The following is a 72,089-nucleotide window of genomic DNA, read 5'->3' as shown; positions in this document are numbered from 1 at the left end:
CTTCACATGAAACATGACATATTTTGGAAAGGAATCTTAGAAATTACATTTGCAGTAGAATTACGTTATATCCAGGGGACCAAGAGAAAGTGGGGTCTGTTTTAAAGTGACTGAGGTTCCCCACCCCTGCTTTATGACTGCCCACTCTTCTCATTCCTCGGAGACTGCAGGGGATGCATGTGAAGTCTGGCATGGAGCCCTTCTTGTTGCAGTGTGCATCCTATAGGTAGGCCTATTGGCTAAACTGAAACCTGATTCCATGTCAAATCACTTTTCACAGTTCCTCAGCAGTCCTGTAGAAATTTTTCTCCACTTTTCACTTGGCTAGTGAGCAAAACGTTGATGTTAAGCCCTGCATGCATCAGTGTGTCTTTTTCCATCCATCCAATACAATACAACACATATTTATATACAGTAGCACATCACAACTAAGAAGTTGACCCAAAGCGCTTTCAAATACATACACATAGCACTACACATTCACACACCAGCTCCAGAGGCTGCCGTACGGTGCCAATTGTCAGGGGTTCAACATGTCATGGTTTGCATAAAATAATTCAAAAGGCAAAAGCTTAGTGTATGATGTGTCTACATGTGCATTCGGATGCAGTCAGAGATGTGTGGTATGGTGCATCTCATACACCGTACCCTGATGGGACTCAGGTTCAAATCCAGGTTGGGTAATTTCCCAACCCTAACCCATTTCTTTCTGCCACAACTTTCCTATCCATAATCAGCACTAAATAAAGGCGCAAAATTAAATGTACAGAAAGGAATGCATCCTGGGTTGATAATGTGACGTGATGGCTATGAAATGTCTCCTTGACCAGAGGTGGAACCGAAATGGGATTTAGATCTGAGGGTGGCAGGTTGAAAATCCCACCTTTCCACTCCCTCTCTCACTGCATGGCTGAGGTGCCCTTGAGCAAGACACCTAACCCCACAAAGCTCCAGTTGATTGTGCAATTCCTGTTTCTTATATGAGTTGTGGGGGTCTGCATACCACCTTTGAACTGGTTGGTCAAAAGTTCACTAACTTACATGTAGATGTTGCCTCACATGTCCATTATATTTGTTTTCAATGCCCCACTGTGGTGAAAGCGTGTAGAGTTGCACGCCCCGGCTTTCTGGGGTACCACACTAGGGCTCTACAACAGCATCAGAGAGCCACGCTTGTTGGTATGACAGTCAAAGTGCTTCCACCACCCTAGTGATGACCAGTGTAGGCCTATCCACCACCAGACCACCATCGCCCCCTGCCTCTCTTGACCCCATATAACACATGTAGGCTGATAGATAGGCTATGCATGTATTTCACATATTTTGCCACTCAATTGCCACTCGAACCAGACTTGAATTTGCCACTTTATTTATTAGACTTAAGTGGTAAAATTCGATACAGTCTACAGGGCCGCTGACAGCTTTTGCTGGGCCCAGGACAAAGTCGTCTGATAGGATCCCCTATCCTATACATACAATGTACTGAAACCCGAACTTTAGGCCCCCTCTCTACCTGGGCCCGGGACAAATTACCCCTTTGCCCACCCCCTCGCCACTCCCCTGCTAATCTATGGTGAGCAGCGTGCATCTCCGGAAAAATCATCATTTTACCACGTGGACACTTCAGAATGGCACACATGTCAGATGCTGTTACTTCAATATGGTTGTACGATAATTATAATAGGCAAGTTAATTCTGTTTTTCCTCGACGGTTTGGAGAAAATCTGTGCTTAATCAACGTATCTGGTTTCACAAGGAATGAACCCTGATGTTTTTTTAAACCATGCATCATTTGCTAATAAATGAAGCGTACTTCATCAGTGAACACATTTATTTAGCTGTAAAAGGCTTAGCCCATCCGACTAAATACAATAGGTGGCTTTACAAAAGTGTCACTTCGTGCTGTGTGGAGCTCACAATGTTAAACACTGGATGTCTATGTTATGACTACTACTTTCCTCCTCCGATTTGTCACGTTGGCACAATTGCGGCTCACTACATTACGCTTGTCTAGTATCCAAACCGTGCGCGCGCACTACAGACATCCACCCAGTGAAACGCGCGCCCCAGGACAGAAAAACGACTGCCTGTTTGTGTTTGTTTTCTTCTTGTTACAGAGGAGAAGAGGATCTCTAAACAGCAGTAGCTGTTTCATTATGATGAGAGGAGCAGTATGGACATGCAAGCAAATGTACCTTCCTTGAACAACGCCTTGAATTAGCAAACTAGGTGAGTGTGATTAATCATATTTTAATTAGTTTGCTGTTGCCTTATGGCTGTTACGCGACTTGTGTAGTAGCATTGCGTTTCAAAAGTGGTCAAATAATGTAGCTTACCTATAACCAGAAACAGGGATGATGAGCATGTTGGAGATCAGGAATGAAGAGCACCAGAAAGCTAGATATGTAATAGCCTAGTCGTACTGTTGTCGGGCATCGTACAGTCTATGGCACTTTATCTCTCAGCAGGTGTTTGGAAGTATTTCGTTTCAAAGCAAAACGGACGCCTGCCTCGAAATGTTCTGTAATATTTACATAAACATCTTTTATAAACTGTTCCGTAGTGATTTGCTCTATGGTTTTACCAATGGAGCGCACATTTCTTTGTAACGTTGTGTGTTTCTGTCAGCTGTTTTGACAACGGTGCTTGTGCGCTTTGCCGTGCGCGGGGATGGTAGGCTACGCTTCCCTTCACTGCAGTTCATGGCACGTGCCATGATAACCAAAAGCAATTCAACTATGGGGTTGGAATGCGTTAGGAAATACAATTACATGGTTCACGTGACCCTTTGCTCATTGTGATGATGGTTGGTTGGAGCATGCTCGGGTTGTATTAATGGGATTACAATTTCTAAACACAGTCGAAGTTACAGAGCCCATAGATGATAACTGTTACCGCCTATGCATAATGTATCTAGGCTATAGGCCAATATTGGAACTGGTAAAGAAAAACATCACAGGACATCCTGAGGGATGGCTTCATTCTCTGTTGCTCAGCGCAAGCGGCTCTCTTCGCAGAAGGGCTTTCCTCTAGCCTACTCTGCGATTTTCGACGAATGGGGTTTCCCTGCTTCTGTGCGCTATTGGGCTTCTCCCTCTCCCTCACATCGTGCTCAGAATCGTCAAGCAAAGGGGAAAAAGCCTGCACGGCTAGTAGACTAAGCTATCTAATAGGATTGAATTGACCAACCATCTCGCATTTACTGTAGCCTATTCATATATCCACCAGCCTATGGCGATATCTTGTTTTCTCTCACTTTCTTTCTTATTTGCCCTTCGCCATACACCCATCTACCATATGACTCCATGTACACATTGAGTATCAGCGAGAGAGAGAGAGAGAGAGAGAGAGAGAGAGAGAGAGAGAGAGAGAGAGAGAGAGAGAGAGAGAGAGAGAGAGAGAAGCGCCGCATGATAGTTTGAAGGGGGCTCATTGAAGTGTGCTTCTCTCTCTGACAGCCTGCATCCTGAAACGAGACAGCGTCGCATGCTTCTGCGGACGTTTTTTTAGCCTCTTCCTACAGGCTATCAGTGAGAGTAAACAACCCAGCAACCCAGCAACAAACGCAGAAGAGGTCCTGTATGACCACGGACTACATTGTTGTTAGGAACACAGCATTTTGAGTTTACCATGTAGTGTGTAGGCCTACAAACGAATGTGAATTTCTGTAATCAGCATGGATGTTGTGTCACTATGGCTTTGGACACGCCCCCCAATTAGATCGGATGCTGCGCCTCAGCTGTTCTTCAGAGGCATCCGTCTGTCTTGGGAGGCAACGGTGCTCTCATGTGCGCGCGCCGCAGCCATGTTTCAGTCATAAAGGTTGCAACTAGGCCTAATTGTCAGGATCTGAGACATCTGAGCCCTCTTGTAATCTGTGTCTGTAAACAACAGTGACATGTGGAAGTAGTTTTTTTAATATACTGAAGCAGCACAACACAACAGCGGAACTGCTTAGTTAGGGGTGCCATTTGGTTGCAAGCATGTGGAATCAGGGCTCTGACAGGTTTGGCAGGGACCAGGACAAAGATATATGAAAGGGCCCCAAAGCCAATACATACAATATAATGAGGATCCAATTCTGGACCTCCTCTCTCCCTGTGCCCGGTACAAGTGACCCATTTGTCCCTTCCTGTCGGCTTCCCTGTGTGGAATGAATCTGTTACTTCCATTGCAGCCTTAGTGTTAATTGTACAGTAAAGGTTAACTGCATTCTGGGTAATAAATTACATGCATTTCATTCGTTTAGTATTCATATCTCCTTGTATGGTGCTAGTACAGTGCTGGTAATGTTTATTCCCAGATCATCCACCCTGACTCTGGCGCGGGTTTGAGGGAGTGACTTTTTAACCATGTGACGTGCATTAGGGGTCATTAAGTTTACAGCAGAGGAAACGTACTATAGCAGTTCCAGTTGGGCCCCCTTAAGGGCCCCTGTCAATCCTGTCAGTGCTTGGGCCCTTTAGAATCTGTAACACCTTTCCCCCCCTAGCAGCACCCATGAAAGTACGCCTATACTCAATTCAACTTTAGCACCTGCCCCCCCAAATTCTCTGTATGGCCCTGCAATGGTGGTGTATCGAAGCCGACAAGGGGGGATGAAAGGGTCAGCTGTCCCGGGCCCAGGGAGATGGGGGGACGGGGGGCATAATTGGATCCTCATTACATTTAATATTAGGTGCCCTTTCAGATGGCTTTGTCCTGGGCCCAGCCAAAGTTGTCAACGGCCCTGATCGTCCATGTTGAGAAATGAGTCTCACCATAAGCATAACCAGTTGGAGCACGACCACTTCACTTATGTTTGGTCCCTGTAGGATATTGAGCTACTCTAGCATGTTTCCTCCTTGAGCGGCTGTAGTATGCTGTAACCATTGCCCGTAATGACCCTTAATGCATGTAAAAACACACTTTCTCAAACCCGTCTCAGAATCAGGAAGGAGCTAGCAGCACTGTAATAGCATGATAGGATATATGGCTCTGTAATAAGGAGATATGAATAGTAGGCTAAATTAATGAAACATGTGAAATGTATTACCCAGAATGCAAGTTAACCTTTACCGTACAATTAACATAAAGGCTGCAGTGGAAGTAATAGTAATTCATTTCATGTAACCCCATAATGCGCGCTGTACCTGGCCTGATTATCATCGACTTTCAAATCTCTTCAAGACTTGATCTGACCAAGAGCATAAAAAATAACATTTCCCAAATGCCTTGGTTGACCGGCCTCCCTTGGTTTGCTACTGGTTGTTTACTTTCCGACATAGTGGGAGGAGTTCCCGATATTTCTGGAGTTCAGAAACGATATACCGTAGGACGGTATTGCTCCTGGCCTGACTAGAAGCAACGCTGAAGGTGTTGCGTCACTTGGAGGGTGCGGCCTGGCCACGCCGTACCACAAGTGGCAGGCTGCAATTGTCATTGAAAAATGAACTGCCATAGTACTACACTACCATGACATTACACATGGCCTTTAGTAATGCAATACGACTTGGTAAAAATCGGATTTATAATGCCTTTGTTTTAACGGGTTAAATTCTGTGCAACTTTGTGCAGCATCATAGCAATGGAAGCTCCAACATGGGAGCACATGATGCCATTGAGCTAAAGGTCTAGCCCGATAGCTCAGCGCCATCGCGTCCGCAAGAGGCTACGTTGGCTATGATTATGTCCTCTTTTGAAAGCTGCTTTGGTTATAAAGCGTCTGCCAAATGCAATGTAATGTAATGAAATGTAAAAGAGGCTTTAGGAGAGAGATTTGCTTTACAAACATTCTACCACCAAACTCTGCTAATTATTATCTTTTACATCTAGCCAGAGTAGGTGTTGTCTTGGATGGCAAGCATGTTTAATTCAGTTGCACTGACGTCAGCTAACCATGCACTAGTAGCAGCACTGCGTATGTAAATCCAGACACGACCACTTGTCACAGAGGTTGATTTATGTTGCAGTGGCAGACCCTGAGGTTGATTATGGTTGTTTTGTTTGATTTGGTGATCACATACACACACACACACACACACACACACACACACACACACACACACACACACACACCCACACACACACACACACACACACACACACACACACACACACACACACACAGGCATGCACACACGGACAAACACACACCCACCTACACATAGGGTGTATGATATTCAGAGGGGACCCCCCCCCCACACACACACACACACACAAGTTGTGGGGACAAGGATCACCAACATCTTCATAAGCAGCCCTATTGATACACACACACACACACACACACACACACACACACACACACACACACACACACACACACACACACACACACAATTCTTCTTGTGTTGAATTAATTAAACCTGCAACCTGATTTATTTTGCTTACACACCCGCGCACGCACTCACGGACGCACGCACGCACGCACACACACACACACTCCACAATCAGGTGCACTGCAGTGCCACCTGTGTCCAATACCCACCTGCTTTCGCCCACTTGTTCTGGCCCGATCTTCAGACGCGGCGCTAGCAGTTGCCATCCAGTTGGCTGATTCATCTGTTGTTGTTGGCAGGAGCAGGGGGTTCCGCTGTGATTACCGTGGCGATTATGGCACGCGCCCCTGCACCCACCCACATTCTCCCACTGTAGCTCTGCTCATTACAACCTGGGAGAAAGAAGGTGCCTGCCTACACCGTAAAACAGGGGTGGGGAACCTTTTTCCATCAAGGGGCAACTTCGAATTCATCCGAGGACCGTAAAAGTCCTCCGAGGGCCGTACTATGAACACAAACCAGGATTTCCCCCGCACTTTAGGCCTATATTGAAGGCAGAAAGCTTTAAAACAGACCCCACCTTCTCTAGGTCCCCTGAATGTACTGCAACTTAATTGTATTGCAAATGCATTTCAGATTCCTTTCCAAAATATGTAACATATTTCTGAAGCTGCTGGACATTAAAAATATATCAGGGGCCGGATAAAACGGCCTCAAGGACTGCAAACGGCCCTCGAGACAGAGGTTCCCCACCTGTACCGTAAAAGAAGCATAGAGCCAACTAAAAAGGCTTGAAATCATTGTACATGGCAGATTAGAGTAGAGTTCCTTGATTGATCCAGAAGGAAATTAAGGTGTCTATCTATCAGCTTACACATAATTGCCCCGGCCGTGGCTCAAATGGTTAGGACGTTGACTGTTACACCGGAGACTCTGGTTCGATTCTGGCCCGAGGTCATTTTCCGATTCTTTGCCGTCTCTGTCTCCTGTTGGCTTCCTGTATACACATAAAGATACACATAATATACATCGCAAGACAATACAAGATACATAACACCGGAAGCAAACTAAGAATGCTTGAATGAAGTCAAAGTGTATTTGGTCAATTGAGGTCACTAACAAGCATTACATAAGACAGTCAAAATTCTGTCTCACGAGACACTGCGAATATGCAGATACACACAGGTTGGCTTCCAACAGGAAGTACTGAGGTGGTTTCTTGTAACATGTTCTTGGTTCTTGCTTGTATCATGTACAGTAGGTGACAAAATTCTGATATTACAGAGGAATTCACCAACTCATTCGTTAAAAATCCCACAATGTAATATCCTGGATACCCTCCCTTCCCTGTTCAGTCTGTCATAGTTGAAGTAGAAGATGAAGGGCACCCTTGATGAAAATGACAGGCGTCTTTCATCATCTTAAGTGGAGCGATTGGCAAGATTGGATTGTTAATTGGTCTCATGCTTTAGTGAAACATTGTGTACTGAAATGTATTGGTTTGTGCAAAAAGAAGTGTGCTGAAAGAGGTAGGGAGGATTAGACATTTAATAGAATTTTGTTTCCTAAACAGTCCATGTTTAGTATGGGAATTGTCAGTAGCGTTTTGGAGTGCGTGCACATCTAGGTAAAACAGGTGTCGGACTAAACACAATCAAAAAAAAAAAGAAGTTTACTTTACTCAACGCTTCGCCCGGTCTACCTGACAAAGACCAGAATGGTCGAAACGTTGTGTTAAATAAACTGCTTACACCTGACGAAGACCAGATTGGTCAAAACGTGTAAAATAAACTGTAGACACCTGAAAAAGACCCGACTGGTGAAACATTGTGTGCAATAAACTGGGAGCAGCGACAGTGTGCAGACCTTGCTCTTTCTTTTTTTATTGGATGGAAATTGTCTCTGATCATTTTTTTGGCTGTGGACTCAATTCAGCTTCTTCAGATGTCCTTCAGTGTAGGGAGAGGAGCACAGATACACCGCTCAGCAGAGCGCTCTACTGTGTGTAGTATACTTCAGTTGCACAGTGTGGAGAATGGAAGGAGATTGAACAATTTCTGTGCTGGGTGGGTGGCAATGGTAGGCCCTACTTCTGGGTGAGTCCTTGATGATGTCGGAGTGATCTGATCTCTTTTCTGCAGTTTTTCGCCACCCTATGCCATTGAAATTCTTTCTTTTCTGGGTTGGCTTGTATAGTCTGTAGGCACAGAGATCACTGCTCTTTTCTGTTGGTGAAGTGTGAGTGGGTTGAATAAGTATTAGGGTCTTTATTGTCCCATAGGGATATTCATTTCCATATCAAACCACTCAATCAATCCAAGTACAGGAGTCTGTTGTTTCATGACTCTTGGCTCACTTCATATACCATTTTGCATACCTATTCCCACCTCTACCCCATACTAACTCCCCTCCTTTTCTCAGCCGTGCCACTATGCATACACCACCCACATATCGTCTTTGGCAGGCAGAAACCTTGTACAGTATCTCCCCTTTTCATTCTTCTTTACTTATTAATGTATGAATCACTATTTTCTAAATAAATAATCATTTCAGCATTTAACTTGGTTGCGAAATAATTTATCACACACTCATGGAGTATATCCAGTACCGCATATCCCAGTGGGGCACTCACTAACAGACCTAGACTATGGTTGCGAAAGGACATGCCCAGAAAATGCGTGGCATAACCCATGTACTCTAAGGGAGGCCTTGGCTGGAACATACCGGTTTATGGGGGGCCTTGCCATGGTAAATTTTGGGAACCCCTGGTCTACATTTTCCATCCATTGGCAATTTTGGCTGCTGCGATGCCCCTGGTGCATGTTGGCCCTGCATGATAGTATGCCATGGTTTTCCCCGGAAATTGAAAGCAGTGTTGCATTGCTCTCAGGGGCTCATGTACCTCCCTGGTGGACCAGGGTTTGTCGTTTACCCGTACAGTGATGTCCTTGGCAACTGTTATATCATCATCCATGCATTTGGTTATGTTTCCAGTCACAGACTGTGTGCTTATTGATGTTGACATGGTGGTTACTTGGCATAGTGGCTGCCTTCATGTATAGTTTTTGTTGATTGATCAGCTGTAGATGCACTGCTGATCTAAATTCAACACAAGGTGTGCCTGTTAAGTAAGGGTTAACGTTCGGCGAGAAGGTCGCTACCGTGGAATAGCAGCACGACAGAGAGAATCTTTAGACCCCGACGCGGAGCGGAGGGGTCTTGTTCTCTCTGAAGTGCTGCTATTCCACAAAGCGACCGACTCGCCGAAAGTTAACCCGCTTTATTATATGGATATACTTAAATGATTTACACATGCGGGGACATTTCTTTAGACCTATTTAATGTTAAGATTGTTGCTGCGCAAAACAAAACAGAGCCGTTGTGGAACACCGCTAGGCAACAGCTAGGTAGGCTAGCCAGGACAGGTGTTGTCTATCACAGCAGCTGATTAGAGTGACAAAAGACGTACCGGACCCCCTGCGGAGTGATATGAAACATTCGCTTTAGCCACTGACTTGTATACAAGCCAGTGGCTTTAGCAGTGAACGTCTTGTTGCCATTGACAGCGTTAGCCAGGACAACGGGTGCTGTCTGTCACAGCAGCTGATTAGAGTCTTGTTGAAAAGTCGCTTTAGCAGTGAAAAGTCTTGTTGCCATTGACAGCGGTCTGTTATAGACCAACCCGTCCGTTATCGAAAAATAACAGACGTCCGAACGTTGGGGAGCCCCGTTGAAATGAATGGAGCATTCGACAGATGACGTCACAACCATATAATAATACAAATTAATTGTTCATTATTATGAAGGATTAAAGCCAAAGCATAAACAACATGATGTTCACCTAATGATGTGTTGAGATACATATGTATATATTTAATGAATTGAGAAATGTGTGAAATAAGTAATGATATTATAATGTGTTAAAGTATATAGCCTATTGTTAGTTGAAATGACTGTGTTCCTATAAGAAAGTGTTTTGTGCATGATCAATAAGCCTTTTCTGGTGCAAACTACATGTTGGAGGAATGGTGAAGATTACTCAGTTAGATGCTCTTGTCTTTCAGATGTGAAAGTGTGTTTGTTACCATCCAGTGCCTGTCCTTTTTTCTAAATATTTTGGTGGTTTGCAACACTACCCATATGAACAGGAAGTATAGCAAACTTACAAGGAAATGCCTGTCCAAAAAAAGTTGCCACCAAAACAAAGGTCACACACAGTCTGATGTTTTGTTGGACCACATTTATCTTTGATTACTATGGCAAACATGATCAGGCGTGAGTAGGCGGTTAAGGCCTCTGTCTTGTAGCCCAAGGATGCTGGCTCCGACTGCCGAGCCACTAGGTTGATGGGGGGAGTCACTAACCAGTGCTCTCCCCCATTGTTATCCATGACTGAGGTACCCTGAGCATGTTACTGTCCTGCCGCACTGCTCCCTTTCGGGTGCCATTGGGGGCTGTGCACTTGTGTGCTGTGGAGTGCTATGTCACAATGACAATGGGAGTTGGACTTTCCCAGTTGGGCTTTGCTTTCACTTTCAAACCTTTGCTCTGGCATAGTTTCGATAAGTGTCTGCACTGTCACTTAGTGTCATTTATTTCCATCGAATGTTGCATGCATTTTTGACCAAGACATTGCCTTGATCATGCTAGAGTCTGACTGAGCAGAAAGCCTTCTCCAGCACATCCCAAAGAGTCTCAATGCGATTAAGGCATGCTATTTAGGGTCAAATTATGTGGCGTAAATATGAGGCTGAGTGAGGGCCTACCAAACTGACCGTATGGCCACAGATAGTACGCATACATGTTTTCATTTGTTCCAACCATTGACGTGGACGTACGTGTTATTATGGTCAGTGGTTCCAACCTCATGGCAGGCCAAATGTTTGCCTTGCCCGGGCCGGATCTGGCTCGTGCGTGGGCCGCCAATTGGAGACCACAGGGATTAAGGTATGGAAACTGTGGTGGCCAATCCATGTGTGAAAATAATGACTCATGCTCCCTGAACTATGCTTTCACAATTTGATCCCGATGGATCCTGGCATTGTCATCTTGGAACATGCCCCTGCCATCAGTACAGACAGAAATCCATTGGTGGAATAAACTGGTCATTCGGCCCTGCCGTGGCCAAATGGTAGGGCACTCGTCTACTATGTGGCCGATACGAGTTCGATTCCCGGCCCGGGTCCTTTGCCGGCCCTTCCCCGTCTCTCTCTCCCCATTCGCTTCATGTCACCGCCTTCACTATCCTATCATTATACATGTATATACACATATATATAATGAAGAAACTGCATATGAAGCAACTGAAGAAACTGACAATAAAAGCTGACTTGACTTCACTTGATAAATAAAGTAAAAAAAGACCACCAAAAACAGGAATAAACTGGTCATTCACTATGTTCAGATAGTCAGCTGACCTTCCACTGTGAGCACATTCTGTACCACGATATTTGTGTTTTAGCAGGGTTTTTAAAGAAATGATAGGAAACGCATGCACCAGGGTGATTCAAGGTAACCTTAAAGGCCAGACCATTCATTTTGAATTACTTTGTAATTCACAAATGGTCTGATTACGCTTCTCTAGGGAGGGTTTTCAGTCGTCTACCAGACGGTCTGTGTTACCGGCCAATAAGCAAGCACACTTGGGAGCATACATCACTAATGGTAGCTGTTTGCATTTGGTCAGAACTCATTTCAAACCAGAGCTGAGCTCACTCCTCCCATCCAAGTGCTCCAGGGCATCAAGGATTGAAACCAAAAATGAATTACGAAGTAATTAATGTGGTCTGGTAAAACCAGGCTAGGTTCAAGGGGCATGAGACATCATTGCCATCATTCACCACAGAGTCCAGACCTTAACCCCAATGAGAATCTTTGAGATGTGCTGCAGAATGCTTTGCGCAGCATTCACACCACTGTAGCAATGGGGCTCAAAGTGTATTTCCTGCACACTCACTGGCACCAGAAATGATTCAGAGAAAGGCATATAAAAAGCACATTAAATAAAAACACAGGCTCAAAATATTTGTTCATAGCCTAAAGATGTAGCCTATATTTGGATTGGGTTATACTTTAGAATAACAGCATTTAAAACATTTTAAAGCTTTATTAATACATACTATATCACTACTTGACACTTCGTAAATAATGACCTCATTTCAAATATACATTTGCAAATGTTTGTTAATGAGTAAGAATTACTATGATAACCGACTCCTGTTGGACAAGTCTTTTTTGCTCCTCAGGGGGCAAACTTCCAGGCAGCTGTTAATAAAGCTTTAAAACGACCATCTTGTTAAAGTGTTACCATTTTAAATGTTATAATAAATAAATATAAGGTTATTAAAAAGGCGGGATTAGGTGCTTAGATAGAGCTTAGAGGGCTTTCAGTCTTTGGAAGAGGCCTTCTGCTGTGTCATGCTGGTGGACAGGGCTGGACTGGTAATCTGGCATACAGGGCATTTTCCCGGTGGGCCAACAGTCCCCAGGGGCCAATACTGTTGTTGTTGTTTTAATGGAGATTGACTGACTATTTAGAGACACAATTTGCCCTATCGTCAATACAGACAATAGATTCAGACAGTCAAGATATAGTATGAAAATGGCCTGTGTCTGTGTCTTAGGGGCTAGCCTATGCCAAAAATGCCCGGGCCATTTTTCGATCCCAGTCCAGCCATAGTGGTGAAGGAGGAGGATCAGGCTGTACTTGCCCTCAAGCCACCTGATGGATATTTGACTTGACGATGCATGACAGCGATGGGGGCTGGTGAGGGTATGAGAGGCACTTTGGGATTGAACAGGCTCCACTAGCCACCACTAACATTTACTGCAGTGCAGGGCCGCTGCTAAGGTTTTGGAGGCCCTAAGCATAACTGGTCAGGAGGCCCCCTCATAATTAAATAGTAATAATCTACTGACTGATAAATATATGTTTTGTAATGTAATTACCTCCGCCAAGGTGGTAATGTTTTCGGTCGCGTTGGTTTGTCTGTCTGTCTGTCTGTCTGTTTATCTATCTTTCAGCAGGATAACTCAAAAATGAATCAAAAGATGTGGACGAAACTTTGTGGAGTTGTTGATAATGACCCAAGCAACAAGCGTTTAAATTCTGGTGGTGATCCGGATCATGAACCAAAGCCTTTTTAAAGATTCTTCACCATTGCTGGCCTATAAATCTAGACGGCCCTAGTGACAACAAATTGAATTTTGGGACAGGGCAAAACATTCCAGTTTCTAACTCCACAAAAAGAAGGCAGAAAGACTTAAATGAAAATACGGTGTGTAACATAGTCAAATCTTCTATCAAGCAGTTTCCTTGGTGGAGTTCTGCGCTCTCTGAGTGCTTCTAGGTCAATGTATTTTTCATAGCATTTTTTAGTCAATCTCAATTTAAGAGGCCGCAATTTTGGGGGCAAAGTGCTTGGTGCCCCAAGCCCTGGTTGGTGCCCTAAGCACTCTGCGTACTCTGCTTATGTCTAGTGGCAGCCCTGACTTACTGTATCCTGCTCTTTCCTCAGCTGCTGCTGCTTATTATTGTTCCAGGGTTGTCATAGCGAGCGTGTCCCATGAGGTGAGCAGAGTCTCATCCAGTAATGAGATCAACCAGTAATGAGTCATGATCACTTAAAGGGGTGGTTCGCTATTTTAGACATTAACTACTGTAGCAATGCTACATTTGACCATATACAAGCCAATTAATATTAATACATCAGATTATAGTTCAGCCACTCTACTAAGTTATTGTGTCTACAACGATTATGAAGTTAAGTCCAAATGAAAGATGCATGCTCTTTCAGTACCAACAACACCCCATCTGCCTAAATAATATTTTGAATTGAAAATTGACCATATACAGAAATGTCCATTTCCAATCCAATTATGTGTCTTCACAATACATCAGCAAGCATTTGAATATACTGTGTATGACCACTCTCTCATATTGTGTCTACTAGAATTATGACAGTGCAAGTGAAAGGTTATTACATTTTTAAAAATCATTTTCACATATCTCTCTACCATTGATTTCTGCTTCCTCTGCATTGTGACAGGTTCAGATCCTTTAAAAAAACTTCTCCAGTGGATATCTGTGTCACATGTATCACATCCCAATTAGCCCCATACTGCTGCTGTTATATTTCTAAGCTTTCCCATCCAAACACGTATCGGGTGCAGTGAACCAGTTATTCTCACAACAGAGACAGCAGTGACCATAGATATTCAGATGTAATTAAATATTATTATCCTTCATGGACTCATCACTAAGGACAATGCAAGTCAATAATGAATGCATGTGACAACTAAATGGGAATGGAATAGATATATTTAGCCAGCCTATAAGAAAAAAAGTGATAACTGTAAAACTATTTATGTAAGTCGTGTAGATCAGGGATGTCAAACTAAGGCCTGGGAGTAGAGAGAGAGAGAGAGAGAGAGAGAGAGAGAGAGAGAGAGAGAGAGAGAGAGAGAGAGAGAGAGAGACACAAACACACACACACACACACACAGATTTGGAGAAAAATTCTGGCTGTAATCGAACCTGGGTCACCATCGTAAAAGTACCTTAGCTCTTTCAGTCACAGCAAAGACCAATCGTATTTAAAGAATGTAAGAGAACTATATTCTCTTCTTATATACTCTATTCTTGTCTGATACATCTTTTGTAGGACACTACAGTATGCAGCACTAATCTTGCCTCAGCACTTCATCTTCAGTGGTTAGTTGTAAAGTCTTATGGCAGAGAAAACTACCGATAACAAAACTATGGTTATGGAAGGCCTGAATTGCTAGTTGACTCTGGGAGATCTACTAGCCACAGTGGCCAGTGAGCAAAAAAAAAATGTAATGTCAAGCCCTGCTCTTTCTGTAAATAGCAGGAAGTTAAGTGGCGCATTGAGTGGTTTTCGCCTCCTGCTATGGAGAGTGTTAGGCCTGGGTTATGCTTGCTGAGTGCACATATTTGCTACAGAATTATCAGAGCATTTCGCAGCAATGCGCACAATACTGGGGGTATCTTGTAGGGGGCTGATAGCCCTCATTAAAGGGACACTCCACCCATTTTGCATTAGGCTTTCCATTGCTAGACACCCAGTCATACTTTTGAATGGTCTTGCAAAAATCTCTCAATTCCCCCTGAGATAGGAGAAATCCGCATTCATCTCTTAACACTTCCTATGTCAATGATGTAAAAATGGTCATTTTGCATCATCGACATAGGAAGTGTAAGAGAGGTGGATTTCTGTTGAGACTACAAGCCTTTTTCCCACCTTTTCAACCCCGCCCATAGGGGGTTGGACCTAATGCTCTAACAGACCTATCACAGATCAGTGTCCCAGTGCTTTTGAAATCACTGGCATTGAGGCTCCAGTAAGCAGTGTTGCCAGATTGGGCTGTTTCCCACCCAATTGGGCTGCTTGGGATGGCCGTCTGCGGGTAAAAATGGCATTTTACAGGAAAACTCGCCCAATCTTTCCCATTGACATCAATAGAATTGGGCGGGATTTAGTGCTTCCAGGCGGGTTTTGAGCATTTTTTGGGCTGGAAATCATCAGCCTCATCTGGCAACACTGCCAGTAAGTCACTGGCATAGCTAGAAAGGAGAAGCTGGAGCACACTGCAGCTTAGTTTTCAAGACTTTATTTTGTGCACACACCCGACCAACATTTCGGTGTTGCTACACCTTCTTCAGAGTCAAATGATAGCAAGAGAGAGACAAACATTTCAAGACTTGACATTCACAGGTGATGCCACTTGGTTTGGCTAAATTGGTCTCATCTCATTGCAGGTAATTGACCCCACCCCCCAACACCAGGACAAGATTGCAGACAATTAGACAGAGAGGCTTCGTAGAAAGGCATTTTGGATTCATACTCTAAATTCAGTGGAGCCTCAGGGCATAAATGAGGAACACAATATGTCTTGCTCTCTGTAACAAATTGTTCCAGCATCGCGGCTGTGGTCTTGTAATAATTGTAGCTGTGGTTTTATTGACAATGTTCTTTGTGTATTGTTTTTTTCACTTTTTTATTTTGTTTTGGGAAGTTGGCAAGCTGTCTAATTGTCTACAATCTTGTCCTGGTGTTGGGGGGTGGGGTCAATTACCTGCAATGAGATCAGACCAATTTAGCCAAACCAAGTAGGATCACCTATGAATGTCAAGTCTTGAAATGTGTGTCTCTCTCTTGCTATCATTTGACTCTGAAGAAGGTGTAGCCACACAGAAACGTTGGTCGCGTGTGTGTACAAAATAAAGTCTTGAAAACTAAGCTGCAGTGTGCTCCAGCTTCTCCTTTCCAGTGATGTCTGTCCCACTGTTATGCCTTTCAGGCCGACCAGAACGGAGCCGGTGTCGGTGCTCGCACCAGTTACGTTCGGCACTAAAGTGTTTGTCTGCGAACCGCCAGTGTTCATACCGGGCTCTGAACTTTTTTCGCACGTGACTGTGTTACCCGGATGAACCTGCTGACGACCACGCTGTCGTCACGGTTCGCAGAGAAAAACCTAGTATTTTGCGGTTCGCATTGCGAACCAATTTTCCGGTTCGCGAACGCAAATATCTGTGGCGTGAACACGACGGTCGGTTCGCGATTAGGTGCGGGAACGGGCTCCAGCACGGTTCTCAGTCGGCCTGAATGCGCTATGTGATGCACCTGCAAACAGGGTTCCAGATGAGGATGATTTCCAGCCCAAAAAATGCTCAAAACCAGCCTAGAAGCTCAAAGTCCCGCCCGATTCTATTGATTTCTATGGCTAAAATTGGGCAGGTTTTTCTGCTAAATGCCATTTTTGCCCGCACACGACCATCCTAAGCAGCCCAATTGGGCGGGAAACAGCCCAATCTGGAAACACTGCCTGCAAGCTGAGGGAGGGATGATGCATAGAGTCCCAAATAACTGGGTGTGGCCTGTGGAACTTGAGCATTGCAGTGCATTATGGGGATTGTTGTCACAAATCCACAAGCACTAAAAAGTCATTTTCTGCCTTTTCTTGGCCAAGAAGGCACCAAATTAGAAATGTATGTTACTATTCTACTATAAATATGACCCACTTTCAGTAACATATTCATGTCTCCACCGCTGGAATGCCCCTTTAATATGTTCCACCATTGCTCGACTCTACCGCAATCTCAACATGGAAAGTTTGGAAGGTTGCCCGTCACGGCTTTGTCAATACTGCACCGTATACAGAGTATGTGCACGCTGTGCGTTCACTCATTGGATGTGTTTGATTTCAAGGTGATAATTTATAACCTGGGTTCGATTGCACAGACTCGTAAAAGGCCTTGTTGTCTTGCCCTTTATGGAGTGTGATCATACGGTAACACTTTACTTGACGCTGTCGCTGGTGTCATAAGCATGTCATTACGGTGTCATAACAGTGTCATGGCACAGTTAGTGCACATGTCATAAACGTTATGTCCATGTCATAAACATTTTATGACTGTTGGCCTTAAGTGACATTTGGTTATGGCAAAGACTTATATATATATGACTGCGTCATGACACTATTATGACATTGTAATGACACGCATATGACACCAGCGTCATGTAAAGTGCTACCGATCATACAGTACCCACCTCTTGTCATCAACCTGTCAGTCCTGCTGGGATGATTCTGTTCCTTCTACAATTCCCCTAGAGGACAATTTGCATGCTCCCGTCTAATAGGCCTGGCCCAAGGGTTCAATTATCTCTGACAGAGTATTATCTTTTGATGACTTCAAGTATGAAAAGTGTAATGTGTGGCCTATCATTGGATTATCAGTGAATCATTCGACATCAAACTTTTCTTCCACATGTAGGCCTATGCAGTTTGTGTAGTGCTATTATGCAACCATGCTTTTTGAAGATTGCTGAAAACATTCGTTAGTGTTGCTGCTTTCTGGTTTACATGGTTGGTTCCAAATATGAATATGCTAATGAATTTTCAAAGAGCTATGATTAATATTATGGAATGTATGAGGGAAAATGATAGAAATAGGAAAATGGATAGGTAAGGATATCACGCAAGTTCGCTGAGTTTAGAACTTATTTGTCCACGAAGCAGAGGTGATCCAATAATAACATGTAAGCTTAGAATTACATTAATATTTGCCTTTCAGTATATGCCTATGACTACCTTATTTACATCTGTTGTCCTATCCATTTACCCCAAAGGCTTAAGTCCAATGCTTAAGTCCTTTGCTTCCTGTTTCTGGACCACTGTTTCATTTTCTGTTTTCAAGGTACATCATGTCAGGAGACTGAGACTGACTCTTTTTGGGGTGTAACTTAAGAAGCGCGTGGTGAAAATCACCTTGCATGAATATTTGGTTGTTAGTCAAGGTTTCTTAATTTCAAAATGAAATGTGTATCTAAGAATGTCACATAAACAGTTCAATGTTTTTACATTTAAATAGGCTACACACAATTGATGCACAACTACTGTGATGGTATGCCAAAAAATAAGCTACTTGTGAAAGTAGCTAATGAGACTGAAATTATTACTAGCCACAGCTGAGTTTCACCAACATTTGGCCTGTGGGCAGATGCCAATGTGAAGCTCTGGTGTAGTTTAGACTAAGTTAGGGACGCTATGTAACAGCAAGGGGGGTGGAATGTCAGTCTTTGTGTTGGAGCACCTTGAAATATGTATAACACACAGAAAGGTCTGTGTCTAGCATTACCTCATGGGCATGCATTTCATCGTAAGTGCATACAAACCATTTTAACACAGTCTATAATTACAGAAGATAAGATTACTTTTAATTTAAGAATTGATGTGCAGCCCAGTGATAGCCACTCATAAAACAATATGAACATTTAAGACGTACATAACATACAAACATTTGAAAAGTTAAAAAAATGTTTATCAGTGAATCAATTACACAAACACAAAGCACAATTTTTTAATAGTTTTGTAGCCTTGACACTCTGCAGGCAGGATTTGTTGTATGTGAAATGAGTCAGAGCTCCGCACACACAGGGAACTGTGTGATGGCTCGCTCTAAATGTTCCTCACAACGTGACACCACGTTGCCTCAGAAAGGCCATCTGCTTCTTGCCTACCTGCCATTGTCCGCGGTCGCCCATGCATCCCCCCGTTCGCACTGCTTGGAAGCCCGCCCATGTTATATAGCGGCAAGCATGGACGTATCACGGTAACGTTCTTCCAGGATGCACTAAATAAGTAATTCGACTCATTAAATTAAAGTGTCAGCTTTGATGTAGTGTCGTCACTGGGCGAGGAGGGTGTAGTAAAGTTCACCCCCCTTCACCCCCTCCCATTATACACGCTGCTTTGTATACGCTGCTGTGGTTCAGTGTCTCAGGTTCCACCATAATAGCTGTGGGGTGGTTATTATGATGGGCCTAAATAAGGTAGTGCTGGCAGCCATAATGATTTTTTTTTACCATCCCCTGTAGTTTGCAAGCAAGGACAGAATACAGCACTGGCCTACCAGGCAAAGACGCCCAGGGGCCCAAGAGCCAAGGAGGCCCTGAAGCCCAAGCCTCCACGCTAGAAAAAAACCCCTTTTTTATTGTGTATATTTGTATATTTGTGTTGTCATATTGGGTTAAACAATTGTGCTTAACTGTATTTTCAAATATTCTCAGCAGTGAAAACCCTGAACCCCCAATAACGAAGGCTCTCTAACATTTTCACCACGGTTGCCAGATGTGTGTGATCATTTCCATTCCAAAAATTGATTGGGCTGTGTGAGATGATTTGCAGCCTATCGCATGGCCTGGAGGCACTAAATCTCAAATTCTATTGATTTCTATGGCCAGAAATCTACAGAAAATCCCGCCCAATGCCTGACGGGGAAGGGTCGGGTGGGAATCCAACCCGGGTCGGCTGCGTAGACGAGTACCCCACCTTCAGTGCCTCTGTAGGGCCCCCAATACCTGTTTTTGACAGGCTATTGATGCCTGGCTCTTGTTGTCTGGCCCAGGGGCCCACGGAATCCTAATCAGTCCCTGTTACATGCAGGTGATTATATATACAGTCCCAGGAAAAAGTTTGTACACCCTTTGAAATTTCTTACCTTTCTGTCAAAATTGGTCATAAAACATGGTCTGATCTTCCCGGAAATCACAAGAAGGAACAACCAGAGTCTGCTTTAACTAATTCAACCCAAACATTTACAAGTTTTCATATTTTCATTGGCCATAAGATGTAAACATTCACAGGACAGCAAGGCATAAGTAAGTACACCCTTGCATTCAATAGGTTTTAACCCTAAGTTAGTCACAATAACCTCAACCATATGTGTCCTGTAGTTGCAGATCAGATTAACAAAACAATCTGGATGTATCAGGTCTCCCTCTTCTTTAGAAAACTGCCTCTCGTCAGCAAGGTTTGTGGGATGTCTGGAGTGCATAGCTTTCTTGACTTCATACCATATAATTTCAATTATTTTTTTTGTCAGGGCTTTGACTGGGCTATTTCAAAATGTGTATTTCATTATTATGAAGCCATTCTAAAGTCGATTTGCTTCTAAAGTATGGGTTGTTGTCACATTTCAGGACCCATACTCTTGTGTGCTTCAACTGTGTGACAGACTACCTCACTTTTTTCTGTAAAATATCTCGATAAACTTCTGAGTTCATTGTTCCACTGATAATAGCAAACTCTCAAGGGTCTGAGGCAGCAAGGTATCCGCATATAATGATGCTCCCGCCACCATACTCAAAGGTGGAGATGATGTTTTGGTGAAGGTGTGGTTCTCCAGTTCTCCTCCAAACATGACATTGTGTGTTCCCCTCAACAATTCAACTTTGGTTTCAACGTTGGTCTACAGAATATTTTGCAGTAATTCTATGAAGCATATAAATGCTTTTTCACAAACCTCAAAGGTGCAGCAATATTTTTTTGGACAGAAACCCCATTAATTTTAGATTAGCAGAATGAACCCCATTTTTAGCTATTCTTGGTTACATCTCCTCTTCTGAGTATGGTGGCGGGAGCATCATTATATGCGGCTACCTTGCTGCCTCAGGCCCTTGACAGTTTACTATTATCAGTGGAACAATGAACTCAAGTTTATTGTGATATTTTACAGAAAAAACGTGAGGAAGTCTGTCACACAGTTGAAGCACACAAGAGTATGGGTCCTGAAATGTGACAACAACCCATACTTTAGAAGCAAATCGACTTTAGAATGGCTTCATAATAATGGAATACACATTCTGAAATAGCCCAGTCAAAGCCCTGACAAAAAACAATTGAGATTATATGGCATGAAGTCAAGAAAGCTATGCACTCCAGACATCCCACAAACCTTGCTGACGAGAGGCAGTTCTCTAAAGAAGAGGGAGACAAGATACAAACAGATTGTTTTGTTGATCTGATCTGCAACTACAGGACAAGTCTGGTTGATGATATTGCAACTAACTGAGGGTTAAAACCTACTTAACGCAAGGGTGTACTTACTTATGCCCTGCTCTCCTGTGAATGCTATGGCCTTATGATCAATAAAAATATGATAACATGTAAATGTTTGGGTGGAATTAATTAAATCAGACTCTGATTGTTCCTTCTTGAGACTTCCGGGAAGATCAGAGCATGTTTTATGATTAATTTTGACAGAAATGTAAGAAATTTCAAAGGGTGTACAAACTTTTTCCTGGGACTGTATATATATATAATATATATATCTTTTTTAGGGGCTTTTATGCCTTTATTTGATACGACAGTAGAAGATGGTGACAGGAAGCGAATGGGACAGAGAGACAGGGGAGGATCGGGAAATGACCCTGGCCGGACTCGAACCGCGGTCCCCGTGGGTGGGTATGCAAGTCCAAATGTGGGGGGGCTTAGCGCGCTGTGCCACAGCGCCCCCATGCAGGTGATTCTGTAAGCGGCTAGTATGCCGTTTTGCCTTTGTATGGTAATAACCATTTGGTAGAGAGTTGTGAAATTTGGCACACTGATTCTACATAGTCTCATGTAGAATAATATTTTCTATTTCATGTCTTCAAAGTTTTATGTCAACACATCAATAGCATCATTCATTCATTCATTCATTCATTCATTCATTCATTCATTCATTCATTCATTCATTCATTCATTCATTCATATAGTTTCCATGAAATGACTAAAAGGTGCACTGTGTAGGATGGTGGCCAGAGTAGGTAGTGCAACTATGCTGCTCATTGAAACTGTGCTGCCTATTGCCACATTTGACATTTTCATTAACATTTACAAAGTAATAAACTAACATTTATTAGCAGGGCTCTAAATTACCCTTTTTCATCACCAGTCAAAATGGCTAGTATATGTTAATCTTACTAGCCAAACACACACTGTCTAATGGGCCAAAATGGCTAGTAAGTGTGTATTTTCTACCAGCCGAACTGAAATTTAACCAGCATTTGGCCGGTTGGCTAGTGTTAATTTAGAGCCCTGTTTATTAGTATGACCAAAGTTCAGTAGTTTGCTGCTAAGCCTATTTCTTGAAATTCAAAATGGCAGACAAAGGAGAAGACCTCCCTTTTCATGTATAGAATTTTCCCTGTCATAACGAATATGTAGAATTTGATGGTGGTGGTAAATACTCATGAGAAAGGTAACATTTATGAATGGGCAAAATTAATTCTAGAAATAAACTACTACAAATATTACAGAGTGCACCTTTAAAGAAAAGTGTGCCTGTGTTTGGGACCTGTGAGAAAACAGAATTCCCTGCAACATACAGAATAAGCGGCAACACTTTACTTTACGGATCGCTAATAAGGTGGTAATTTCATGTTAATGTCATAGCTATTTCAGGGTAATAACTGTTTGCTTTTAGTAACAACAGCAAAATAACCATACAGTTTCCAGTGCATTGTGGTGACACCCTGATGACTCGCAGCACGGTGACATTTTGTTGTTATTAGTGATCCGTAAAGTTAAGTCTTACCGAATAAGCAGTTCTTACCAGGAAACTTATTCTAAGAAGCTGGTTCCGGAGTAAACCAGGTTAAGTTAAGAGGTAAATCATCTAATAGAAGAGCCTGGAGTCATCATATTCTCCAGGCTCTTCTATTAGATGATTTACCTCTTAACTTAACCTGGTTTACTCCTGAACCAACTTCTTAGTATAGGCCCAATGAAGCCTGGTTTCAGGTGCATCATGTCAACAACAGGAAACCAGATTTCAGGTGCATGATGTCAACAACATTTTTGCCAGGTGGCCTGCTGGTCTCTCTCTGTAATCCTTCTGCTCTATCCCTCTTGCCTCTTCTCTTCCATGCCGCAGCCAGCCACCTGTGTTTTTTTCTTCTAGTTCAGGGGTGGGGAACCTTTTTCATTTGAGAGGCCACTTCAAATTTTTCCAAGGGCAGTAAAAGTCCTCAGAGGGCCGTACTATGAACACAAACCTGGATTCCCCCCTGCACTTTAGGGCTATATTGAAAGCAGCCACCTTTAAAACATACCCCACCTTTTCTAGGTTCCCCATACAGTATAACTTAATTGTATTGCAAATGTAATTTCTAAGATTCCTTGACAAAATATGTCAATTTTAATGTTATGCAGCTTCACATGAAATATATGTTGGGGGCCAGATAAATGGCCCTCGAGACATAGATTTCCCACCCCCGCTCTAGTTTATTTGTTTCGATCCTTCTCTTGGGCTCTTATTCCTTCCCTTGCTCCTGCAACTCTTGCGCTGAAACCTTTTGTAACTTACACGCTGTTTACACATATATTTTCAAACGCGGATCTTTTTTTCTGTTTATGTATAAACATGGCTTGGGGGGGGGCTTTATTTGCTAGTGACGTAGACGTGTGGGGTAATGGGTAGGGTTAGTAAATGGCCCAGGCCAGATTCGAAACTGGGTAGCTTGTCCATTTATGGTGCAGTGGTTTAGCATTATAGCATTATACTGGGTCCACCCTGCAAATGAGTTATTTATATGGTAATTGGTATATGGTTGATTATTTAGAGCAGATGGTAAACCTGTCATTGCTCTCAAATGTGTGTGTGCTTGTGCTTGTGCTTGTGCTTGTGCGTGTGCGTGTGCGTGTGCGTAGTGTGTAGGGCTGTAACGATATTCAACTCACGATTTGGTTTGTATCACGATTCATGGCCTACGGTTCGATACACCCCACGATTTCACATTTGCCAACATTATAAACTTTATGAATAAAAACTATGATAGTTTATAGGTAGAATAGGTTACAAGAGGCTACTAATAATTTTAAAAAGTTTCTATATAATAATGATGATGGTTGGAAACACTATCACTTCATATCATGTGGTTGTTTTCTGAGCTGATTGGGTATCAAAACGGTAAAAGGGCGTATCACGATACTGCTTCTTTGTATCACGATGCAGTATTGTGACTCTGAGTATCACGATTTCTCGGTTCGATACAATATCGTTACAGCCCTAGTAGTGTGTGTTCGTGTGTATGTCTTCACGTATTTGGGAGAATGAAAGAATGCTGAAGTGTCACAGTGATGTTAATGTACTTGGTAATGTCATGCAGATCTTTTTGCCGCCATCCATGCTCCATGCGGTGTGTCTTAGTAGAGGCAAGGGCTTTAATCTTTGAGGAGATCCACCACACATGCTGTGTGGAATTAGACTTTTTCAAAAGCTCCACTCAACTCCAAACTGTTTTTTCAAGGTCTTCGGGTGCGAGCGAACAGGTTTGTACATTTCTTGTAGAAGAGCAGCACTCTCATGTGTAAGTCTTGTGCTTTATTTGAGTGGGTTAGCGAGCATGACAGATGGTTAACACAGCTGTATGGAACAAGATGGCTTTTCTATTTGATTTAAGAAGCAGTGCATGGAAAGGAGATGCGGTGGGGGGTGTCGGACCGGTGCAGGAGCCAGAGAGAGAGGCTTGGAGGAAGCAATATTGATTTGAATTTTGTTGAGGGGAGTGGTTGGCTTGATGGAGGTGGTGTTGTTTTGTCTGCGTCAGCAAGATGCTTCGGGAAGATGCATGGCATAATGAACTAAAAGCGGGGAGACGGTGTCAAAAGAGGTAAAGGTAGACTATTGGTACCCTATCTGAACTTCATTTACAATAATGCTATTAAATGATAATGTTGTTTTGGTATATTCTGGGTGTAAGCTTTCCTTGCCCCACGTGTTCTTAAAGGAAAAGTCCACTATATTTCCCCAATGAAATGTGTCCTGCTCTGAATTCAGACGAGCTGATCCGTACCTCTCTGAGCTTTGTGCGCGTTCCCAGTCTGTCACGCTGTGTTACTCCTTGTTAAAAGAATTATGGCTGTTGTGATTATCGTGGAAACTTATGACCCTGTACCTGTGTTGTATACTTAAAGTTTTTAGGTGCCCATATTTATTAGGGGCTCAGTCTCATTGTATACATGGTAAGATGGGAAATTACATTGCTCACGTAGGTAGCGCTTAAAGTGACACTGTACCATTTTTTGAAATAAGCTTATTTTATACCTCTCCTTGAGTTAAATGACTGAGTTTTACCTTTCTCCTGTACTTTAAAACGTATGGCAGTGCATATTTTACATCCAAGCTAGCAGTTAACATTGAGTCCTGTGAGACCAGCTAGCCACAAGCTGGTCTCATAGGACTCAATGTTAATTGCTATTTGGAGGTAAAATTTGCTCTGCCATACTCAGAGAACGACAGGGAGTACAGGAGAAAGGTAAAAGTCCATCATTTAACTCAAGGGGAGGTGTAATAAGCTTATTTCTAAAAAATGGTACAGTATCACTTTAATGTGGATTGTATGACTAAAGAAGGAAATGTTTACATATGTTAATGCCATTGGTTGTTTGAGCCCAGTGGGCTCTGTGCTCTTCGTAGATCTTCAAATCCTGTTGGTGGTGAGGAGGCTTCCCTCTAATCGGAGTAAAATGCCTTTTTTCTAAGTAATCACTTTGTGTCTCTGTGTGAGTATGTGCAATCTATTACAGAGTGTTTCGAATTTTCCTACACTCTTGTTAGCATGTGGCTTTGCTCAGCATGACTGACCGCTGGTATTTTTGGGAGCTGGAGTTGGATGTGACCCAATTCTTCTACGTTTACCCTGTTTACATAAGAAAAGGACGTTTTTAGGTTTTTTTTTTGCGATTGCCAATTCTGTAAATTACAGCGTACTCACCCATGGTGCTTTCGTGTGATTTGGAATCCTCCGGGAATCCTTAGGTGAAGCAATATCCACAAAATGCCATACTAAAACAATTACTAGGGCATTGTGTTGGAGGTGCTAAATGTGTTGTTTTTAAGTATGTCCATTGTGTAAACATCCTGGCTTTGGTGAAAAAAAGTGATCCGAGACACACAAGTAGACATCATCACTGTGTGTACCAATTCGACTATGGCAGGGGAAGGAAACCTTTTCCATTCGAGGGGCCACTTCAACTTTTATAAAGTCCTCCAAGGGCCATATTTGAGCACAAACCAAGAATGCCCCCTGCACTTGAGGCCTATATTGAACGTGGCCTCCTAAATAACAGACTACACCTTCACTAGGTCCCTTCACTTTTCTTTACAAAGCACGTCATATCTCTATGAGACTGCATAACGTAAACGGCCCTTGAGACATAGCAACTCATGGACTAGAGTATGGGCTGTGGCTACATGTTAGCTTTGTTTACTACGGGGCATATGGCAGTTGCAATGCACGACATGGCAGAGGAATTTGAATCCGACTTGAAATTGAAGATAACTTTGAATATGAAGAAAAACTTGGGATGAAGCCACACATGTTGAAAGACACAGAAGGATGACAAATAAAAAACAAAGCAAGACAGGATACTAATACAGGGCAGTCATGGATAAGCTTTTAGGGCAGTCATGGGTAAGCAGTTATGGCGTCAGATTTGTAGCCCAAAGGTTGCTGTTTTGACTCCCGGCTCACCACGTTGGTGGGGGGAGTAATTAATCAGTACTCTCCCCATCCTCCTCCATGACTGAGGTACCCTGAGCATGGTACTGTCCAGCCGCACTGCTCCCTTGGGAGCCATTGGGGGCCGCCCCCTTGCACGGGTGAGGCATAAATGCAATTTTGTTGTGTGCACTGTGGATTGCTGTGTCACAATGACAATGGGAGTTGGAGTTTCCCCGGTGGGCTTTCTTCTTATGACATGGAAAACCTCAGTTAGTATTGCAATGGAAAAGGGGGACTGGAAAGGGAAGTGCATTGATGTAGGCGAGCCACACTAAACACCCCCCACCCCCCCCCCCCACCCAGGCCTTGGCTGGCTGCTGGAGGGGAATTATATTGAGTGGAAGCACCGACATGGTTGCAGACCCCTTGCATGGCTGTGCAAATCTGTGTGTGTGTGTGTGTGCGTGCATGTGTGTGTGTGTGTGTGTGTCTGTGTGTCTGTTTGTACATGCATGTGTGTGTACAGGGGCGTAGCACCAAATTTTGGGCCCTAGGAACAACCTCTTCCATGGGCCCCCTATACACACACCAACCTACCCAACCCCCCCGCGCGCCCACCACCTGATATTGTCATCCTTCTTGCCTTCCTCAGAATACCCCTCTATGTTTTCATCTCCTTCACTTGAATCATCCTCATCTTCAATCATATGACATAATAGACATAATAAAAATATAAAATGTCTTAATCTTTCACATTAGGCTACCAGTTATGAAAAGTAGGCTATCATATTCATAGGGATGACTAAAAATCACTTCATCACTATGGCGTGAGGGGGAGGAGAGAGACTGGTAAATCTCTCTTCACAATGCTTCCAGCCTACTATTTCGTGCACTATGGACACACGAGACATTGATATGTTGAATTGAACTTTCTTCAATGTGCATCGCTGAACAGAAACACACGCGTTCGCGCACACATTCGTTCACTTGCACTGCCCCGCACGCACGTCACGTTTGCCCGTGTTTGGGAGAGCAAGGAAAAGAGAATCAGCTGTGCCTAGGCTACTGGCAGAAGCCGACTTCGAAATGTCGTTTAAAACCTGCTGTAAAGCAGAGTAAATAGAACAAAAGTATCGCTGTTTGGATGTGATGTCGCTCAACCTTTTAAAGTCAGGGCACCCCGAATCTAGTTATAGCCTAGGTGGGTACTATTTATTTATATGAAATCATTAATTATTGAGCTACTGCATATAATTTCAGATTTAAATTGGCCACTATTTCACAGTAGCCTACCTTGTTGTAATTTTCATGAGCACTCAATGCAGATTGGCTACCTGCTCAGCACGGAGGTAGGCTACTCCACCTGTCTTTTCTTGTGCTATGCAAACCGCTTTGCGCAGATAGAATGCAGCAGCATTCAAAACGCAGACTTGTGCCCCGTCAAAATCTCGTCATTATTTTACCACACTTCAGCTATAACGGGCGTTGTCAGATGGTCAGAGACATGGCCAAGAAGTAGGCTAACCGGAGCTTTCCTATTGAGAGTGTTGAGACCGCAAAATGAAAGCAGAATGAAGGTTCAAGACTGACAGCTGTTCGCACCGCCACCTTCACATTGGCAACTGATGAACATGACGTCGACTAATATTCATATCGTTACGAGGACAGAATCAATCTGCAAATTTGATGACCAGGGCGGGCAGCATTGCACCCGGTTGAGAAACTGCTTTTCTTCAAGACTAGGATATTAGCTAAAAAAGGCTCACCTTCTCTCAAGTTCACACCATTTGCACCTGCTGCGACAGGGGGCATCTTCACGTTCGTGACATTTTCTGGGATTGTGGGATTCATTTTACAAATAGCTTTGCTATCATTTGGATGTTTGAACCAACATCGACCCATGTTGGTCTTTTGGGACACTTGTTATATATCAAAGACAAATAGGCCTATGGGTTCTATAACAATGATTTTTTTTCCTTTGACTTCGGCTATCACAGAAGGCCACACGGACTGGGAATGGGATAAAGTTATCCTACTGTGTAGGCTGCAATTTTGACATTTGGGCTCACCTTTCTTGCAAGAAATCAGCTGCAGTTGCTTTCCGTCATTTTGTTTCCCCTGTCTCCCTTGCCTTTCTATTCTTTTTGTGAAAGCCTGGTGTTTTAGACGTCTTTCATTGCTAACAGGCTGCTGCGTGTAACGCCTAATATTGAAGTGAGTGAGTGTTGATTCCGAATATTGTACAATCAAAAGTCCGCGAGCGGGCGGACTAAACCAATGCGTGATAATGGGGGTGTCTGATATAGAATATAGCCTATTTGCAGGCTAGTATAGGCTATCCAATTCAACAGATGTATTTCCAGAGAATATTGGAATTATATAAATTACTAACATGTATTGACATTACTTTTAAAATAATGTTTTAAAAAAACTAAAGAAGAAAAATATTTTCCATGGGAGGGCCCCCGGTGGGCCCCCCAGGTGGTCTGGGCCCTAAGAATGAGTCAGGGGTTTCCCCCCCTGTTCCACGCCGCTGTGTGTGTACATGCACTCTGTGTGTGTACATGCATGTTTGTGCATGCATGTGTGAGTGCAGTGCATGCATGCATGTGTGTGTATGTGTGTGCGTGGATGCCTGCATGAGTGTGCGTGCTTGGCTTGCGCTTGCGTGTGTTTCTTGGTAAAAGTGGTCTCTCTCTCTCTCTCTCTCTCTTTTGAAACAATGTTCCACTCTCTCCCCCCGGGCTGGCCTCCCCTCCCTCTCTGCACCCTGTATCCATCTTCCTGAGACAAAAGTCCTCAACAGGTTACCATGGCAACACTCTGGCCGTGAACGGCATATCTATGAGCATACACTAAACGGGACTACAACAACCTCCCTCTTTCTTTCTCTCTTCTCTCCCTCTTGCCCCGACTGCAGCCCCATCCCTTTATTCTCTCTCTCTCTCTCTCACTCTCTCTCCCGCTCTCTTTCTCTTCTCCCCCTTGCCCCGACTGCACCCCATCCCTTTATTCTCTCTCTCCCTCTTCTTTCCCATCACCCTATTTCTCTCTCTCCTTTTGTTTTGGTCAGACCATCCCCTCGCCTCGCTGGCCTGACTGGATGGACACTGCTTCATTTTATTTGGATAACGTGAATGGACAGACAAACAAGCACATTTCTGTTTGGAGTTGTTGAGCGAATTGTCCATTCATTGTTGCGATTTCAGTTTTCCAGTGCTCAGCATGTCTCTGTGTGTGCACCACACATTGTTACTGAGATTGGCCTCCCTCTTCCAACTCTGCTTGGTATTCAGTGTGTAATTCAGCAGTTCCCAAACTGGGCGTCAGAACCCCTTGGGGGGTCGCGGAGGTACTGAAGGGGGGGTCGCGGAGGTACTGAAGGGGGGTCGCGGACAAAAGGGACATTGCATGACAACGGGAAATCCACAGGTAAACAGCTAACAGCTAATACTGTAGATGTAGCCTATTTGCTGTCCTGCGGATTTCTAGCAATATTAGCAAACAAGCTATTAATGGTAAGTCTAGCAATATTGCGAAATACGTGAAAATGTCCTCATGTCCAAAAGGGGGTCCCCGCTGAAAAAGTTTGGGAACCACCGGTGTAGTTCAGACAGACCGGGATAGGCAGACACCAGGAGACGAACATCAAGAGACAACTCATTTTAGAAATTTCACAACACACTCAACCTCTTTGCAGGCTAAATACATTGTTGGCGCAAGTTGAGGAATAGTCATTACAGACGTCGGACAGATGGAGATTTGGAAAGAGTTTCACAAAATGGTTGTAGCGGACAGTGAAGGAGCTCAGGGGTGAAGCACGTAATTCTGCATCCTATGTACGTAGGGGGAGACTGGGGTTGGTACTTGTCACATTTTTACTTTAATCTAGATAGATCTATTACTGTATGTTAATTTGCATTGTGTGTGTGCGTCCCTGTGTGTGCTGCTATTTAGAGTTTGGACAATCATCCTTAACCTGTGAAAACACAGCTTTATCAATTTGTTGTTACCAGAATGGCAATGACCGAGTCGTAGTGCATTACTAAAGGCCCTGTGTTATGTCATTGTAGAGTAGTAGTATGGCAATTAACCTTTCAATGACTATTAAAGCGTGCCTCAGATAGTACTACGTGCATTAAGGGCTACATTTAACAGAAAAAACTATAGGTCACATGTTCCAATACTTTTGCTCACCTGAAACTCACACATAATTTTAGCAGGAAATCAAAGCTGGCATTCCAAACTTTTGTCTCAAAGTTATCTTGTGGGCTTATCTTGTGAGCTTAGCTCTTCAGCACACAGACTGTGTTTGTATCAGCGTCTGACTAGGAGCAGTTGGGGGTTGGGATTGTAGAAAGGAAAATATGTAGGTCCGCAACACCGCTTGATGCTCCCAGACAAAATGTGATGGCACATCGCATTTAGTGGCATTACATTTTGTCTGGGAGCAACAAACTGTGTTACGGACCTTTATTTTCCTTTCAGTTATCTTTTGTTTGGTCCAGCACCTGTGCTACTGATATGCGCACATTCTCTGACTTTTTGGTATGGGATTATAGACAGAGTGGAAAGCACTGAAGACAACAGGTTTTCTCACTCTGGGGATGAAGATGTGAATGGAGACAAGCTGGCTGTTGTCTATATGGAAATATACTTATCTCATGAACTGGCAGCATTTCATTTGTCCAACTGGCACAGTCATGCCCCCACAACAACACAACCATACAGTAAATAATTGAAGGTCTCACAAGAACTCACAAGCTGGTTCATGGAGGAACCAAAAAGTTCTTGGAGGATACCTGAGGTTCTCCAGAGAATCCTTAGGGGTTCTTCTAGTGACAATTGAAGGGTTCCTCATCCTCAAAGAAGCCCTAGGGGTTCCTTGGTTTGGCACTGTGGAGGAACCTCTAAACGGTTTCTGAGGAACTTTTTAAATTAATCATTATATCATATATCATTATATTAATGTATCATTGTGGATGCATATATCATTATATTAATATTATATAATAATAACAATGCCATATTTCTGTCTGTTTTTGTCTCTCTCCATTATTCCTTTCCAGGTGCACATCCAGGTGGTTCCTCTCCTCTCCCCACCCTGATTGGTCTCTACCCTTCTCCCTTCTCCCGTCTCGCGTCCCCTCTCCACCCCGGGCAGCAGCCATGGCTCTCTCTCCGCGGCCCCTGCCGCTGCTGATGCTGCTGGCTCTCCTCTCCGCCCTGCCTCCTCTCGCCTCTCCAGAGTCCCCGCGTGAGACCTCCGCCTCCGCCTCCCCCAGCTTGTCCCCGTCATCGTCTTCTTCCTACCCCATGTCCTACGCGAACCTTACTTCTGAGGAAAGGAAAGGGAGTACTAAAAATTGCTCGGCAGCCGTCAAATGCAACAAGGGCATCCTTCTGCCTGTGTGGGAGCCCCTGAACCCCGGGCTGGGAGACCAGATTGCTCGTGCGGTGGTCTACTTCGCGTCCCTCATGTACATCTTTCTCGGCGTGTCGATCATTGCTGACCGCTTCATGGCTTCCATCGAGGTTATCACTTCACAGGTGTGTCAATGCTTTGGTATCTATAAGGCCCATAAAACGCAAGTAGTATATTCTAACTGTGAGAACATATTGTAGCCGACTGAAAAGAAACAAAATCTGTACCATTCTATGTTTTCTGAATGATGATGATGATGATGATGATTATTATTAGGCCTATTATTATTCAGTGAACGCAGAAAAAACAGAAGCAGTTGTGTTGCATTCAGGACTTTTGTTGTGCTGTCTGTTTTCTAATTCCAAAAAGTTGCATCACACCGATTTGCCCTTTTTACTCGAGAGTTTTGATTTAATCACACATAGGGGGTCGGCTCAGCCATAAGAATGTCTGTTTGTCTGTTTGCTGGTTTGTGTCCTCCTGATGTATGCAGTGGTCATCTTCAGAGGGTGCCAGCCAAACACACAACATCACTAGAGCTGTATATAAATGTTTCAAGTATTCATTTTTTTAAAGATATGTTTTGGCTTTTTAGGCCTTTATTTCGCATAGGACTGTAAAGAGTGACAGAAAGTGAATGTGGAGAGAGAGATGGGGTCGGGATGGGAAATGACCCAGGCCGGATTTGAACCTGGGTGACCCTGGGCATGCAATGCAATATGTGGGGGGCTTAGCGCACAATGCCACAGCACCCCCCAAATACAGTGCCCTCCATTATTATTGGCACCCCTGGTTGAGATGTGTTTTTTAGCTTCCAATTATTATTAATTTTCTCTAAATAATATGGGACCTTAATGGAAAAAAAGAGAAAAATCCAACCTTCAATACAAGTGCATTTATTCAGTGGGGAAAAAATCCCACATAAAGAAATAATTATTTGACATCAAATAATGTGTGTCACAATTATTAGCACCCCTGTTGTTAATATTTTGTACAACCCCCTTTTGCCAACAAAACAGCACCTAATCTTCTCCTATAATGTTTCACAAGATGGGAAAAGACAGAAAGAGGGATCTTCAGCCATTCCTCTTTGCAGAATCTCTCTAAATCATCCAGAGACCTGGGTCCTCTCCTCTGTACTCTCCTCTTCAGCTCACCCCACAGGTTCTCAATGGGGTTGAGGTCTGGGGACTGAGATGGCCATGGGAGGAGCTTGATTTTGTGTCTGGTTAACCATTTCTGTGTAGATTTGGCCATATGTTTAGGGTCATTGTCTTGCTGAAAGACCCAGTGACGACCCATCTTCAGCTTTTTGGCAGAGGGCAACAGATTTTGATTTAAAATGTCCTGGTATTTCAAAGCATTCATGATGCCATGCACCCTAACAAGCTTCCCAGGGCCTTTGGAAGCGAAACAGCCCCACATCATCACTGACCCACCCCCATACTTCACAGTGGGTATGAGGTGCTTTTCAGCATGCGCATCTTTCGTGGCACGCCAGACCCACTTAGAGTGTTTGTTGCCAAAAAGCTCAATCTTGGTCTCATCTGACCAAAGCACACGGTCCCAGTTGAAGCCCCAATACCGCTGGGCGAACTCCAGACGTTTGCGTTTATGATTGTGGGTGAGGAAAGGTTTTCTCCGTGCATGCCTCCCAAACAGCTTGTTGGCGTGTAGACAGCGCCTGATGGTTGATTTGGAGACTTTGTGACCCCAGGATGCTACCATTTGTTGTAATTCTGTAACAGTGAGCTTTGGAGATATTTTGATTTCTCTTACCATCCTCCTCACTGTGCGTGGTGGCATAATAAACTTGGGTCCTCGTCCAGGCTTGTTTACCACTGTTCCAGTTGTTTTGAACTTCTTAATTATTCCTCTCACAGTAGATATGGGCAGCTGCAGTTGAGTGGCAATCTTCTTGTAGCCTCTGCCTGACCTGTGAAGGTCGACGCACATCTGCCTCACTTGTATGCTGTGTTCCTTTGTCTTTCCCATGTTTAAGAGTGGATAAGAGAAATGGCCTCGGTGTCACGTCATAGTTATACCCCAGGGAAACAGGAAGTGATGAATTACTAATTAAATGTTCCTACATACTCTGGTAAACTTTGTAAACTACTGTAGAAATGACAGAAATGCTTCAATTATATTTATTTCCTGGGAATTGTTAAGGGTGCCAATAATTGTGGAACAGGTGATTTAATGAAAAATAATTATTTTTTAGTCAGGGATTTTTTTTATTTTCCTACAATTCATTTGAGTTGAAGGCTACATTTTCCTACAATTTTCAGTGTGACAATATTCTTCTGCAATAAACACTGAATTTATTTTAAGGCTTTTAACACATCTCAACCAGGGGTGCCAATAATTATGGAGGGCACTGTACGTGTTTCAAGCATTTTTCTGGGATTTGTGTGCCTTTATTATAAAAGTAGAGTGAAGATGTGACAGGAAAGTAGTTTGGAGAAAGAGATGGGGTAGGGCTGGGAAATGACCCGGGCCGGACGCGAAGCCAGGTCCCCATATTTGGTACGGGTGCTCTACGCAATGCACCACAACTCCCCCGAGGGTGCCATCTGTATTGTTGTTTTACCAAACTTCCATGTTAACTGATTGGGAGTAGGCCTATTAGTTCCTGACTGACTGTCCTTGACCAATAAGTTCAAAGAAAAGGTTAATTACACTCCATGGCTGTAGATGGTGCAAAAGAGGTGCTTGGATTGGATCCAAAAGGGTTAAACTGGCTCTTACTGAAGTACCGTAAACACTGTTAATGCCATTAAACAACTGGCAGCATTAACAGTGTTGCAGTCAGACATATATCATTTACTTCACTTATTTTGTTTTGTCCAGCACCTGTGCCACTGATGAACGCGCATTCTCTGCTTTCTTAAATAGGCTCTTACACCATGTATGTGTGTGTGTGTGTGTGTGTGTGTGTGTGTGTGTGTGTGTGTGTGTGTGTGTGTGTGTGTGTGTGTGTGTGTGTGTGTGTGTGTGTGTGTGTGTGTGTGTGTGTGTTTTTGAATGTACTCTTAAAAAAACCTAACTAACCCTTCTGCACTTGTTGTTCTGTATATTTCATGTGCACTTTGTATTTGCTAGTGATGTTGGCTATGATTATGTCCTCTTTTGAAAGTCGCTTTGGTTATAAAGCGTCTGCCAATTGCAATGTAATGGAATGTAATAATCTGTGATGGGTCTTGTTTTCTTTTCCGCTGGTCATCAGGAGAAGGAGGTCACCATCACGATGCCGAACGGAGAGACGTCTGTGGCCACCGTGCGCATCTGGAACGAGACGGTGTCCAACCTCACCCTCATGGCTCTGGGCTCCTCCGCCCCGGAGATCTTATTGTCTGTCATTGAGGTGAGAGATTCTGTTCTGACGTTTCCTTACACACACACACACACACACACACACACACACACACACACACACACACACACACACACACACACACACACACACACACACACACACACACACACACACACACACACACACACACACACACACACAAATGCATCTGGAACGAGACGGTGTCCAACCTCACCCTCATGGCTCTGGGCTCCTCCGCCCCGGAGATCTTATTGTCTGTCATTGAGGTGAGAGGTTCTTTTCCGATGTCTCCTTACACTCACACACACACACAAGTGCATGCACACACACACACACACACACACACACACACACACACACACACACACACACACACACACACACACACACACACACACACACACACACACACACACACATGTGCATGCAAGCACACACGCACGCACACACACACACACACACACACGCGCGCACACACACACACACACATCGGGAGGGAGGTTTATTATCATTCTCTCACTGAACTGTGCTAGTTGGCATCATGACCACACACACACACACACACACACACACACACACACACACACACACACACACACACACACACACACACACACACATACACACAGTTGTGTCATGCTAAACCTAGAGAACCTGCTAAGGTGATTACCTGCCACCTTAATTCTCATTTTAAAGCTTGAAGTTTTCCTCTAAGGTCTGTCTTTGAAAGATAAGAATGTCAAGGTGCCAATAATGTTGATCTGATACACAGGATTCTGGCAATAGGAACTGCAAACACCCAGAGTGAAGTGCACTGGTCGCCATACCACCTGTTTGGGAACTTTTATCCCCAAGATATGCATCAGATATAACAAGGAAATTATCACCCTCAGATGCAAGTTAATTATATAAACTTGCATCTCATCTTATATAAAAGTGCACTATGTGGCACGGTGGCCAAAGTAGGTATCACAACTATGCTGCTCATTGATAATTGTATATCTGATGCTGAAATTCTGCATGATCTGTCTATAGCAGACCACATTCCTGTCTCTATGTTATTAATCAGTTATCTAATTAAACAGTTAATTAAACCGTTATCTAATTACAAGAGAAGCAAATGCAATTGTCATAGTGATGACCTGCATTCAGAGAAAGTCTTTGGAGCATGGATTGTGTTTCTATCAGTGTCTGACTAGGAGCAGTGGGGGATTGGGATTGTAGGCAAAGTGGAGAGCACTGATGACAACAGGTTTCCTCACTCTGGGGACGAAGATGTTACTGGGGACAAGCTTGCTGTTCTCAGAGGCGGAAACACTGCTCTCATAACCTGGCAGCATTCCATTCAGCAAACTGGCACAGGCCATAACTTGTTTTATATAACTCAACAAATAACAAATAACTCAACTCATAACTCACTTTTGTTCAGAGGCCAATGCTGCTTGAATGAACATCAGTTGATGACAAAGTGATACACAAATTATCCTGTAGATGGCACCAGCCTGTAAGACGGCTACTGGCCTTGCCAAAAGTCTGAGCGTCACATCGAGGGTGGATTCCAATATGTGGACTCCTGTCCTCGACCTGTGATTGTGGCCTTGCGTTTTGCTGATGTCCCACCTCCATGGAGAAAACAATCAAGTTTCCCCACTGTCAGCCTAGCCACAACAACTTTTGGGGGACTGTTCGTCATTCACCATACCGATTGCAAATGAGGAAATGACATTAGAATCGCGCTTTTTCGAGATGTTGAAATACACCTCTGTCGTCAATGACGTCATCGCGAGGCCACAAGCATGCAACTTGTTTGGCAGCTTTTGTTCTGAAGATAGGCGTCAGTGATTGCCTGCAGATGCAAGTGAGAAATGTCACAAATGTCACAAATGATTGACTGCAGATGCAAGTCAGAAATGTCAGAAATGATTAGGTAATCATTTCTGACATTTCTGACTTGCATCTGCAGTCAATCATTTGCAAGTTGATTACAAAAGAAGCAAATGCAAACGTCATAGGGTGACCTGCATTCAGAACAAGTCTTTCAAAATATGACCTGCAATCTTACGTCAGAAAAATGAAATGTGTGTGGTGCTGGTGGTGGACCTGTGTTGGTGGACCTGTTTACCTGTGGAACTGTTCGCGTGGACATTTTTTAGATAATACATTCCATAGTTTGCAAAGGTTTTGTCACAATATGCTGTATGTTGCTGAGTAGGTCAATGCCTACAACAATTTCTATTTAACACCTATCATTGGCCATCTTTTCAAGTCTTTTCTGTATTTTTCAAGCACATTGAATGGCAACTAAGTATGACAATGGATTAGCTCCATTTAATTCTGAATAAAGCTTAATTCCGCTTTCAAAACATTATGTAAACTTAATTCGGAATTAAAGGAAAGATTAAAGTAAGCTCGACGGAGCTATTTCATTTTGAATTATTAATTTGGAATTAAAAACATGGAAACGTAGTGATTGTGCTAGAGTATCATTTATTGACCCCGAGGGAAATCGTCATGTTAATGTACTGTTAATACTTTGATTGATTTCGATTGACTTCAGGTGTGTGGCAAAGGCTTTGAATCTGGAGAGCTGGGCCCGGGCACCATCGTTGGCAGTGCCGCCTTCAACATGTTTGTGATCATTGGCATCTGTGTGTGGGTGATCCCAGAGGGGGAGTCCAGGAAGATCAGGCACCTGCGCGTGTTCTTTGTCACCGCCTTCTGGAGCATCTTCGCCTACATCTGGCTCTACATCATCCTGTCCGTCATCACCCCGGGGGAGGTGGAGGTGAGCCTGAAAGGGAAAAAAGAGTATTTCTTAGATATAATTTCCAGCATTTTAAGGCATGTCCCGTTTCTGCTCAATGCGGAACACTTTTATTTATAAATATGGGACGATTCGGTATTTCAAGGGACGGTTGGTAACCCTCGGTAAGTAAGAGCCAGATACAGCCACATATGGCTCCTGAGCGATACCTTCCTTACCCCTGGTCTAGTAGATAGTCACGAAAGAGAAGAGTCTTTACCTATTTCTAGAAGGCTGCAAGAGGTGTGCTTAATCTTGCTGCCTCTGGGAGACCGTTCCACCACTTGGGTACAACAGTCTCATAGCCAATGGATGGTAAAATGCAGAAAAGCTTGCAGACTCAGTGACTGCCAAAAGGTCATAAGGTAATCATGGATAAATGGTCAGGAAGAGGGTGATAAATCACCCTTATTAGACCTCTTGGCAGTCACTGAGTCTGCAAGTTTTTCTGCATTTTACCATCCATTGGCTATGAGACACCTCCACCTCCTCAAGGGTGAAAAAAGATTACATCTACAATTAATTTATATTTATATTCAGGATGGTCAGGAAGAGGGTATTAGATATATTAGATAAATTGCCCAGGAATAGAGTAGACAATTCCCTGGTAACAAAGGATTTCCTGTGGGAGGATAAAAGCTGCATTTACGTAAGGGGAATTGTTATGTGAGATTTCAGAGATCTTGAGAGTTCTTGAGAAGTTTCTTAACATCCATCTCTCTGGCCATTAAGATCTGCAGTGCTCACACCTGAACTGTTGCCGATATTATTTTTTTTACTACAAGCCAAACTCCAGTGGAACTCAATAGTTATGACCTGGTAATGCAGGTTGTATTTACAGAGTAGAATGTTAACAATTAATACTGCCCTACAAAGGCAAAGTGCAGTAACTATGCCAACATTGAAACTGAGTAAAATGCCTTTAAACTATTGGTATTATGTTGGATATTGTAGTTATTGCTAATTTGACATAGAAATATCTTTAAAACGTTAGGACCATAATGCTTTGTCACAAGATAAAGGAGGTGTGATGAAGACCATTTTCAGTCTAAACTCAATTTTGACAAAATATGCAGTTACTGCACTTTGCCTTTGTCGGGCAGAATTGATAAATCGACTTTTTTAACTTGGTCAACAAATAAAAACAATAATTTCAATTAATCGACAACTCAACTGGCGAGATACCCAGATGAAATGGGCATGATGATTAGATTTGTTTGGGGGGGGTTATCAATTAATCATAAGTCGATCGATAAGGTCAGTCAACTAACAATGAATGAAGTAGTCGATAATTTGCATCCCTAGTTTACAGTGAAGGTAGCAAAAGGGCAATAGACAATGTAAGTATCTGCCCTTGATGTCTAATGTTTTTGACTCAGGTCGCTCTTGATGTCTGATGTGTTTGCCTTTCAGGTGTGGGAGGCTCTGGTCACTCTCCTCTACTTCCCCGTCTGTGTCCTCCTGGCGTGGATCGCCGACCGCCGCCTCCTCTTCTACAAGTACATGTCCAAACGCTACCGACCGGACAAGCGCCGCGGCATCGTCGTGGAGACGGAGGGTGAGCTGACTCCGAAGGGCATGGAGGGTGGCATGATCATGGATGGGAAATTCCCTCCGCACGGAGGTGCCGTGGGGCCTGCCGAGAACTGCCAGGATGGCGCCAAGCACAACGCAGCGGGCGGCGCCGGGACGCTGCCCAACTCAAACAGCACCACCGTTGCCATGGAGAGTACTAAGGAGTTAGACGAGAGTCGTAAGGAGGTAAGGAGGAGGATTTTATCTTCTGTCTACATATTCAATGTTGAATGTTAAATGTTCATTTGTACTGTATTTGTTGTTAATCATTTATTGTTACCAGTCCCTCACTGTTACCTGTCCTGTCTTGTACTTTATGTCAGTCTGTAAAATGTCAGTCTTGTGTATGTCTATGTCTTGGCATGGTATAGACCTTTTGACTTAGCCTGGTTCCTACCAGACCTGTGTGTGTGTGTGTAGCTCTGGAGGCCCCTGGTGGTGCTCAACACATCAGGCAACCTTTGAGAAGTTAATCTTTGTGCAGGGTCAAAGGTAGTTTGGACAGGCCCAGGCTAGCTTGCAAATTCCCGAAGTGCACCTTTCCCATTCTATTTTTCAGGTCACTCGAATTCTGAAGCGTGTGAAACAGAAGTACACAACCGTGGCATAAAACTAAAATCACAAAAAACATGAGAGAGAAAGAAGCTAGTCCACTTCAGAGAGACTGAGCCAAGGATGACTGCAGCCCTCAGGACTCAGATGAAGTTGAAATGTTCATGCTTGCACCACAATCAAATAGCAGCTAAACGTATCCTGAGGGCTCCAGTCATCCTTGGCCTAGTCTCTCTGAAGTGGACCGGCTTATTTCTACTGACTGTGTGCACCAAAAAGGCCAGAGCGCAAGTGAACTCCTTTCCCAAAATGAGAGAGAAAGAATCGTATTGGGGGGAAAAGTGGCGCTTTGTTTTCATTCTCTGCTGCTGCACCAGTGGTCTCTGCAGGGGAAACACTGAAACACACTTAACACATCTCTCCTCCCATCATTCTCTTTCCAGGTCATTCGAATCCTAAAGGACCTAAAACAGAAGTACCCGGACAAAGAGCTGGACCAGCTGGTGGAGCTGGCCAACTACTACGCCCTGCTACACCAACAGAAGAGCCGTGCCTTCTACCGCGTCCAAGCCACGCGCATGATGATCGGCGCTGGCAACGTCCTAAAGAAACATGCTGCCGACCACGCCAAGAAAACGGCCACGGCCAGCGAGAGCGACATAGGCGTGGGCGAAAGCGATGACTCGGCCACCTGCAGCCACCTGTCGTTTGAGAGCGCCCACTACCAGTGTATGGAGAACTGTGGCGTGCTCACGCTGGCGGTGGTGTGCCAAGGGGGCGCCGGTGAGAACACCTTTTATGTGGACTACCGCACCGAGGACGGCTCTGCCAACGCCGGATCTGACTACGAGTATGGAGAGGGCACAGTGGTGTTCAAGCCAGGAGAGACCAGGAAGGAGATAAAGGTGAGAGGAAAATGGAGTGAAAAGAGTTCAGATTTAGTCAGGCCAAGAGCAATATGATATCGTTTCTGAGCTCCTGAAAAATTGGGAACTCCTCCCACTTTGTCAGGAAGCAAACAACCAGTAGCAAACCAAGAGATTTGGGTCAACCCTGCCATTCGGGAAATGTAAACGTATGTTATGCTCTTGGTCAGACCACGTCTCGAAGAGATTTGAAAGTCGATGATAATCAGGCTAGTTCAGATTATAAATGATGACATGAAAATAAATGGAGGCAGAAGATGGACAGGTAGTTTAAAAACGTGCAAAAGCATATTAGATACAGAGTACAGAATTACTAGATAAGTTAGATCCACAACAGTGCCCTCAATCAGTCCAAACGACACAATAATGTTCAAACCTGGAGAGACAAGGAAGGGAATCCAGTTGATTAAAAAACTAATGTGGTGAAAAGGTCAGATTATGAATGATGAAATGAGATGAAAACCCATCTGTTCTATGTTCTTGGGGGCATGGTGATGACAATAACAATAACGCAATTTGTAAGCGTTTGCCCTTTATTTACGGATGACACCATGGCACCATTTTTCTCTGGGTTATTCCGTGTTGAAATGCCAGATTTTTAACTAAACTTGTCCTGGTGATTGGTCATAAAAGACAATCACAAAACTTTTTTTTTGCTTGATTAAATCATCAATATTCAGTGGAATAAACATTTGCAAAGTTTGTAATTATCCAACACACTGATCTGTAGTTCAGCAGAATTTCCTAGTCCAAGCATGGTTTTGGGGAGTGGTTTGATCACTGCTGACTTGAAGACTTGGCACAATCAATCAATGGCATGCGTGAAGAGATTATTGATGAGGAGGTGAGAGGAGTTACTCAGGAGTGGGGCTAGAGATCAAGCCATCCATCCTCCAGATTATACAAGAGATCACTCTAGACTCTTTGATCAATATGTTCCACAGTATCTGAGGCAGCTGTGAGTGAGCAAATCTACTCTGTAATCATTTCATGACTCTTAATTCTTGACTTGATTTGTTTTCCTTTGTTTTTGATTATTTAATGAGGTCTTCTTTATTCTGTACATGTATCCTTTTTTAATTGTTATGTATTAATTTTACTTTATTTGTTGTGTTCTTATGAGCTATGCAAATGAAATGAAATGAGATTGTTTTATCTTGTCTTGATAGAAGAATACACAGCACCCCCACCCCCCTCCATCCTTCCTCCTCCATGACTGATGCACTCCTCTAAATTGTGTCTTTGTCCTCCTCTTCACCTCCACGTCATTTTGTCTGTCCTTTTACTGCACAGAAAAAAATGCATTAATGCAACACTTAGTTAGAGTCAATGTTCTAGCTTCAAGGTTGTATTTTGTCCCAGAGTAATCGCTAATGGTTGAATTAGCACTGCATTTTTGCTGTGCAATAACTACTGCTTTCATTGCCCTTAATTGTCATTTCTCATTCTGACATCACATCTTTTTTTCTCACCCTCAGATTGGGATAATCGACGATGACATCTTCGAGGAGGACGAGCACTTCTTCGTGCGTCTGCTGAACCTGCGGGTAGGTGATGCGGAGGGCATGTTCGAGAGCGACGACGACGGCACCGGGCCGAAAGGACGACTGGTCGAGCCTCTGGTAGCCACGGTGACCATCTTGGACGACGACCACGCGGGCATTTTCACGTTCAGCGAGCGGCTGGTGCGCATCAGCGAGAGCGTGGGCACCATGGAGGTGACGGTGGTGCGGAACTCGGGGGCGCGGGGCACCGTCATCCTGCCCTACCACACGGAGGCCGGCAGCGCCAAGGGGGGCGGGGAAGATTACGAGGACGTGCGAGGAGAGCTGGAGTTCATCAACGATCAAACCACGTAAGTGTGACGGAGGTGTTCCTGCACAGTTCGTCGCACAGTTCGTTCAAAATGGCAGAAAGGGAAAAGATTAATCTAATAATGTATGAAAAATGTAAAGTTCCAAGTCATAATGAATACTTATACATAAAAAATTAAATTCCTGCATATTCTGGAAATTAACCAGTCAAAATATTACATGCTCTACTTCTAAGAGTATGAGCTGCAAGGAGGAAAGAAAAGAGGATGGGATACAAATCAGAGGGGATGGAGAAAGTATATTAAGAGACACCCCTTACCAGGCAGTTCCCAATGAATTTCTAGACCATTCACCTCCTTCCAGACCTAGAAATTATCAAAATAATCAAAATTGTAATAGGAGACAGTTATCTTCTCGTAATGGTTTTCTAGAGAAAAATGTCTCTCGTTGAACCAACTTGGAAATTTCACCATAGGTCAAATATACATGAATAGCACTTGAACCCACTAAACAAAACTAACAAATTGGGAGCCCCACTCATGTAAAAGTGTTTGTCTTTGTGACTTTTTTGCTGCTGGTAAAGCTAAAAGTGCCAGAACATTTCATTGCTGACAGTTTAGTGTCAGTGAAGTGGCAAGTTCAGGTTTCTAATTGCTCTGTAATTGTGGGGTACAGTCTGACAATGAGAAAGGGATTACTTTCAGGAACAAGTGTCTCTTATTTCCACTTTGAGTGCGTCTGTTCAGCCTTTTCCATTTACAACTTGTTTATTCCTCCCTACTCTACTCGACACAACTCAACCCCATTGCCCCGATTCCTGGTGAATTTTCCGATTCCTAGGATGGTCGAACAAGACACTGCCCTCTTCTTGTCTGATTGGCTACAATGGCTTTTTTAGGCCCTACCTTGGCGCCAACGGTAGGGCACTCGTCTGCTATGTGGCTGACCCTGGTCTCACAACCAGGGCAGACTGTCACACCCGTCTGGTAGCTGAGGTGCATTTCTCGAAACCATAGTTGCCAATTACCTTAGCTACTTTGTTAGTTGCAATGCAATTTTCCAATAGCATCTACCCAAGTTTCTAACTGCTAACAATTACGTTTTCGAGACATGCACCCTGCATAGCGCAGCATTGGTCTTGCTTGCGTGGCATTGGGTGAGTTGGCTCCATCCAAGAGTTGAGAAATGTTGAACTTTTGCCATATGACACACGTGCATCATCTAATGGTCAACCAGTGATCTTTGTAATGTTTAGTACAGACTACAGAGTAAAAAAAATCATATCAAGGGGTTCCATTTGAGCTGCTAGCAGAAAGGGCCCAGAATTTGTTGCTAAGTCCCTGCGTGATGGCTTACGGGAACCCAGTTGTCATGACACCACTCCAGCTGTTGCTGTGGTGACAGAATGCTCGTTGGTGAGGACGGATCCTCAATGGAGTGATAACACAAATACACACAGAGCCTGTGTTACGACCCAGCTCGTTCAAGGGCTCAACATAAATAAAGACAACAACAGAATTGAAGATCATCAAATATTTATTTCAATTATACCAAAACCAAGAATAAAGTGTCTAGGGGGTGAAGTGCTGGAGTGAAGGTTATGGTTGAATGGATGCCAAATGTAGGCCTACTGTATGTCAGTATGGAGGAGGAATGAGTTCAAAACAACAAAGGAGGCGAAAGAGTGAGGGGAGCACAGAGAAGAGTACAGAAAGAGCAGGTAGTGAGAGAAAGAGTGGAGAGAAAGCGCCTAAAGAGAGAGAGGCTTTTAAAGTCTCCACCTGCACAGCAGGGCTGGACTGGGCGAAAAATCAGGCGGGGCATTGTTTGCCAAGACCGATCTGCCAGGCAGTGACAGAGACAGTGAAGGCTGTGATGACATTTTTAATCTTCTATTCCGAGCTGTTTTTACCACAACAGCCAAAATGAATATTTAAATCTGACTTGGAGAGGTCAGCTGTAGCGGCATGAGGACTGATACCACTACATTGAGGAGAAGACCAGGCCAAAATCATGAACAGTCCACCGGGCAAATGCCCTGTATGCCTTTTGGTCAGTCCCGCTATGCACCTGCGCACAGGTGGGTGTTACTGTATCAAACAATTAACCTAACGGGGACCGGTCATTTTGTTCAATGCACTTTTCCGATCGGACGTTCCGTTCAAAAATTGAGACCATTCGTAGGAGGCCTGTGGCCTAACATGCTCAGCCCTAACCATGCACTGTCAGATGATGGCCTGAGGGGGGGCACAGGGGGACGTCACACCTGCATCCCAAACTCCGGCCCACTTTTGCACACACACGCCCCTCCCACTAAAAACTCCAATATTACCAAGGATTTTGATGGTGTCATTTGTAGTAAATGTCACTGGTAAGTGTGCTGGCTGTCATAAGAATACAAATGATTAATTAGCTGCTGTTTCAAAGCAGTCAAACCTCAGACTGTATGTGATGAAATATAATACTTAAGAGTGGTGGTCCTTATTTTCCTCTACATTGCACTGTGGAAAATAATTAAAAAACTGCACATTTATATCAGGGCCCTTGTCTTTCAGAGAGTAAAAGTATTGCCCTTAGATCTCAAAAGGGCACTCCCATAATACCCACCAACTTTAATAACTTCCTGCCAATGTAATTACCTGGCGAACATAATAAAGAAATGCAGTTCAAATGTAGTCAAAACACTCACTGACTGTGAGTTTGTGTATGTGTTGTTGTTATTGCTCAAAACTATGTGTATTGTTGTTAAATGTGATGTGATGAGAATGTCATTGGGAAATCCTGAAATGTCCCATTCAATACAAATAAAAGTTAACTGATCAGTTGGATCCACTAAGCAAAGTATCCACTTACACTGAATTAGTGCTTGTATTACATTGATGCGACAAAAGTAAATGTCACAAAATGTAAACCTTCCCACCAACGTCATAATTTCCTGCCAACGTAATAAGGCAACAGTTGTGTTACTTTGGCAGGAACCTAATAAATTAGGCAGGTTACTACCTCTGAACTGCACATCCATCTTTTATACCGTTGGCCGGGTTATTACGTTGGCAGGAAGTTATTAGGTTGGTGGGTGCAGTGCACTCAAAGTGAAATTGTGTTACTATACCAAATGGTCGTGGAACATACAGATGAAAGAAGACACAAATGAAACAACATAGGGCTACACAATGTAACAGTTCCTCTCTCTTTCTCTGTGTGTATGTATGTGTGTGTGCGTGTGTGTGTGTGTGTGCGTGCGTGCGTGCGTGCGTGCGTGCGTGCGTGCGTGCGTGCGTGCGTGCGTGCGTGCTTGCGTGCGTGCGTGCGTGCGTGCGTGCGTGCGTGTGTGTATGTGTGTATGTGCAGTCAGACAATTCAAGTGGGCATCATTGATGATGAAGAGTACGAGAAGCATGAAAACTTCTACATCGTGTTGGACGAACCTCGCTGGCTGAAGAGGGGCATCTCAGGTTGGTTCATTTTACTTTCTGAGGGAGTTTTTTTACATTTCCTCTAGCTTTCACCTAGTGGTCTGTGCTCACATACTAACTAATCTCTATTTTTCTCCTTTTACCTCCTTGACAGCTTTGCTACTCAACCAAGGTACTGTAGCCTACACACTCTACCCAAACCATCCATTACATTTACATTACATTACATTGCATTACATTTGGCAAAGCGAATTACAATTGGGGACATTATCATAGCCAACAACACTAGCAGATACAAAGGGCACAGGAAATAAACAGAACAACAGAGTACACACACACATACACACAGCATGCCATAGAGTCTACTCCATGACTGGGGCAGCTCAAGCATCAGTGCTGTTGATGGTCAAGAAACAGAAGAGTCTTTACTTGCTTCTTGAAGGTTGAGAGAGATGTGTCTAGGCTTGCTGCCTCTGGGAGCTTGTTCCACCACTGAGGTACAGTGACAGATCAGAGCAATTAACAGACTATCGAAAATGCAAGTCATCACACACACACACACACACACACACACACACACACACACACACACACACACACACACACACACACACACACACACACACACACACACACACACACACACACACACACAGACAGACAGACAGACAGACAGACAGACAGACAGACAGACAGACAGACAGACAGACAGACAGACAGACAGACAGACAGACACACACACACACACACACACACACACACACACACACACACACACACACACACACACACACACACACGTTTGGATTGAGTAGTATGGGTTTGTAAATGGGATAGTTTCTTGTTGTCAAAATAAAGTGTCTCTCTCTCTCTCTCTCTCTCTCTCTCTCTCTCTCTCTCTCTCTCTCTCTCTCTCTCTCTCTCTCTCTCCCCCCTCGTGTAGAGGACCCAGAGGGTCATATGAGTGTGGAAGAGGAGGAGGCCAGGCGTATAGCAGAGATGGGGAAACCTATCCTGGGCGAGCACAGTCGCCTGGAGGTGGTGATTGAGGAGTCGTACGAGTTTAAGGTGTGGACATTTAAACCCTTTCTTTCCTGTTTTTTTCGTATGGATTTATCCCCTACTACATCCATATGCACCCATCACACCAGTAAAAGAGACATGCACTTACTGAGCTATCAGCTATTTGTCTAAAGCTTACACTGTGCAATATTTTCGATCTGGTTGTGAGGTGAAATCGCTCGTCGTTAGTTACCCCATGTACACTACACGATGCAAGACTTACGATTGACCGTCGAATGAGCAAGAAAACGGCCTGACTCCCAAAACGTTGTGCAAGTACAAAAAATTGCAGCAAAATAGAGCCAAAACTGGTACAGTGTAAGCCCGGCTTTATTTCTGCATCTATATCCCATTATACAGATAAGAAGAGGGACTAACTGAGCCTGTGTGTATGTGTTTGTGTCATTCTCAGACCACTGTGGACAAACTGATCAAGAAGACAAACCTGGCTCTGGTGATTGGTACTCACTCATGGAGGGAGCAGTTTGTGGAGGCGGTGACAGTCAGTGCAGGTCAGTGGCCTTTCATCATCATCATGTCATATGGTGTCATTTGAAGCATGGAGGAGGGAAATATTTCTTTCACATGTTCAGACACATATCACACACACACACACACACACACACACACACACACACACACACACACACACACACACACACACACACACACACACACACACACACACACACACCTGGACGGTGACATGAAGGCGCTCTCTCTCTCTCTTTCTCTCTCTCTCTCTCTCTTTCTCTCTCTCTCTCTCTCTCTCTCTCTCTCTCTCTCTCTCTCTCTCTCTCTCTCTCTTGATAATAGTCCTAATAACAAAGAAGCAAGATGGTCTTGTCACTTCACATATGGTCTTGTCACTGCACACACTGCAAGACCATCACCCTGGAATTAATTAGTTCATCGGAAAACAGGGGGAATTCCCTCAAGGCTCCCATCCCATTTTACATGTCTTCCGATGCAAGTCCATTATTATTATTTGTCCGATGGCACCATTCCAGACCACCAGCCGCGATGATGACATGAGTCGCCTTCAAATACAGTATATGAAAGAAAATATGTCAATATATTCAAAATCAAATATGTGATGAAAATATTTGACTCGTCCAGACACTGTATGATGTTCTGCATGTTCATGTTATTATGCTAATAGCCTTCCTACTGTGGCATGCATGTGGCTATATTTTGACAAATGTATTCAGTGTATACACTTTGCATACATGATTTTATGAACCCTGTATATCCATATGAATACATGGGCGCTGATATTGTATGAGAGAGAGAGAGAGAGAGAGAGAGAGAGAGAGAGAGAGAGAGAGAGAGAGATAGAGATAAAGAGAGAGAGCTGTAATTGAACTGCTGTGTTTTTTCCATTCGATTGGCGGATGTAATTTACGGAGGCTGCTGCAGTGTTGACAGGCTCTCCCTCTCCGGCATAATGGGTCCGACCATGCAGAGCCCTGTTCAGGGTTGCCAGATGTGACTAATGATGTCCAACCCAATAAATAACCCAAAAACGCCTGGAGGCTCTAAATATTGCTGAATTCAAACTAATTCCGCTCTATTTCTGTGGTCACACATCTACAGAAAAACACGGTCAATAATTGTTTTTCACCGGCAGATGGTCATATTAAGCAGCCCTAGTTGGCGGAAAATTGCTCAATCTGGCAACCCATGGGCCCTGCCGCTGCCTGCTCGTCTGTTACTGTCAAGCCAATCCCCCTTTGCATGCAGTGTGCAATCATGGAATACGATACTTGTTTTTTCAACCCTGTGTGTTTCATTTGATGAACCCCATACCCAGGAAGTCTCCAAGTGGAATCGTTTTCATAGCACCTGGCAAGGAACTATGTGTCGGCAGAAGTGTGAAAGCGTACTCCACTCACTTACCAAGCTTTTTTTATTTCTTGCATTATTGACCAATGTTTCAGTGCCACGTGCATCTTCATTATAGAGTCCCAGCGGTTTTACCTCCGCGAAGGAGGTTATGTTTTCGCTCGTGTTGATTTGTCCGTTTGTCCGTTTGTTTGTTTGTTTGTTTGTCTGCCTGTCAGCAGGATAACTGAAAAAAGTCATGCATAGATTGGAATGAAATTTCATGGAGTTGTTAAAAATGGCAAAAGGAACAAGTGACTCAATTTTGGTGGTGATCCAGATTACGATGCGGATCCAGGAAGTATTCTAAAAGATTCTTCACCATTGTGGGATAGGGCGAATTTTGTCATTCCAGTTTCTAACTCAAAAACAAGGCAAAAAGACTTGATAACAAATTGGGTGTAACATAGTCAAATATGCTATCAAACAGCTTCCTTGGTGGAGGTCTGAACTCTCTGGGTGAATTTCTAGTTCTTGTTCGTTTTTGTTAAATATTCGGCCTATTGTTGGCCTTCCTCCCTTTCCTCAGGTGACGGTGACGAGGAGGAAGAGGAGGGTCGTGAAGAGAGGTCACCGTCCTGTGTCGACTACGTCATGCACTTTGTGACAGTCTTCTGGAAAGTTCTGTTTGCCTGCGTGCCGCCCACCGAGTACTGGAACGGCTGGGCCTGCTTCGTGGTCTCCATCAGTGTCATCGGGCTGCTCACCGCCGTCATCGGCGACCTGGCCTCCCACTTTGGATGCACCGTGGGCCTGAAGGACGGCGTCACCGCCGTCGTGTTTGTTGCTCTGGGCACTTCTTTACCTGGTAAAAAAATGTCAAAAAAGTTTTAAAAAGTAGGCTTTGTGTGAAAAGTATGAAAAAGTTGCAATTAATTACAAAGCTATTTTCAAACAAATTTTGTGAGACTTGTTAAGTTCTAGCCTAGAAATCTAGACGGCTAGTGAACTTCTGTTTTCTATACAAAATGCTACCATTTTCAAAACATTCAGCCCATACATACCCGGTAAGGTGGAAGGCGAAATTCTCCCAAGAAGATACCACATCAGCTGTAAAAACAGACTTAAACGGACGTCCTCGTAACATTCTCTCTCTCTCTGTCCCTCACAGACACGTTTGCCAGTAAAGTAGCGGCTACCCAGGACCAGTACGCCGACGCGTGCGTTGGCAACGTGACGGGCAGCAACGCGGTCAACGTGTTCCTGGGCATCGGCGTGGCGTGGTCGGTGGCGGCCGTCTACTGGAAGGTGCAGGGCAAGCAGTTCCTGGTGGACCCCGGCTCGCTGGCCTTCTCCGTCACGCTCTTCACCATCTTCGCCTTCATCGCCATGGGCGTCCTACTGTTCCGTCGGAGGCCCTCCATCGGCGGGGAGCTGGGGGGCGCCCGCGTCCCCCGCCTCCTCACCAGCCTACTGTTCTTCTCGCTCTGGCTCCTCTACATCCTGTTCTCCAGCCTGGAGGCCTACTGTCACATCCCGGGCTTTTAATTTGACAACAGGAAATGGGGTCAAGTGTGATCAGCACCTCAAAAAAACACCTCTACAGCACTTAATTACACACGCTAGTAACAAACGTGACGACGAGGCGACCCCATGGGCATAGCATTTAAGTAGCTCCCTGGTGAAAATAAATGTACTTTTTTTTACTAAAGGGGACACCGTTAAGATGTGCAAATTTGCACCAACACATGCAAGTTCATGAAAAAGCCTGCATGAAACATTTCAGACAGAAGGCTACGCACATCTTCAACACACTCCATTGCTCTAGTGGGGCGGAATGCTTCAACTCAATACGCCCCGCAGGTCTTGAGGCTGTGACGTGCTTACAAGGACGATGCGTAAAGGGGCAGACGGCGGAAACAATTTGCTAATACACAGAATTTTTAGAGTGTTGGAGTTTTAAATCACAACATCAGAGCAAGATGTGCTGCGAACGCATACCGTAGGGATAGAATATGTTGTGTTAATGGGGGACAAACGAGAACAAGAGAAGAGTGTTATTGTTTACTGTGGTCAACTTCCCAACACAAGCACATACTCTGAGCAAGAGTGTGCTGCCATTCTTAGTTGGTCTTGCTGATGACCTCCAAGCACAGATCTGTACAGTGCATGTGGAAAATGAGAGGGAAGGAAGCCTTCCTCAGGTAAACTAGTGAAGCACAATGCAATCGAGGGAGTCACTACTTCCCTGTATGCATAGCTTACCTTCATTAAAGGACCCAAGTTGTCATACTACCATATAACAAGTGGAAAGCCTGGGGAAGTGAAAAAAAAGGAAAATCTAACAAATCGCAGGACAGACTAAATTATACTTGTCTCCAAACAACACTACGTTTTCATGCGAGTATCTCCTTATAATTATCCTGAGCATTTATCTTCATTCTTGCATGAACTGTTCAACCAATATAATGCAGGTGGCCGAGGGAAGGATAACATCTTATGTATTTATTGTATATGTTTATAGATATATATAATTTATTTATTTATTAGATATTTATTCAGGTACATGAGCACTGACATGAGAGAATCTATCGATGCTGTTGAGGCAGCAGCTCCGTAGAAGGAGCCAATCCAGAGGGTTTTTGTTATTTTTTTGCTTTTGTTCTTATACATCCACAAAATAGTAAGTCAAATAGCCGAGCTACATTTCTAATTGGTTAAAACGCAGTGGAAAATAATTGTGGTCCAGGGACCACCCCCCCCCCCCTGCTTAATACAGGACCTATTTCAAACCTTATTTTTTATCACGACCAGCATAGATGTCACTTTGACATACTGGTTTAAATTGGATTGTAAGTATACTACTAGCTGTAGCAGCTCACTGTCAATACAAGCTGAGTGATTGCAAATGGAAAAACCATGCCCCGAAAATCAGAAACCGCGCCTCCAAAACTCCATCCAAAAGGCCCTGTTTGTTTGTGGATGTATCTTTTAAATCTTGTTTGGTATGCATACACCACACACATTTGTTTTCTACCCTTTGCTTTGTCTTTTGTTTGTTAGTTAGCTAGCTAACGGCATTTATGTGCTTGTCTTGTCCGAAGAAATCTTCAAGTCATCTCATTGGCAGAGATTGGAGAGATGCAGAGATCCTGCAGTATAATGAAGGTGGTGTTGGCCTCCTAGAAAGACCAACGAAAACTAATATTCACATTTGTGCAGAGTTATGTTGTTTGCCTGTCAAAATGACATTGTTTATGTTTTGTGGAAAAACCTGTAGACTTGTGATACATGTGCGCACTGCGCAACAGCCCCAACCTATCATTGGGTTGATGCTGGGTTGAACCCCCCAACCCAGCATTGGGTTGATGTTTTAATTGTGACATAGTGGGTGTAAGTGCATGATATGACAGAAATATTATGGCAGCAATGTAAAGGCATGGTTTACTTGTGTACGCATGGGTGTACGAATGGCTATACTGAAAAAGACAGTGTTCATGTGTATTAAACTAGAGGAAGTCTGAAGATGTACTCGTAGATCCTGTAAACTGTTCTTTTCGCCTCATTGGCCACGTTTACATGACGTTTTTAATTCCGAATTAATAATTTCGAATTAAATAGTTCCGTCAAGTTTATTGCACTTGCATTTAATTCTGAATTGTAATGTGTTTACATTACGTTTTCAAAGCGGAATTAAGCTTTATTCAGAATTAGATCGAGTTAATTCTGAATTAAATGTCTCATGTAAAGGCCACTGTCAGGTTCATTTGTTTTTTTGTTTTTTTTTGTCCTGTTTTCATTATCAATATTGTCCTCTTAAGATGCTCAGGGGTCTTTTCCAAAAAGGTGATTTAGTTACTAAACAGAGACAGCTGTGAATTTCCCTATTAGGTTTACATGTCACTTAAAAATGGTTGTCAAACTCCAATTCACATGGACCAAAATCAACATCTGGGACAAAGTTGTGGGCAGATTTTTCCAGTTATTTTTTTGCAATTCAAGTTTTAGAAATCTATTGAATAGCTATGGTACAGGTACTGAAGTACTGAACTGCCAAAGATGAAAGAAACTTAAGGTTCAAAAAATTCAAATGGAATTAGTTAAACTGGACAGAAGAGTGAATTCAAATCAACCTGTTTCACACATTACAAATAAGTGTTTTAATATAATCCAGTTTTTCTACAGACATTTCTTTGGTTTATTAGAGAATGCATCAATGCTCAGTTGCCCTCTCCAATGGTGTATGACATTTGCTGCATTGCCACCTCGGCACCTCGGCTACAAATTCAAAAGTGAAAGTTGCTGCATGAATTTCTAGCCATTAGAGTGAACCTAATGGAACCTGTTATTATGATGAACGATCCATTATTTCAGCCATGCTGTAGTGTACAAGCAAGTGCCATACATCATTGTAGTCTTTCAAATGATGCGTCTATCATCTGGCAGCGTATGGAATGACAGGAGCGGACATCCATTTTTGCATAAATGGGCCGAGCTCATTGGAGGGTGGCAGGAGATTGTGGACCGCATCTCGCCCAGGGAGTGAATCAATGTAGAACCACAACTGGCTGTTATTAATTCCAAAGGTGTCTACACTTTGATAGCCGAAGTCAAAAGTTAAGGATACATTTTGGTCAATGCATAGATTTGAAAAATGCTAATGTAATGTATTGTCTATGAATTCATAGTTACTTTTTCCAAAATCAAATTGCTTATTTGTTGTATGCATTCATTTCAGAAATCAATGACACAATAAACTTATTTTAAACAGGAGATGAAATTGAAATATAATAAACTAAAATGTCATACAAAAAATGTTGTGGGAGGGAAAGTGTGGAGTTACCCCAGATTTTATTATTCAATATCTTACAAGACGAATAAACATGACCCTGCTGGTCAGATTTGGCTCCTGTGCCAGCGTTTGGCATCCCTGAGTTAAAACTAAGCTTACTGGACTCCATTAGTAGACTTTCCACTGGTTCTGAGTTAGTAACTAAGCCTACTTTCTGGAATACATATGGCCCCAGATGTAGCACACCTAAATCGGCAATTTACCATTTCACCCTACCATGAATGGATAGCCATAAACCCAGCTAACAATCATTGTCTTCATAATATTTTTGAGGGTCATCATTGTGGTAATCAAATTATCTGGTAGTACCATTATTGTAATTTTCTTATGAGGTGTTTTTGGTCAGCAAATTCCCCACTACGTTAAGTAAAGTGCTTCTATTTCTCACATGCAGGACATGCAGTCAGTTCAGTCCAATCATTCACTATTGCCTCTTTTCGACTGCCAGTTTTCTGGTAGGCCTACAGCTCGACACAGCGTGACTCGGCCACCAGTTTTTGCTTTTCGATTGGGCACAAGACAGTTCAATCGAAGAGCAAAAAAGTGGCGGCCGAGTCGCGCTGTGTCGAGGCCTACCAGAAAACCAGCACCGGAAAAGAGGGCAGTGGGTTCAACTGCTCATTCCACTCCTAAAAGATGTACACTACGGACTACATTGACAAGGGTGTTCAGGATGAGTGTGAACTTGCGGCCTTACCACACGGAAGCACTGCAGGCACGAAACCACTGCGCTAAAGGTCTAGGTCTAGGCCAGTGGTGTCAAATTCATTTTGGTTCATGTGCCACATACAGCCAATTTTATCTCAAGTGGCCCGTAGCAGTACCGTAATTGTGAAATATTGCAAATTTACGCTTCATATGGGAATCACGTTGCTAAGTCAATCATCTCTATAGGACACACATTTCTCACTAAGGAACAGCAGTTATAAAACAGTAGATTGGTGGAGGTTACTAATACACTGTAGCATTTGCAGGCTACACGCCCAAGGGGACACAGTTTACAATACATATGCAGGCTACATGCCCAGGGACCCCAGTTTACAGTACGGCCTATAGGTCATCTCTCGATCCTTCCCCATCTCTCTCTCTCTCTCTCTCTCTCTCTCTCTCTCTCTCTCTCTCTCTCTCTCTCTCTCTCTCTCTCTCTCTCTCTCTCTCTCTCAACCATTTCCTTCATTTTTTACAGGTCTGCAATATTTACACTAAGCCTTCAGTACCCTATCACTGTGATATTAGGACTTTTTTTTCAATGTAGTTTTTTGCATTCCGCATAGTGTACTGGCCGAATTTCAGACTCTGCATGTGTTGGCTACTTATTTTGCTCTGCAAAGAACCAACACAAACAAATAAATAAATCCTAACTGAAATGATGCAGGATGTGCAGCATAAATAATTGGTCATAACCTAATTTTGCATGGCCGAGCCGGCCTTCATTTGACAACACGTATAGGTCAGGCAAATCCAGGTAAACAAAGACACATAAAAACATCAACATCACTGATTAACTGTAATTAAGATAAAATAAGATTCCATTTTGTCAGCCCAAGTTTAACCGTGGGTTACATTTGGATAGGTGGGCTTATATAAAGCTGGTTCAGGAATATACCAGGGTTAAGAGGTAAATCACCTAATAGAAGAGCGGAGTCCTCATTTTCTTAAGAACATGAGTACTCCAGGCTCTTCTATTGTGTGATTTACCTCTTAACTTAACCTGGTTTACTCCTGAGTTTTGTAGCATAGGCCCAGTGTAAACTTCCTTGTTAATGTGAATATGAGTTCCACCACATGTCAACAAGTTATTTTAGAACCATTCTGCCATACCAAACTCTGCTTTTTTTTTCTTCACAATATGTTTTATTTCTCTACTGCATTTTCGCCTTTCTTTACCATCTCACATGCACAACTTTGACCGGGACACACACTGGGGCCCGAAGCTCCAGGACCCAATAATGCCAGGCCCTGTAAGTGATAGAGATGACAAACATCATTTATAGTGCAAAAACTGTATGTATTAACAGGTTAACTGACCTGATATAGGCTAGTACAAATATGACCATTTTCTATACTCGGACTAACCTTGAATGAGCCTGACTTGACTCAAGGGGCCTGCCGCATTAGTGGTGGAGGTTACCGTGTCGGTGATGACAGACTAGTAAACGGACATAAACTAGCATGGTTCAGACTTTCACTGTATGATGGTGTTGGTTTGAGATTTTTGGGGAAACAATCTTTCTGGGCTTACATGATATAATATTTCATCCTGTCATATACATACTGTACATCATACAACATTCATGCACATCATACAACTGTACTTACCATTATTGTTTGGGAAACACATCGCTGTTCCTTGCTCTCTTTTATGAAATTATATACAATACCAGTTTACTCCAAATGGATCAACCATTTCCATTTTGCACGGGCCAATGCTGTTGGGGTTTTGTAGTTTCTTACAGACTGGGCAAAAATACAGTATAGAGGCAGCAACAGCACAAACATTCCCGGGCCTTTTTTGGTCCTAGTTCAGTTTCCTCAGAGAGGTTGCAAAATGAAGGTTCTGGGAATTTTATTTTTTACAGTAGGCCTACTATGGCTGTGTATAATGGTATTAGTCTGAACAGGTAAATAAGGTGTCTTGAATCGAACCGAACAGGAAACAATTATGATTTAAATTACTAAAATGATTAATGACTACAGTAAGGCACATACACATACAGTTTGGCACATACACAGCCTGCAGGTAATCTGACACAGGATCTTTTCCAGTGGGCCATTGCTGTTAATTTTTTTCTATGTATTTTGGCACACAATTTAGAGGGGGTGCAGAGAAATGGGGCTTTTTTGGCCCAGTATGTCCCTGATAAAGGGGGCCCATGTCTTTTTTTCCTTATTGAGTAAAGCCAAGCATATTTTATCAACTATCACTCACAATTCATTCACAAAGAGACTGTTACTGTGTTGTACAAAAATGCTTTTTATTCTTTAACCTTTCCAAATACTGCCTTAAACAGAGTTCAATACAGATACTTTATTTTCAGGTAATTTACATGTTGGTGGTAGCGACTCATATATTTTGTTGGTTTTGTTTTTTGTTTATTTGTGTAGGTTTGTTTTTGTAATTAGATACCAAAATTATTGAGAGATTGTGCAATGAAATTCCATAGTTAACACTTGGTGAACAGTCTATTGATACGTAGTTCATAATTTCCAACTTAAGATGTGTAGAGAGCAGGACAGGAATCGCTTCACATCATACAAATGAAGTGGCATCAAAATTTGTCATTGATGTAATCACCCAGGCTACAGCAGAAGTCCTGTAGATCACATGGAATTCAGATTTTCAGTATTTAAATGACAGGAGATGTTGTTTTTCTTCAAAAAGAATATTCCTGAATCTGCTTTAGCTATGTGTTGTTTTAGCTGTTACCAGGCAAAAAATAGAAATGACAGAAACAAGTAAAGAATGAAACAAGTTAAGTGCACTTCAGCAGTTATGCAAGATACATTTCTGTGGCAAGGAAAGGTAATGGTGTGATACATGTGGCAATGGGATTTGTTTTGTTGGATGTTGTTTTGTTTGTCAAAATAATTTCTACATTTCTTTTTCTCTTTGCTAAAGCAAGAAACAGCCTTTTTGTACATTTATTACAGGCTGTCAATGGGATTGTTGTGGGATAGACCTTTTCTAACTGAATGACTTAACCATCAAAGCCAATATAACAACATGTCGTGGATATCTGGTGATGTGAAAGTCTGACTTATACTGTATTTGCATTTCAACGATACAGACTTTGTGAAATGTGTTTTTTTTTCCATTGAAATGTAGCCCTTTAAAAATGAATCACAGCTCTAATTATGAAAGACTTATAAGATGTAGTTGAAATATGAAGTTACAAAACCTCTGAGGTGGGTTTTGGATTATCCAACTTTTCTGGCACGTGATAAATGTTCATATTCTTATTTTTTCTAATATTTGTCGAGAAGAACACCTGCAGTGAATGAGAAGACATCCCATGATTATGCTACGGACAGCTTTAAAGGGCCCGTGACAAAAGTCATCTGTAAAAGACAGGTCATCAGCTGGGAAAATTAGGCCTTTCGTCCTACCGCACTTTTCTCTGTGGATTACTGACCAGACGGCCTATTGGAAGAAGTTAAAACATGGGGCCACGTCAATTTTTGCTCAGAATTCAATATGGCCGCCAATTTCCAAAATGACTTGTTTTCATGCATTATTACATTGTACTATAAGGTGATATTCATGAAAGATTAACTACTTTCAGCACTATTCTGTCCTATTTCCTTACATACTTGTTTACAAAGGTTGACTAAACTTGAAAAAAAAATGAATATAAAGTTAGACACCTTGCAATATCCAAAGGAAAGTGCTGAAAATATGCACATAGAGAGTCTATGGCTGGGAAAATTAGGCCTATTGTCCTGTCAGGGTAGGACGAAAGGCCTTATTTTCCCAGCTGATGACCTGTCTAAAAAGGCTTTGCTTTCAATACTCCACCCCCACCCCCCTCAGCCCAAGCCCTCTCTCAGCTGACATTTCCATTATTTACCATGAAACAGTCCTGGACATGCGTAGCAACACCCCCTTGTGTTCGTTCACCACTATGCTTGTGTAGCGTCAGTATTTATGAGACTACCTTTCACTATTTGTATAAATGCATGAACTTTGTTGATGGGCGCATGATCTGTTACATTTAGATTTACAATCCCCACCACCCATACAGTTGTCCTGCTGTGATAACCAAAAATTCATTTGATTTTAGCTGAAATAAACTAATACACTGTGGAAAAAAAATAGAATCAAGTTAAAAAATGTGATCCATGAAGCTTGCTTTCAGAATGGTTTAATTCTCATTCAGTACTGTTAACGTTGAAAATATAGAGCAACAGATTTAGTGTAGGCTAATTAAAATGAATATTTTGAAAGGCAAATATCAAGCAGCATGTCATGTTAGAGGATGGTCTCAAACAGCATTTAACACAAAGGCTGGTAGTGTGATTTCCTGTCTCTATTATGTCAAGTGGTGATGTTGTAGAGTGAACTATATGGTTATCAGTATCTGTCTATTGTGTCACAGGGAACCGACCTCACACGTTGCTCACCTGTGGACGTTTTGTGCAATGTACGTATGTGTTTATTTCTCTCTGCCTGACTATTCCCAAGATGACTGAATAAGATAAAATGCAACTAATACAAATAAAACAACAAACATTTGTTTAAAAAAGTTATGAGAGGGTGACTATTGTTTTCCAGAGAACCTGGCGTGATAGGCTACTACGTGAATAATAGACTCATGAATAATAGTTATATGCACACAGTCATTTTTAAAATAATCTCTCTCTCTCTCTCTCTCTCTCTCTCTCTCTCTGTTTGTGTGTGTGTGTGTGTGTGTGTGTGTGTGTGTGTGTGTGTGTGTGTGTGTGTGTGTGTGTGGGTGTGCAGAGTCTGTCTCTCTCTATAAAAAAAACTTCTCGCCATAGGCTACACACTGTTCCACCGGCCCCATTAACCTTTAAGAGTGTACCGTCACACCGGTGTGACGGGAATGTTCGGGCAGTGAAAGTTCTATAGAATTCTGTGCTTCATTCAATACAATATGGAATTGTAGAATCTTGCATTGTTATAGAACGCATTCTTTTTATAGAATGCTCAAAAACCCACACTCTTAAAGAACCCTGTCTGTGGTGTAAAGGAGGCCTAGCCTACTTTTTTTGAGTTTTACATATACAGAAAGCTAACATTTGTATGTATGGGTAACTCAAACAGAAAGTTGACGCTGAAGTTCTTGCCAATTTAATTTAAGTAGGCAAAATGTGTAGGCCTAGGCCTAATTTGCCTAGGCCCACAGGCCCGGCCGGGATCGATTTACAGCAGTAGGCCGAACTCATGACCAAAACACATCAGACAATTAATCAGCATAATTGCAGTGTGCTGCTGTCCCATTTCCACACCATGTTTACACTGTCCATATAAGATTCAAGTTTACATGCTCATTGGGCTACTAGAACTTCTACATTTTTCCAGGATCTATAATTCAGGTAAAAGAGATTTGGTCATAGAGGTAGTATTTTCTACCTCTATGGATTTGGTAAACTAGTGGGTAGGTGCTCACGGCGCGTGCGCAACTCACTATGGGTAATTTGAAAGGCACGTATGCGTCTGCGCGATAAGGTTCCAACATTGGTCTGTCGTCGTCGGTGTCGTCTGGTGTGGCTGCGGTTGCTTGGTTGCACAGGAGGTGTGCGAGTCTTCCATTTTGGCGGTAGTGAACAGGAAAATAGCAACTGAACACGGAACTGAACGCACACGCGGAAAAGGTAACTATTATGAATGTGAGGTAATTTGCAACAGTTTAACTGTTCCAGGGGTGAAATTGGGACTGGCAAATGTGTATCATTGTGTGCGTGTGTTTGCTAGTATAGTTAGCTTGGAGTTAGCGACAGCTAGCAGGTTAACGTGAACTGCGACGAAAACATTCCTCTCGTTTCACGGCAGATGCGTTACAAATGTGTACATCTGGAACGTCCGTAAACCTTATTTGTATTTCGTAATTATTTACAATTTTGAGTTTTTGCTAGTCTTTTTAATTATATTCTAGCATGTTTAGATTATCAGCTATGCTAATGGTGGCAAGTTAACGTGACTGTCACCGTCGTCAACAGGCGTCAATGTAGCCGTTCTTTGTGGATACTACTAAATTGATCTAACGTCAGTATTATTTCAACAACTTGCAATATTTCAAAAATAAACAACGTCTTCTGTACAGAGTAGAGCCCTCTAGCCTGGCAACGCACCCTGGGTTTTAATCAAACGGTAGTTAACCAGCTTACTTCCTTTACGTCCTAGCTAACGTTGGTACGGAAGCTATAAATGGCTAGTCGCTAGCTGCATTGCGGCCTGTATCGGGTTAGCCGAGTATTTCCACATGGATCAAGCTAAAAATGTGTGTGTTTGACATGGCCTCGATGGCCGATACTTGGTTGCCATGTTGGGCAGTGGACCTTGGAACATGGGGATCAACAAGTCATAGCGCTGAACATTTTGATTTGGGGATGATGCACAAATGTATAGTGGCAGGTAAGCCGGAACTGGTTTGTAGGGGGTCCAGGGCATTGTCTACCAGCCCTATCTGCACAGTCGCTGACTGAGGCACGCGCATATCTAGTTCTAGATGCAGGGTTCCCTCATGCACGCGCGGTGTCTAGAGCAACAGTACCAACAACAAGACATTTACCGCCCTAGCAGCAGTCCTACATTTGTTTTGTGTGTGATTTCAGTTAAAATACCACAAAACTAGACTAGTATGAGACGAAACGCCAACCTAATGTCTTTGCACAAGCGTAGCCTACAAACATGTATCCTGGTTACATTGTCATTAAATCTTAGGCCTATCAGTTCTAAGAGTAGTTCTATATCCAGTCTCTCTGACGTTACTGTTATACATTAAACTTAACGGGGAGATTAAGTAAGCTTTTGATTAAAGTTGCATGGAATTTGCAAATGCAACTGAATTGCAAGGCATGCATGAGGAAGCTGGCAATTCTATCAGTTTATGTAAGGGATATATTAAGTTTAAAGGGACGCTGTGCAGGAAATGGTCAAAAAAGGTACTGCAACTATGCTGCTCATTGAAACTGGGCTGCCTATTGCCAAATTTGATCTTTTCATGAAAGTTTACTGTGTAATAAACTATTATTTTCTAGTATGGCCCAAGTACAGTCATTTTTGCAGCTAAAAATGGCTATTTCTGGAAATTCAAAATGGCGGACAATGGAGAAGATCCCCCTTTTCATGTATGAAAAGTGCAATTTTTCCAGTCATAATGAATACTTAAAATTTGATGGTGGTGGTAAGTATTCATGAAAAAGGTAGCATTAGTGAATGGGTAGCGTGAATTCTGGAAATAAACAACAAGAAATCTCACACAGTGTCCCTTTAAAATGCAAAGTAGCCATGTAAACACTGCCATTAAAACAACCTAAAAGTCATGGGCAACCAATAACGACAAAAGCTGAAACTGGAAGTGCATGCAAGGATTTTCTGACGAACAACCGCTCTGCAGACATGCCTGTCATTTCTCCATCGGATGTAGCATGATTTGGTGGGAACTGTTGATAATGGTGTTTTTCATGATCATAAAGTGATGCCCTTTGTACCTGTCCATGGACCTAACTGTGGTTTGCTAGTGACAGCAGGAAATATCCCCCAACAACAACAGTGATTGGGCTGCAGCACAAAATGAGGTGTATGTGGGCATCAGTGAACAATACATCATACTTCAATTTCACGGTTTTAAAATGATTTATTTCGGCTGTGAGAGCGATGGGGAAGGACCTTATCCGGCTCCCCTTATTTATGCTAAAGCGTTTTATCCCACTGAGCCTTGGCACCCCGGTTTCACTATTATTCTCTCTGGGGATTTTAGCCCCATTTGATCCCACAACTGTCCCTCCATAATTTTGTCCATCAGTTTTCCCAAATAGGGTAGGTAACATCTTACACTCATTCACAAAAGAGCAAACATGATGGGCTTCACCCTCCCCCACATTGGACAGTGATCACGTTACTGTTATGCTAATTAAAAAAAAAAAACGTACAGAGCGAAAGTCACCAAACTGGTTGTGAAGCAGGTGATGGCTGGGTGACGAGGCGAGAATCCTCCCATGCTTTGACGATAGACACCAATTTACAACCACACAGAGATTCACAATTCAATATGTGTATTTCATGTGGACAGCTGTTAGTGCCATTTACACTAGGAGGCCCCTAAAAGGATGGGGAGAAAAACAAAATGCAAAAGAAAAATTGCTACCGGTATTATGGAAGTGCGAGCATCAATGCTAGCCCCATTGAGGAGTTCACCAATACTGTTACATTATCAATTGCATTGATGATGTGATTCACAAAATAATATATAATCGCTCAGCCTTACCAGGGTGCATTGTTTCTGATGACTATCAACTCTTACTTTCTGACCACAAAACCAAACATTTACCTGGAGTAATTGTTTTCTAAGCTCTGAAACTCCTAAGCACAGCCAGGTTTCCATGAACTGGTGAAGTGCAGTCATCAGTAATCCAAAGCAAACAAGAAGGATCTCCTCACACTGCTTTTTTATTGTTGGGTGAAAATAATTGTTTTCTTGTTGTGCACAAGCCCTCAGCAATGCAGGTGCAAGTGTGAGGCAGGAGAAGGTGAATCAATGAACAAAATTCAAAAGACACCGCACACTTCTTACTTTTTCTTATTTAATTTTCCAGAAAAATAAAGTAAGCAGTGTGCTGTGTCTTTTGAATTTTGTTCACTATCACCTCTTACTTTCAGACTGTAAAACCATTGCCTGGAGTAATTGTTTTCTGTTGCTGTCATTTGTGTTGTCATTTCAGGAGAAGCGAAATGTCCTACTACTCATCCTCCCGGAGTTCCTCCCGGAACCTGGAGTGCAAAGTCTACGTCGGGGACTTGGGGAATGGAGCAGCCAAGGGAGAGCTGGAGCGGGCGTTCAGCTACTATGGACCTCTACGCACCGTGTGGGTGGCAAGAAACCCTCCAGGCTTCGCATTTGTGGAATATGAAGACGCCCGGGATGCAGAAGATGCCGTGAAGGGAATGGATGGAAAGTATGTAGAAAGAAACATTGTGATTTTTTTCATTTCCATCAGCCCAATGAAGACCCAGTTTGTTTGTGGAGCAGATTTTGACGTGATCTCATAAATTCGGGTTTAGATCAAACTGCGCAGCACCGATTAGAGAATGAATGTGTGCCTCTTGGGGGGTTGTTTAACTTGGTATTATATAGTTTTGCATGACATCACTTTAGCTTTGTGCTACCATTTTCTGAACAATTTACAGTCTAACATCTATAGGATGTTACACACGCGGATGCTGCCGTGTGTCAAACTGATTTTTTTAGGCCCAACACGGGGATGATGGACTCAAATTCACAGTTTGGCCAAAAACAAAGATGGGATGAAATTTCAGGCTAAAATTAATATTACAAAATGGAACAAATAATTTGTTTTCTTTAGTTTCAGATATTTAAGTTTGATCCTTTATCTGACGTGTTGATAAAACATTCAACTTCTGACCCATGTTCTCTGTCTGCTCCCTTTTCAGAGTTCTCTGTGGGTCACGCATACGTGTGGAATTGTCAACCGGTCTGTCTCGGAAGTCTCGTTATGGCCGGCCCGGACGGCGCTCGTTTGATCCGAATGATCGATGCTACCAGTGCGGGGACCGTGGACACTACGCATATGACTGCTACAGGTACAGCAAGAGGGGTGGCAGTCGACGCAGCAGGTAAACCTGTTTGCATCCTGTAGAGTAGATGTGAGAAGTAGATGTAAATTCGAATTTCGGGGGAAAAAATTGTCAAATTATCAGAACATGAAGGAAACATGTGAAATGCCATTTTATGCAGTGTCTATGATGTGTAAAATTGGCTGTAAATGCCATTTCTTATCTTAATGTTGAACCCAATTTTCCACGAAATGGGATAACTGATAATGTTTCCATAGGTCTCGGGAGAGATCCAGGTCCCGTTCAAGGTCCAGGGACAGGGACAGGGGACGAAGGTATCGCTCACGATCTCGCAGCCGCAGCGGTGAAAGGTAATTTAAAAAAAAAAAAAAAACGTTAGTGAATTAATCAAGTCACTTGTTTAATGTAAGAAATTGCCTCATGAATGACTTGTAGCATTATAATATGTGTGTTTCATTAATGTATTTCCTCTTTGTATGTTGTTTTGGATAAAAATGTCTGCTAATTATAATGTAGTAGTGTGATTTTTTTTTTGAAAAAGCTGCACCATACTCAATTGCCCCTTCATAATAGTCATAAAAAAACTCTTCTTTGCGTCTGCACTTCTGTATATTTCCTGTGCGCTTTGTATCTGCCAATGATGTTCGCTATTATTATGTCCTCGTTTGAAAGTCGCGTTGGTTATAAAGCCTCTGCCTAATGTGATGCAATAGCCGTTGTGTCTCCAGGTTGCTGATGTGTCTGTTTTTTCCTCCTACAGGAGGTACCGCTCCCCGTCTTACTCCAGACGCCGTAGCAGGTAATGCATTACTGCAGATCACATGGTCCTGCATTCTATTCGAAACTGTAAATGCACCAGTCATTATGGGCACGATCGTGATGAAGCAGTGCTGCTTTTGCTAGGCAGTGGGCATGCACACTTTGCCAGTTTGATGCATTCTGTTTAGAATTTTCTAACCACAATGCATCTAACTGGCAAGGTGTGCAATCCCACTGCATAGCAAAAGCAGCAATGCATCCCAATTGTGCCCAATAGCAGAGTTTTAGTCTCGTGACGAGGAGGATGCACCAGCAAGTGAATTACGCAAGTGCAACTACCGGAGTCTGAAGCATATGGCTAGGCTATGGGGGAATCAGCTCTTAATGACATTATTTAGAGCCAATATCAAGGCTGTGGACATGACAAGACTTCTGTCTCAGTGCTTTTATCGTGTTTTGGTGTATTTGTTGCATTAGTCTACCCTATGCTTCAAAAAGTATTGACGTGATGACAATTGAAACCCTACTGTAGACACCCATGATCCCATTTCACTCCATGATCTCTCTGCCCCTGCCATTAAGTCCTCTCGATGTGTACTGAACTGCCAATCAATCGATTCCTCTAGAGCTGGAGAGAGAGAGAGCGCGAGCTAAAGTGTCTATTTAAGAGTTCTTTAGCATAGAGGTGCTCCGATTGCTCGGCTGCCGATCATGACCGGCCGATAATGGCCAAAAATAGCCTGATCGGTGATCGGAAAAACATGCCGATCAAAAAACCGATCCGAGAGATATTAAATTCCTCACGCAACCATTTGCCTTTACACCTGGCGCTGCATGTAGGCGCTGGCTCTGCACAGCTGCAAGTGCACCAAAAGAAGGCATCTTTGCTTGTCTATAACTTTTCGCCATTCCCCCCTTCATTTCCACCATTCATAACCATATCTGCATCAACAATGATCTGATTTTCCGATCCCATGCGCCGTTTACCTGACAATGTAATTTGCGATTGAGTACTCGCCAGTGAGCCATTTTACGTTATAACCTGTGTAGTTGCCTCGGTCAGCACGCGACAACTTCACGTTGTCAGCACAAACATGTCAATTATTGTTTTCAAAGTTGTAATTGGCAGTCAGTCGATTAGTTTGATAGTCGCTGAAACACCAAACGGCGACAGATGTGGTTAAAACTTGAGAGACATTCAGAACGGTAGTGGAGCACTGCAACTGTGGACGGTGACAGAGAGGGGAGGGGCTCTCCTCACGAGGCTGCTCATTTAAAGCGACAGGTTGTTTTTTTCTCGTATGTGGAAGACTATTTGATGTAATGTTTCAGTTTCAATTCAATCTTAAATAGTTTAGTTATTCTATGCAATAACTTATACATTGATTAATACTGTAGACTCTATTACCAACACTAGTCTGAAAGATAATAATAATAATAATAATAATAATAATAATAATAATAATAATAATAATAGCCTAATAATAGACATGTGCAAATTAAGATTGATTTGTTTATGGGCAAAAATGGTATTCAATAAGGATAATTAATATGCTATTAAAAAAATAGGAAATCATTTTTGTGATCGGCAATGATCGGTAATCGGCAGATAAAGATTTTTGGTGATCGGTATCGGTGATCGGGCCAAAAAATGGTGATCGGAGCACCTCTACTTTAGCAGCACAGGGAAGTTTTACATACATGCTTAGTGCCTACATTAGCAATACGGCTCTAAAAAAACAGTGACCAGCAGATGTCGTCTCTTTTTGAGACCTTAAAAATATTGAGAAGAACATGATTGGCTATTCAGTCGTCTGACTTTTTACAGAAGCAGCTGCCCGTTGTAGCATCAAGAGTCATGCCAACAATTCCAGGTTTCATTCCAGTTATTTGCCATGTCATACCAGCCCATTGCACCGTTTATTCATATTAATTTGTAAAATAAGTGCAAAAAGGGGGTCCCCTGCAGTTAACATTTGGGAACCACTGCATTAGAAAACTACTTTTAAAATGCACATTGCCATAGCCTTCTAACTTTGCTACATGTTCCACTGGGAAGTGTGTGACGTCTTGGCTTAATAAAAAGGGACCCTTTTTTTTGCATCTGTTTCAGGTCTGGCTCTCCTGCACGGTCCAAGTCTAGGAGTCCTGTGCGCAGGGGGTAAGTCATATGGTCAATGGTGCACTGGGGTGCATTTCTCAAAACCATAGTTGCTAGCTACGTTAGTTACTTCATTGTTTTCAATGCAATTTCTTATTGGCAACTACCCAAGTTGCTAACTGGCTAACAACTACACATTTGAGAAACGCACCCCTGATGAGACACTCTTTAGTATGTATGTTAGTTTAGTAGTATGTTGCAATTAATTAATCATGTATTTCTCTCCCTCTCGTTCTTTCGCTCTCTCTCTCGCTTGCTCGCACGCTCTGTCTTTCTGCTCAGTAGGTCGCGGCCGTCGCGCTCTCACTCGCGCTCTGCGTCACGTCCTCGTGGCCGTTCACCGTCTCGTTCCCGATCCAGGTCTCGTACTCCCAGTGCTAAGAGAGAGAGAAACAGGTAAGGGCCAGATCTGCTTGCCGACACCACAAAATCTTAAGACTCTTATTATTTGGGGACACATCCAAAGATCAGGCTAGGCGTTGTGTTTTTTTTATTATTACTTAATTTTCCCTCCTATTAACTTTAGCCATATGAAAGGAACTATGCCATATGTACATGTTTTTTTTTATATGCTCTTTAGCGTCTCTCTTGTTCAAAAGTGGCAATGTTGTTACTTGCTGTGTTAGACCCAGTTTTTTTGTTAAGACTCAGTCAAGTTAGGGCTTACTTGAATTAGGTTCAGGGTAGGTTTCCAGTGTTCCTTTACGACATGGCAGAGATCAACCGTCGCTGACACCTGAACGTCGCTGACACTCCCAGAATGGCCCGAGCCACACACGATGACGGACAGCCTTCGATGGAAATGGGTGACAGAGGGGGTTGGGAAAGCAAGGCTTTATAGTCAGGGATGTTTGTAATTTTTCCCATTACATACTAGTGCTGGGACAGTCTTTTTAGTTTCCAAATTTTTTTTCTTTAAATGCCTGTTTCTAATATAATTGAGGAAAGTATATCTAAATTGTTTATCTGAACTTAGACCGAGTACAGCATTAGACGCCATAAGGCATTGAATTGGGTAATTGAGTTATGTAGAAGGGGTGTGGTGTAACTTGACAGAGGGCACTGATTGGTTATGGGTAATGTACAGGGGGCGGGGTGTTAAGGGGGGCAAAGGACGTGGTCTTCTCTCTTGTCTTCTCTTAGATCCATCCTCATTATGATTAGACGCAAGGGGGCCCGCGTTGGATAACTCCCCCACCTAATTCCAAGAGAGAGAGAAACAGCTCATGATTTTATACTCCGTTGACCCAATTGCTCCAGGCTGTTCCCTTTTTTTTTCTTAAGAGTGTGGGAGTCGACGACGGCTCAAGCACTGACCAGGGTTCATCCTTGCTGTGTAAAACGTCCTTCGGGAGGGTGAGAAAAATGCCCTGAGAATCAGCTCTCCTCCTTCGCCCCATCGTGGTCTCATGAGATCGTCCAACCGACGCATGTTCTGACTCCAGACGCAATCTGCACCACAAACAACACGCACACAGTTGTTGCACCCGCACCCGCACCCCACCCCCTCATCCCACCTCCCAGAAATCTATGCCCCACTACAGCCAACTACCGCATCTACTACTACTACTGCGAACCAAAGCTACGCAGAGAGCTACAGAAAGAGAGAGAGTGTCAGTCAACCACTAATGACCCCCCCGACCCCCCCACACCGCTTCAAATCTGCAGCCCTGTGAATGCTTAGCTTGTGTGTGAGAGAAAGAGGGAAAACAGAGCTGACGAGAGAGATCAGACTTCAAGACCTTCCGAGTGTGTCTTCAAGTTCTAGCATCCGTCGCGTCTGTGTACATGTTGTTTCTGCCACTGTCTTCAAAGGTAAAGAAAACCCCAAAGAGTCGCTGTCATTCTTGATCAAAATCGAACCTTTTATTAGTCACTTTATGCTCCTTTCATATTCAAACTGCTCAAAGCATGCATGTCACTGAGTTTTTAGAGTGCGCGTGTGTGTGTGTTTGTGTGTTGTGGATGCACACATGTGTGTTGTGAATGCACACGTGCGTGCGTGCGTGCGTGGGTGGGTGAGTAAGTGTCTAAATGGTTGGAAAACAAAACCACTCTCTATCCCATCCTTAGCTTTCCAGGTGTCTCTGCAATCTGCTATGCATATTGGTAGGTTGACAGTGCCTGCACAGCTTGATGCAATTCAAGTGGTGATAGATGTTGAAGCTGTGGGCTCTTTGACAACATTAACTGGAATAGTAATGGTCGTTGACTTGGTCCTTTGTTTAATAGTAATTTCTCTGAGGGCAGTCCTGAGTGACTGTTATAAACATTTGCAAACATAAAGGTGCCACTGTGCACACTCTTGAACCTCGTATTGTTTCACTTTTTAAAAAAAAAATACACATTTCCACCGTGGGTTTAGGTGGCGAAGTGCTTAAAACATTTTTTTTTTTTTTTGGTCATTGAAACTATTGAGGCGATTTTGAATTTGTGGGATGAATTCTGAGGTCCATCCTGCTATGCCTGGAAGGTTATGAAAAAAAAAATGGTGAACAAGTTTGGAAATGTTTAAGTATTTAGTTGTTCTGTTTGTTTGCCATAGTGTTCACAGCTGAATTAACACCTCTCTGTGTTTGTTTCAGCCGTTCCCGTTCCCCCAGCCAGAAAAAGAGCCCTACCCCAGGAACGGACTGATGGTGATAAGCAAACAATACATCCTATACCCCACATACATACATACACCCCACATCTTCCTCTGTCCACCCCCCAAAAATATGTCCTCAGTTAGTTTTATTGTTTTATTGTTTGTTTTTTTCCCTCTCCTCGTTTTGGAAAGTCTGTATTTGAAACAAAATGCCATCTGCACATGCACATGATTGCTAAAATGTCATCAATCTACCTAGGATTAATTACCAAGTTTTTTTCCCTTTTTTTGTCATTGTGTACAAGACTGGAGCGGAAAGAGGACAGTGGTGGCTTTGGCCAGTGATTTGTTTTTATCTGTTTGGAGATTTGCAAAATGCCACATATGAGCCTTTTCTTTGACGTTATTTAAATAAAGAGAGAATGGCTTTGATATTTCGCTTGATGGTTTTGAAATAAAATTACCATTACCACTGAATCGTTTGCATTGTACACTTTTCTGTGTCTTAAATTAAATGATTATTTGAGTTTGTACTGGAAAAACATATCTTCCATGCAGTCAATGCAAAATGAAGACTCACCAGTTTAATTTTAACTCGCCAGAATTAAAACCCCATTCACTTTCAATAGGGTTTCAATTCTGGTGAGTCAGAATTAAACTAGTTGGCACCAAAACGTGGCATGGAAATCTACAGGGTATTTTGAAGAGTGAAGTGTGGGTCACCAGATCAAAAAACATTAACAGCTGACGGCAAAGCATCAAGGATCTGGTCTTCCATAACGTCCATGTAATGCCTCTGCCATTGATTCATGTTAAACGCATCATGGCAGTGATTAAGACAAAGACAGTCCTAACCAAGTATTGAACATTGACCCGTTATGTAGAAAGTACCAAATTTCTTTCTTTTTTTTCTGAAGAAAATTATTTTATTACAATATTCTAATAATGTGAATTCCTCAATTCGTGTTTTTTTTGGAAGGCCAATATGTAACAATAAACAAATGAATGATTGGAATAGTTAAAAATGTGGCAATGCATCTACAAGCCATGAAAATTAAACATTTATTGATAGAATTATTCAAATAAATCAACTTTTTCATGACATTCTAATTACATGGCCTGTATATTGATCAACAGACCCCACCTTCACTATGTCCCCCTGAAAATATAACTTTGTTGTTATGATGTCCTTTATTTCTGCAGATGCCTATTATCAACTAATGCAGGTCTTCACCTTCCCCAGCTTGTTCACTTGTCAGCTGCAATTAGGGCCTTGTGTCTGCATGTTTTGAACAGAGACGTTCTTAATGCAGAGAATCTTTGTTTTGAAGGCTATACTAAGAAGCTGGTTCAGGAGGTTAGGTTGAGGGGTAAATCATGGAGTCATGCTCTTCTGTTAGATGATTTACTTCTTAATTTAACCTGGTTTATTCGTGAACCAGCTTCTTAGTATAGGCCAATCATGAACTGGGGGGTATTCCAAGATTGAGTCTGGGAAAGTTAACCTACAGTGAGTCCAATATGTATTTGATCCCTTGCTGATTTTGCAGTTTAGCCCACTAATAAAGACATGATCAGTCTATAAATGTATGATCATATGTATTCAAACACGGAGAGACAAAATATCAAAAAGAAATTCCAGAAAATAACTTATAATAATATATT

At 42.9% G+C, this 72,089-nt stretch overlaps 2 protein-coding genes across 6 annotated transcripts; both read left to right on the top strand.

The window, feature by feature from the left end:
• The first annotated feature begins 32,560 nt into the window (after positions 1-32,560).
• slc8a2b (solute carrier family 8 member 2b) lies at positions 32,561-52,526 on the top strand. The gene is made up of 12 exons (XM_063205184.1): positions 32,561-32,602; positions 35,704-35,841; positions 38,372-38,599; positions 40,031-40,378; positions 41,188-41,649; positions 43,149-43,525; positions 46,836-46,939; positions 47,055-47,072; positions 47,844-47,968; positions 48,375-48,474; positions 50,376-50,654; positions 50,958-52,526. Exons 1-12 carry the CDS (start codon positions 32,573-32,575, stop codon positions 51,332-51,334), a joined length of 2,586 nt encoding a protein of 861 aa, XP_063061254.1. The 5' UTR covers positions 32,561-32,572; the 3' UTR covers positions 51,335-52,526.
• An 8,293-nt stretch (positions 52,527-60,819) lies between these two features.
• On the top strand, positions 60,820-70,901 carry srsf7a (serine and arginine rich splicing factor 7a). Of its 5 annotated transcripts, none has more exons than XM_063205180.1 (8): positions 60,820-60,974; positions 64,044-64,277; positions 64,774-64,956; positions 65,175-65,267; positions 65,678-65,716; positions 67,790-67,837; positions 68,123-68,233; positions 69,122-69,652. In XM_063205180.1, the coding sequence occupies exons 2-8, from the start codon at positions 64,054-64,056 to the stop codon at positions 69,195-69,197; spliced, it is 774 nt and encodes a 257-aa protein (XP_063061250.1). In that variant the 5' UTR covers positions 60,820-60,974; positions 64,044-64,053; the 3' UTR covers positions 69,198-69,652. The 5 variants fall into 5 exon arrangements, with proteins under 5 accessions (XP_063061250.1, XP_063061249.1, XP_063061252.1 ...); XM_063205179.1 differs by having other exon boundaries at positions 68,120-68,233; XM_063205182.1 differs by lacking the exon at positions 69,122-69,652 and adding an exon at positions 70,423-70,901 and having other exon boundaries at positions 60,821-60,974.
• The last annotated feature ends 1,188 nt before the right edge of the window (positions 70,902-72,089 follow it).

Source organism: Engraulis encrasicolus, chromosome 8 (genome assembly GCF_034702125.1).
Source record: "Engraulis encrasicolus isolate BLACKSEA-1 chromosome 8, IST_EnEncr_1.0, whole genome shotgun sequence".
NCBI lineage: Eukaryota > Metazoa > Chordata > Actinopteri > Clupeiformes > Engraulidae > Engraulis > Engraulis encrasicolus.
This window is presented reverse-complemented; position numbering and strand designations above follow the sequence as displayed.

Coding starts and splice junctions, on each gene's coding strand:
- slc8a2b (XM_063205184.1), top strand. CDS start 32,573: ATGGCTTCCATCGAGGTTATCACTTCACAG. Junction 32,603..35,703: donor TCGAGGTTATCACTTCACAG/GTGTGTCAATGC, acceptor GCTGGTCATCAG/GAGAAGGAGGTCACCATCAC. Junction 40,379..41,187: donor TAGACGAGAGTCGTAAGGAG/GTAAGGAGGAGG, acceptor TTCTCTTTCCAG/GTCATTCGAATCCTAAAGGA.
- srsf7a (XM_063205179.1), top strand. CDS start 64,054: ATGTCCTACTACTCATCCTCCCGGAGTTCCTCCCGGAACCTGGAGTGC. Junction 64,957..65,174: donor GGTGGCAGTCGACGCAGCAG/GTAAACCTGTTT, acceptor ATGTTTCCATAG/GTCTCGGGAGAGATCCAGGT. Junction 65,717..67,789: donor TACTCCAGACGCCGTAGCAG/GTAATGCATTAC, acceptor CATCTGTTTCAG/GTCTGGCTCTCCTGCACGGT.